Genomic DNA, 72,089 nt, shown 5'->3' with positions numbered 1-72,089 from the left:
ACCTCCAGTAAAGGCCAGCACAGTGGTGTACTGGTTTGCTCTTTTGCCACACAGCAAGAAGGCCGTGGTTCAAAATCCGGGCTGAGATCTTTCTGGCTGTAGTTTGCATGTTCTCCCAGTGCACCTTTCTCCCGGCACTCTGGTTTCCTCCCACAGTCCATACACAAGCTCCATAGGTTAATTAATTACCATAAGTGGTCCTTTGGTGTGAAAGTGAGTGAGTGGCCCGGCGTCGCACTGGCGGCCTGTCCTGGGTGTACCCCACCTTCAGCCAACAGTAGGCAACAGTAGGATTGGCTCCAGGAGCCCCGGAAAGGAATTCTGCCAGTGTAGAAAATGGATGAATGGACTTAAATTTACCTGAGGCTGTGGTATAGAAATTTAGATTATTAATGATCCAAAATAAAAAAGATCCATCAGTCTGAAGCTATTGTGGGATTAAGATTAGACAAAAACAACCTCTGACCCTCCAAATGTAGCTAAAAACTGGGAGATGATGCTATAAATCAGTTTTTTTTATAGTTTGGCTTCATGAAAAAGCCGTTTTTTCCTCAAAACCTTTCGATACCTTTTTGCCCTTTGTTACAATTTACATTTAAGGACAAGTTATGTCAGAAGAACATCTATACAATCTTTTGCCACCAGAACCTGGTGGGTCAGTTGTCTGGATTGTTCTGGATTGTGGCGTTAAGCCTTCCAGAACACTAAAAGCCAACAGACAGGCTGCATTTCTGTTGTTTCTGTTCGATTTAAAACTTCTGGAAAAACTCCGAACATGCACACGGATGCAGGCAGTGGATGTCAGGCTGATGTTTCTTCCCTCTCGACATGGTTACGCATCAACAAAGCAATTTGTTTCCCCGGAGTGTGCTAATTTCTGGATTTCACAGTGCCAGGTGTTACGGCTGCCAGTCATTACATGAAAATCAGCAGAAACCTTAACGGCGGCGCTCCTCCTCACCGCTAAATGCGCCTGCCTGAATTCCCTCTGATTTGGGGGGTGGGAGTGAGTAACTTCGGGAGTGTGTGTTTGGGTTTAACTTTGGAAAAACAGAAATAGGAATCGGTGTGACAGACAGCTCACCGGATGCCACGCTCTGATGAATCTGATTTTTTTTTTTCTCTCCTTAGACAAAGATCTGTGTTTGGCGCATTATTTTTTCTTGTTTGCGTTCGGAGTGCATCCCTGCAGCTTTGTGAGATCACTGAGGGGGGGGGACATGAAGGCGAAGGAGGATGAAGGGGAAAAGGTGGCTGTGAAGCCCGAAACAAAGACACGCTGACCTGCAGAGGGAAATCTAACAGCACATTTTTTATCTTTTAATATATAAACTACAAAAACAAACAGTAATTTGCAAACAGCCTGCAAGGTAAATATTGTTCTTTTCCAAAAACGCAGCCATGAATTATTAATTTTAATGTATTCAAGAATACGGAGGTTTTTAAACATGCTGGTATTATGTGATTAACTCGTGGAAGGCTGCAGAACAAATGTGCGCTCACGATGTGTCGAGATATATTTAGAGTTGCTAATATGTGGCATTAATTATGCACATGTATGTAAAATTAATTAAATCAATCAGCAGCAGACATAACTGAAGAAGAGCAATAAAACGTGTGTGTGCGTGCCGCAGGGCTTCACTTCCTGTGTTTTCAGATGTCACTTTTTTTTTTTTAACACATTCCGATGTGAGTTAGTGACTTATTAAATTATGCTTTCATTCCATGCAAAGAAAGGAATAAAATTAAAGTAGCTGTTGATTACATGAAAATTATTCTACTGATTTTTTTTTATTTGTTTTGTTTCCTTTGTGCTTTTTTTTTGTTCTCGATATTATTAACATATAAAAATGAAAACAAAGCAATTTATTTTAAGGAAATCCTCACTTGATAAATTATTAAAGGCTGTGGGGATTATCTGTGCGTGTTTGTGTGTTTGTGTTTTCTTTTTCAGTTTGTCCAACTCTTCGTCTGCGATGAAATGAGGAGCAGCAGACGGCGAGTGTTTGACACACGGATAACCAGAGACTTCGGTTGTTGGCTTGTTTACTCTGATCTTAATTAGGCAATCCCCCCCCCTCTCACACACACACTCACAAACACACCCAATCAGCCTTACAGAAAACTCTTTAAAGCAACCGTCCATAGGTGGTGCCACGATGATGAATGTGCGCCCAAAACAACCAACATCTGCTGCTACTTTTTTTTTTTTTTACATTTATCTTAAATGGAAAATTAATTAATTCAATGTAAATTGAATTTTATATTTAACAGCTGCTGACAAACTGAGAGGACACAAAGTTTTGGGGAGAAACTTTTTCCTGAGGTCATTGAGAAAGGGAGGTGAAGGATGCAGGAGCAGGAAACCTCACCACCATTTTCCCGCCAGCGCCTTCCTCCCGTCTCTGCCCGGCTGTCTTCTCCCCGGTGGCCACACCCCCGTCGGATCATGGTGGGACTCGGGAGGCAGGAAACAGGAAGCCGCGCCAGTGAAAGGAGGAGAGAATGACAGACGGAGAAAATAAGGAGATGGCTTTTCGGCGCTTTAGTTACGTCACTCATCAGGATGTTTTAAAAGACTCCGCCCCCCATCCCACCTTTCAGCTTTTGGTTCAAGAAAATGCTACAGTTTTATGAAAGATTGTCCCTTTACATGCCTTATTTAATTTACTATACGTAAGTCAACGAGAAGCTTCCAGACCTGTGGAGGAAAGGTCACTACTTTGTTTCATAATCCTCAGGTTGCAGGTTTGAATCCAGGTAAGAACCGATCTGGGCTCAGGAAATGTCTTCTCTTTGTTCACCGTAGAAGTGTGAAAGCAGTGACAAATTCATAAAAGTTCATTAAACCTTTATCAATAATTTGGAAAAAAACGTATTTATTTATTTATACAAAATATGTTTAAAAACGTCTGCTGATATTGCAAACTTAATTTTTAAAATAGGGGGAAATGTCAACTGTATTTTTTTAGGCATTCAAGGCTTTCAATCATGTTGTATTTTTAATCTGACAAAAAGGATAAAACATAAGTAATTCTAATTATAAATTTGAATGATCAAACATTAAGCTTGTTTTGAGTCTGTTTTATTTAAATTGCATTTATTCTATTGTCTAGTTCAAATGTTATTTGCATCACATACAGCTGTTGTTCATATAATATAAAGTCAAAACCTCATAACAAAATGTAATATTTTAAAATATATCTGTTCTTAAAAATTAATTGTTGTGGTTTCTAGTAAGTATTACTACTAGTATTACTAAGTGATAACAGAAACTAAGCAAATATTGTTAACATTTCCAAATGGTAAAAAATAAACGGAATGAGAAAGTTGACAGGATAATTCAATTCAATTCAATTCAATTCAATTTTATTTGTATAGCCCAAAATCACAACAACAGTCGTCTCGATGGGCTTCGAAGTAAAACATTAAATCAAAAGGATCACGAATACAAAGAGTTCAATAGAAAAATACTAAAATGAACTAACAAACTGACTAAGCTATACTGGCATCCCTGCCCTTAGACCCCCCTTCGCGGTAAGGAAAAACTCCCAAAAAAACCGGATTCCGGAAAAAACGAAGAAACCTCAGGGGTGCCCACATGAAGGAGGGATCCTCCCCCAGGACGGACAGGCGATTTACCAGAAATCTTAGAGAAGAATTAACTTATCTAAATCTACAACTACATATATAAAAGTCCAGCAGACGAGCTTCATCCAGCCGTGGTTATCGGGACAGTCAAAGGCGCGAGTCGAGCCGGAGACAGGAACCACAGCCAGGTGTAGGAGCAGGAGCAGAGACGAGGTACTCGGTCAGGTACAGAGCAGAGACGAGCCAGAGATGAGCCAGAGGCAGGATCCACAGCCAGGTGTAGGAGCAGGAGCAAAGGCGAGGTAAACGGTCAGGAACTGGAGCACGGATGAGCCAACTGGAGTCTGGAAGCACTCCCACTCCCCAGGAGGGGAGAGGAAAAGAGGGACAATACATGAATCGCACTGCACCAAACAGAGGCATGGAGAACTAAATGATAAATTATGATCAAGAATAGAGGAGAGGAAGGGTAGAAGTAAAAAAGGAAAGAGGAAAGAGGACAGAACCCCAGTGTACCATAGTTACCCCAGCTTCAACTTCTAGCAGCCTTTTAAAAGAAATAGTTATTATTAAGTTTAATTTAAACAAACTAACATTAAGTTAAATAATCTCTGAATACTAACTAGTCTGACAATAAGCCTGTCCAAAGAGGAATGTTTTCAGTCTAGCTTTGAATGTAGAAACTGAGTCGGCCTCTCTTATATGAGCTGGGAGTTTATTCCATAAGACAGGGGCTTGGTGGCTAAACGCTCTACCTCCAACCGTACTTTTACTAATTCTAGGAACCACAAGCAGTCCTGCATTTTGCGAGCGAAGTGTTCTGATTGGTTGGTAAGGGACTATGAGGTCCTTAATATAGGACGGGGCCATTCCATGTAAGGCCTTATAGGTTAACAGGAGGATCTTGAACTTAATTCTAGAATCAACTGGGAGCCAATGGAGCGAAACTAACACAGGAGTGATGTGATCTCTTCTGCTGGTTCCAGCTAACAATCTAGCAGCTGCGTTCTGAACAAGCTGGAGACTTCTTAAGGAACTCTTAGGACACGCTGCTAACAAGGAGTTACAGTAATCCAGCCTCGACGTAACAAATGCATGGATGAGTTTTTCAGCATCACTCTTAGAAATTATATTTCTGATCTTAGCAATATTCCGCAGGTGAAAAAAGGCAGTTCTACATGCCTGAGATATGTGAGCCTTAAATGATAAATCCTGGTCAAGTAAAACCCCAAGGTTTCTAACTGTGGAATTGGGGGCTATACTTATACCATCCAGGGAGACTATCTGAGCAGACAGAGCATCTCTGAGGTTTTTAGGACCAAGTATAATGACCTCAGTTTTTTCTGGGTTCAAGAGGAGGTAATTAATTGTCATCCAGGTCTTGATGTCACTGATGCAGGCGTTCAGTTTCTCTATCTGGTCATTCTGGTCAGGCTTCATGGATAAATACAACTGCGTATCGTCGGCATAACAATGAAAATTAATGCTGTGTTTCCTGATTATGTTTCCTAGGGGTAGCATATAAAGCGTAAACAGGATCGGTCCCAAGACTGAGCCCTGTGGGACTCCATAGTTGACTCGAGTGCACTGAGAGGAATGGCCATTTACATTAACGAACTGATACCTATCAGACAGATAGGATTTAAACCACTGGAGAGCAGATCCTCTGATCCCTATGTCCTGCTCTAATCTATGGAGTAAAATACCGTGGTCGATAGTGTCAAAGGCAGCACTGAGGTCCAACAGGACCAGAATAGAAAGTAGTCCCTTTTCTGAGGCCAATAACAAGTCATTAGAGACTCTAACTAGTGCAGTTTCCGTACTGTGGTGAGGTCTAAACCCCGACTGAAAGTCTTCAAAGTGGCTGTTGTCCTGTAGGTGGCAGTAAAGCTGCTTAACTACAACTCTTTCTAGGATTTTAGAAATAAAGGGCAGGTTTGATATCGGTCTATAGTTGGCCAAGATGCTAGGATCCAAACTGGGCTTTTTCAGAAGAGGTTTAACAACTGCATATTTAAAAGACTGTGGCACGTAACCCGTTTCCAGAGAGGCATTTATCATTGTTAATATGGGATCATTAATTAGGGGAAAAGTTTCTTTAAAAAGTCTAGTGGGAATTGGGTCTAACAGACACGTTGAGGATTTGGAGGACGTAATAATTGATGTTATTTCCGCTTGATCCACAGCAGTGAAGCAGTCTAATGTTACAGAGGTTTCTATGGATGCCTCCATTTCTACCGCTTCAGCCTGTTCTGGGCTGATAGTAGGAATAACTTGATTTAACTTATGTCTAATATTTGAGATTTTACCATCGAAAAATGTAAGAAAATCATCAGAGCTGAGAGAAACAGGAACATGTGGTTCTACTGAGCTCTGACTGCGAGTTAATTTAGCTATAGTGCTAAAAAGAAATCTTGGATTGTTTCCATTCTCTGATATTAAGGTTGAATAGTACTGGCTTCTAGCTCTACGCAGAGCTTTTTTATAATTTAATAGGCTATGTTTCCAGATATCCAGAAACTGCTCTGAACCGGAGCGGCGCCATTCTCTTTCCAACTTACGGGTTTCTCGTTTAAGAGAACGAGTTTCAGCGTTAAACCACGGTGCTACTCGGTTTTGTCTGACGAACTTAGGTTTCAAGGGGGCAACAACATCGAGTGTACTCCTGAGGGCTTGTAAGGCATCATTAACAAAGTGGTCATTTATACTAGGACTGATACTATGGGAGCTGGTCTCAGAGTATTTTCTCAGAATATCACTAAGTACTGGCTGAACTGTGTGTTTAAACTCAGACACAGAACGGTCAGTTAAGGTTCTTCTAAGCTGTTTCTTATTCACTGGGGCAGAAGGATGTTCCAGTGTAAACTGGAAGGTAATCAGAAAGTGATCAGAAATGATGGGGTTAAGAGGAAGGACACTCAGCTGGCTGATCTCTATCCCATGGGTTAGAACAAGATCCAGGGTGTGCTTATGACAGTGAGTGGGTTCATTCACACTTTGGGTGAAACCAACATCATCTAATAAAGCTGCAAAAGCCTTTCCTAGGCAGTCACTGGGGTCATCAACATGAATATTAAAATCCCCTAATATTATAATTTGATCAGAATCTAAGACAATAGTCGATAGGAAGTCGGAAAACTCAGTTAAAAATTCTGAATATGGGCCGGGGGGGCGATAAATAATTATGAGTAAAACAGGTTTTCGAGTTTTCCTGTTTGGGTGACTTAAAGACAATATGATGCTTTCAAATGAATTATAAGCATTTTTAACTTTAGGGCTGAGAAGTAAGCTAGACTGTGATATTACTGCCAAACCACCTCCTTTCCCTGAAATCCTGGATTTCTGATAGTTAGCATAAGTGGGGGGGGTTGCTTCATTCAATCTAACATAGTCATCCTGATGGAGCCAAGTTTCTGTTAAGGCTAAAAGACTAAGATTGTTATCAGTAATTAACTCGTTGACTAAGAGGGACTTGGAGGAAATGGATCGAATGTTTAATAAACCGCATTTAATGACATAATTCTGCTCGTGAGAACTGCTGTCTGTCACTGTAAGGTTTCTATGACGCGCTCCTTTCATTTGTCTTTCAGCACATAAGCTAAAGCTAGGACCTGCTTGACTTTCCCTGCATGGGTTTTGCACCGGCACTAACCCTAAGGGAGGCTCAGAGGAGCGTTTTACACTGCTGCTCTGCGCCCGGGTCTCGTCTCTGGATTGTCAGGTTAACAGACTAAGGCTAGCAGAAATGTTTCTAGAAAGAAGAGCGGCACCGTCCCGAGTGGGATGGACGCCGTCTCTCCGCATGAGACCGGGCTTCCCCCAAAACGCGCTCCAGTTATCCACAAAACCAACGCCGTTTTCTGGGCACCATCTAGAAAGCCAGCGGTTAAATGATGAAAAGCGGCTGTACATTTCATCATTGACTAAGTTCGGCAGGGGACCAGAGAAAATTACAGTGTCGGACATCGTCTTAGCCAGTTTACACACCGAAGTTACGTTTAACTTAACCACCTCTGACTGTCTCCGTCGGGCATCATTACCGCCTGCGTGAATCACGACTCGACGGAACCTGGACTTACTCTGAGCTAACATCCTAAGGTTCCCCTCGATGTCACCAACTCTGGCCCCCGGATAACACCTGACAGTAGCCGCTGGGAGCTCCACGTTTCTAACTTCAGAAGAGCCTATAACCAGAGTTGAGTGTTCAGCGGGTGTGTCGCTGAGGGGGGAGAACCTATTACTAACGTGGAGTCTCGGGTGCTCTAAGTTTTTGCGTTTAGCACTATGTTTCCTCCCAACCGGTACAAACCCCTGACTGTCTCCCGGCTGTTGGGAGGGCGCTGGGGTGCTAACTAAGTTAGCCCTGGTAGCGCGGCCCGCGCTACGAGTAACGACCTGGCTAGCCGGCTTAGCTTCCACTGTGCGGAGCCGCGCTTCTAACTGCTCCAGCCTGGCCTCCAAGTCTAACACAAGACTACACTTAACACACCTACCCCTATCTTCACTAAAGGAGGCAGGATCATCACTAAACATATGGCACATGGGGCAGGAGAGAGGAGGAGAGGCGGAAGGAGTGGTGGTGGCCATACTAGGTTCTAGGCTAAGGCTAGCGGTGTTTAAGTAAAGAGAAGTGGTTTATTTAGCAAAATGAGAAAAGTGAACAGCAAGCGGTTTAACAGTGGTGAATTCGCTAATAAAAGGTACTAGATGTGAATATTAACCCAGATAACCCTTAGAGTAAGCAATAGTAGTAAGGCTAATGCCAAACAAGAGGACAGCAGTCACACAGCTAGCACTGGGAATAGCTCACCCGGAAATGACGTCACAGGAAGTCCAGCCAGTGGGGACAGGTATTGACCCGTGTTTTTGGGCTTGTTTGCCATAGAGGTTCTTCAAGACCCCATCAGTTATCAGACACTGTCCCATGATGCCATCAGGACAGCAGTTTGTTCATCACATGTTGTAAGTATCATCCTCAGTCTGAGCGGGTATTAAAAACAAAAGGAGTTGGTTTGCCTAACATGAGATTCTGGAGTTTGGTTTCGTTTCAGATCTGGAGTCAGACCAACGATTGTCACCTTGGATCACAGACGTTTGCACAACTGCTCCAGTATGGCGTTTCATCTCTGCCATAAAGTGAAAGGGCGTAAAGACAACTGAGCGGGCGTATTCAGGAACTGAGTGAGTGAACCTGACAACCGCGCAGGTGCAATTCTAACTGCGCGACCCCGCATTTTGCAACTGTACGCCTGCAATCCTAACTGAGCGGGGATCCCACGCGGTCAGTTCTTCTTTGCGCCCTCAGCAGGATTCACGCTCAGTGTTAAGGGGGCGTTTCTGTCACTTGGGGGCAGTAACCTTTCTGGTTGATCTGATTGGCCAAAATTTGCATGTCTTATCCAACGAGGCAGCGGGCGGGACTTTCATTTGTCAGAGCAGGGGGGGGCTGACAGGCGGCTCTTGAGCTGCATGCAGGTCTCTGCCTTTTATCAGAGTTTCTATGTACGGTACTTTCGCAACCATAAGGTGAAAGTCTTACATTTTCTCCTAAATGTACGGAGCGGCCTTAATGTGTTGTTGTGTGACTTCGGTGAAGAGGATCTAGGAGAGAACAGCATGAGGACGTTACGGACAGAGGTGAGGACGTGAAAGAAGACCCCCCCCCCACACACACACACACACAGTACAAAGGTGCAGATATGTGCATAATGCAGAACAAAATCGTTTTGCATGCAGCTCAAGATGTCATGACATGTACACGAGACAGACCCAGATGCTGTAAACCGGAAGGAGGAGGTAGGTAAGTGGTTAGGTAAGTAAGACGTTTATTTTTGCTGGTCCAAGTGGTATTGGAGATTAGCGTGGCAGGAGGTCTCTGCGAGGCCGAGGTCGAGGCGAGGACGAAGGTCCAGACGCGGTTCTGTGACGAACCGGAGTTGGCGTGGCTGGAGTTCTTGAGAAGCGATGAAGCTGAAGATCTTGAAGAGAGGGAGGCTTCAGCGTAAACAGGACAGCTGCTGCTCGAGGTGACTCTGGTGGCATGAGATTCCTGAGGCACAAAAAGACAAGGTTAGCCAAGGTGCGAGACAAGGGGGCCAGACGTAGAGCTCAGAGAGACTAGGCACCATCAGGGTTAACGAACTGGCGATGAATGTTGGAGCTGGGTCTCCTTATGAAGAGTAGGTGGCTGATGAGGTGAGTAGTCACAGCTGGTGAGTCTGGAGCAGAGCAGAGCTGGGAGGGCGATGAGCACTGACAGAGGCACCATGACACAAGAGCCACCTGTCAGCCCCACCCTGCTCTGAAAAATGAAAGTCCCACCCCGCTGCCTCGTCGGATAAGACATGCAAATTTCAGATCAACCAGAAAGGTTACTGCCCCCAAGTGACAAACACCCCCCTGAATACCGCCCCCAAGTGACAAAAACGCCCCCTTAACATGAATCCTGCTGAGGGCGCAAAGAAGAACTGACTGCGCGGGATCCCCGCTCACTTAGGATTGCAGGCGTACAGTTGCAAAATGCGGGGTCGCGCAGTTAGAATTGCACCTGCGCGGTTGTGAGGTTCACTCACTCAGTTCCTGAATACCTGAATACTCAGTTGTCTTTATGCCCTTTCACCTTATGGCAGAGATGAAACGCCATACTTCAGTGCATTTACATTTTGTTGATTGAAAGGAGCTATATCATGCAAAATCAACTTTTTGAGCTTTTAAGAGTATTAAAATGTTCCTTCCTCACAAAAAGAAACCCCAATTTGAGTATTCCTCTAAAAACCTAAGCTCTGAGCACCAGATCCTCCCAACCCAGGAAAACCAGCACCGCCCCCAGGCTAAAACACACAGACCCTTCCTCCACAGAACTAACAGTGTTTGGAAACAACTCTTAAATTTTATATGCACAACATCCATCTTTGCAAAAGTTTGGATGTTGTTTGTTTTCGTGTGTGAAACGCAGACACGTTGCCAAGACTGATTCTATGGTTAAGGTCATGAAATGGGCGGCACCCACAAGGAGCGAAAGGCGGAGCCTCAGAGATGGAGTTGTCTTACTTCTGGGGTAGAAAAGAGCTCAGGAAAATAACTAATATTTAATTTAAAAAAAATCATTCTTTTGTGTGGCAAAGGTTACATTTTATCACATATAGTAAACCCTTGTTTTTCGCGGGGGTTACAATCCAAAAAGAACCCGTGATAGGCAAAATCTGTGAAGTAGAAACCTTTATTTTTTTCTTACAATTAATATACAATTAAATACTCTATTATACATTGAAAAGAAAGAACAGACCATTTTACAGGCTCAAGCATTTGTTTCACAAATAAAGGTACTTTAGTAAAAGTACTTTTTTTTTTTTCAACAAATAACTTCTGTGCTGTTCTGTCAAATAATAATTTTAATCATCTATGTGAACAGACGGCTTCACATTGCGGAGATTAGCCCCGCCCACCGCGACCCGAGTAATTGGATTAAACGGGAGAAAATTTAAAATGATTATGAAAAAAATACAAAGTACAGTCGTACAAATAGTGATTCAGGTGTATTTCACTGCTCTTCAGACTGAGCCGCTGCATCCTGACTCCGCTCTGCAGTGTTTTCTTCTTGAAGCCCGCGGTGCAGCTGTGTTTGTTCGGGAGAAGAACATAGTGATAGGCAGTTGATGTCGCTCTTTTTTCTATGGGTTTTAGAGAAACTCGAAATTGCAAGAGAATTTGCACGTACGTAATGTAAATTTGGCAAGCTGTTTCACGTACCTGTACATTTTAAACTGCAACGTTATTGACGCACAGGTAGAGAAGAAGCGGAGTGACTTTTTAGCCAATCAGAATGCAGAACACAGTGCACGATAAATAAGAAATAAGGCAACAGTTTTCATTTTAAAAGCTTTGAAAAAGTTATTTCAACACCAAAACACTAAATATACCTTTGTCCATGAGGGTATTTTTTTGTTTTTGTTTCATTGAGTGGACACAGAGACAAACTAAACCAACATTTGTTAATCTCAGATTTCGGTATTTCCCTCTTGAAAAGAGCTAAACCCATTTATACCTTTATCTAGGTTAGATCACAACAGAAAGAGGATTAAAGTAATACGTAGCACACAGTCCACTTTTTTGTGCCCCTTTTGTTTTCCTTCCTAGCTTCGTCTGTACTGTCTCGTATTTGAAAAGCCCAACGAGGAGCATCAAACTTCCTACCCAAATGGTGAATTAAACGCAACATGATCTGACTCCCAACTCCTAAAGAGCCCAAAAGGGTTTTCTTTGATTGAGATTTTACATTTTCTGTCATTTCAGCCTGTAAATGTGCCCCATATTGAAAGAAAAAAAAAGCACCTTAGTGGCAGGAAATGACAATCCGAGCAGAGAAGTTTCAGCCTCGTCCTGATCTGAAAGTCCCTCTGAAGCTGCGTGTTGAAGCTGTCGTCTGGTCAGCCTCTGATGGTGACAGATTAACATACAAGATGGGATGCATGCATACACAAAGAAGTTCTCTGTCTGTGCAGACAGATGATGTTTTTAATGCTGCATGCACACGCAGGGGGAGCTGTCACAGCACCAACAACACATTAACATACTCTCCTTTGTGAGTTTTTTTTTTGTGCGAGCACGGCTTCACTCCTCTCATCCAGAATACAAATGTGCGCTACAGCAGAGCTTCAGCTGGACTCTTCAAGGTGCTCTCTGTTGGCTTTTGTTGAATGTTTCTATTCATGTCTTCCTGTCTGCGCGATCAGATATATTAACAAACCAACTCGAGGCGTCAGTCTGTGGAATCATTTCTCTGCTCTGCCTTAAAAACCCTGGACTCTGGATCCTCCCCTTCTATTTTGCTGTCTGTCTCCTTCCATTGTCGTTGCACAACTCATCTGTCACTCTGCCGATCCCCCCCGTTCCTTGGAGTAACAACAGCAGCAGCACGACCACCCCCACCTCCACCCCCATCTTTGAAGGAGTAAACCAGACCGGTGAGCTTAACGCACGTCTAATGAGGCGACGGTGGGAGCTTGGAGATTAGTCATCATACGACCGCAGCGAGGATCATGCTGGCTGAGATGAACCATGTATCATCTCCTCGGTGCCATCAACACCCCGACAGAAGTGCAGGAATGAAAAAGCTCCTTCATTCAGAATGATTACCTTAGTTTTGCTGATGTCTTAAAAATCTAAAAGTCAGTTTTTGTTTGGTTCATGAAGAAGCGGCTGAGAGGATTTCGAAGGGCCTCCCTTTTTTTGTTTGAGGAGGCAGTTCTTCAATTACTGTTTGACAGATGGCATTGTCTTTAGATATGCTGTCACGTGAAGAAGCCTGCCTGCCGTCATCCATCCAGCTCTGACAGATCGGAGGGAAGCGCAAAGTGTCTTGCAGGTGCCGGGACGGCGTTTCTGCCAAATCCCGATCAGGTCTCATTAGCAGAAAACTTTAGCGTACATGTCCACATCTGGGTCAGTCCACTTCCACTAAGTGGACGAATCGTCCACCTCCGGACAAATGACTCTACCTGAATACTGTAAAGATGGAAGATCTTCCAAACGGGAAACAAAAGTCTTATTTTATAAAGAAAGAGAGGCGTATTCCCAGCTGGAGTCTTTGTCAGCCTATCAGCATGGTATCATCAACAAAGAAGAAAGACTAGTACTTAAAAGCCAAACACACAAATAAATGCTAGAAATATAGTGCAATTAAAAAAATGTAATTGTCACTAAACCTCTGAAGACATTTCATGGTGTTCTAGAGCAATCTTGAGTATATTCGAGTTCACAGCATATTTAAGTGACTTCAGAACGCTCATATGTAATACAAACTGATTGTCTTTGCCTCTCATCTGCAGTCACTCAAAAGGCTGTAGTTTTGGGTGGGATAGCAATAAATATTCCTACTGTAAGGCTGCAATTTCATTGGCTTAACGTTAAGAGGTATGCTGTTTCACACACATATGCCAGCAGGTGAGTGTCCTGTACACATGTGCAATGTTTGAATCAAAACTAAAATAGTTTTACAAACCAGCCTTACAATCTATTAGCAGTCCACTACAGAACATTGATGTTGCAAAAGTCGAAAATGAAAAAAAAAGAAAAAACTGTAATTCTGTTTTGGTTGGAAACTCCGATCCTTTTTTGATCTATCTTAAAAGCGTCCCTAGTGGTCTTTTCGTTATGATTGTGTTGATTTTAGGCAAAATAAAAAAAATCTGTGTTCTTTTGTTTTCCCCCCCTTAACATGTTTTAATGTTTTTTACTGTTGTGTTCAGCACTTTGTCTCAACTACTGTTGTATGAAAGTGCTATATAAATAAAATTGAGTTGAGTTGAGTTGAGTTTTTTTAGGACTTTTTCGAACTGTATTTTTTTCATCTGCTCACGATTCACAGTGATTTTAGTAAAAAAAATCTCAGAAATGCAATTTTGAGCTTAATTTTTCTTTATATAAACTATAAACTAATTTAGTTTCTTACTATCTAGTTGGGAAAAAAAAGTGTTAAAATAAAACTCACTTATCGCACACAGTGTGCAGATGCAACACAGTCTCCCCATTTCTTCAGCTTTAGGTTTGTGGCAAACCCATCATGAATTCGGTAAACAAAACTGCATTTTGTAAAATAAATAAACAAATACATACATAATCAGTAGTTATGTTTTACATTTTTTTACACTTGCATAAGTAAAACTAAACAAAAAAATGAAACCACAAATGAGTAAATCTTTAAAAAGTAGAAGCTCTCTGAATGTTTGAGCTTCAGTTTCTACATCTTCAGCTACAGTCATCACAGATCAATAATTGTTGGAAAGAAAATCTGTAACAGCTGAGGTCACTTTTGTTTTTTTTTCTTTTAGCCATAAAGAAATCTCAAACTAAAATGATTAACTTTGTTTTTTTATGTAAGTTCTTTTTCAGAATGAAGAGTTAAAACCTGCAGAAGTGGACCTCTATGATAAAAGACTGATCACATACGCATTCAAAATGAAATGCCTCCAGATGTGGATGCTAGAGAGGATGTGTGAACACAAAGTAGATGTTTGCACTCCTGAAAATAACCCATCTCTGTTCATTTGTCCCCCTTTTGCCACCTGATGACCTTTGAAACGAGCTCTGGCCTCTTCCTGCATGCAGCAGATCCCTCCCTTCGTTGCTCGAGCTGCTACCCGTCTTAATCTGATTGACATATTCTATTTGTTTCCATACAACCCACATTGTGTATTTATTTTCAGCATATTAGACAATAAGAATGAAGAGATGAAGCTCAGCTGAAGAAAGGTTGGTCACTGAAATTTTTTATTTTAGGAATAGGATTCATGGGAACTTTTCCTTAAAAATCGGGATGTTAAATATAATTCTGTGTCCGTAACTTAACAAAAACTGTAATATATATATATATATATATATATATATATATATATATATAGATAGATAGATAATAAAAACTTCTGGCTTTGATAATATAAAAAATAAAAACTGGCAGAATCAGAAATCTTGGTAATCTCACTAATGTGTTTCCTGATTTGCAGGATTTCAAAGCAATGACTAAAATCCTGCATAAATATATCCTTTTTTTTTTCCCCTTTCATTTTAATGCATCTGTGATTTTGGTATCGTGCATCTTCGTGTGAATCTTTCCATCCGCATCAGGGAAGCAGAGCTGTGACGGCTAGGATTAAGCTGATCACACGTGCACTCAGGAGGCTGCGTGCACGGCGGATCCAGAGCCTCCACCACCTTTTTTTTTTTCTTCTGCAGAACACAAGCAAACGCTGCAGCACGGACTTCATCACTTCCCTCATAACTTGACCTGATCTTTATTGGATTCTATTTAAAACTCCACTTTGTAATTTTTAAGTTTTCGCTGTAAATATCTAATTTTCCACACTGGTCAGAAAATGTGTCCGTTATTTAAAAATGGATTGCAAACCACATTTTATATATTATCAAAATAAATGACTTTTATCAAACTATATATAGTATTTAAATTGATCATTCAAATGTTAAAAATGGGTTTGAAAAGGCATTAATATGAAAGCAAACATTATTTCACACTTAAGACGCTCAATAAATCCCTTTTAAAATCACAAGTGGGAGATGAGATTAGATTTCTGTAAAAGGAATATATTTAAAATTGCAATTTGTGTGTTTCCTTTTCTTTCATTTTGTTTTATAAAGACAGTTAATTAGTAACAGGAGGCAAATTCAATTAATAATTCAAATGCAATCAACTCTTTTATTTATTTTTTACTGGGACAATGTTTCAGGAATCACTAAGATTTCTTTACAATAAGAAAAAAACATAAATTATATATTTTATAACTGAATTGGTGCCATAGTTGAAATTTAACCCCATTTTAGAAGCATACCTGGTGATTGGAAGGGGGGGGGGGGGGTGTTAGTGTGTTAGGGGGGGTCCAGGTCCATCAATTTCAAACGGAAGGCACTTACCCCCGCCCCCCTCCCCCTCCTGCCCCTTCCTCCACACTGAACCCCTCATCAACACTCGGCTCTGATAATTTATGAAATGTAATTCTGCCCTCCACTGGTATGAAGAAGGTGCGCACACTCAGAACACACTCCTCTCAGAACCTGACAACACTACCAAAAACATGAAACTGTGTGTGTGTGTGTGTGTGCAAATGTGTGTTTGGGGAAAACAAACGGAAGGAGCAGGTGATTTGGAATTCGGATCGAGCCAAAGTTACAATTATACAGCTGACTTTTTTCTGTATTGAACGTAATTACCTTGCTTTAATTTAGCTTTAATTTGACGGTGTAATCGGCGTTCATGTTTCACTCAAATGAAAGAGAGTCGTGAATGTTGTTTGCGACGCGGTCGGAGGGCGGAAGTTGCTGGAAAATCCTCTCAAACGGAATAAAAGCACAGCAGAAGATTTGTCGATGCCATTTTGTGTCTGATCCTCCAGAGAGGGCTACCCACCCCGGGCAAGGGCTGGGTTCATACATGTGTGTGGAATGCCCCCCCCCCCATCCACATACAACACCCACTGTCACCCTGGGGGGGCCAACAGAGCCTCTGTCACCCTGGGTGACGCCAGCAGCAACAAGCAGATAGGAGGAGAGAAGAGGTCGAGGATGTTCTGGAGTTTAGACTCAAACGGGAAACGCTGAGCCTCCTTCCCTCCAACAGGAGGAGCTGTGAACAAACACACCTCTGTGGGTGTGTGTGTGTTTTCTTTATGAATGACAAATCCCAAGACTGACGGCATAAGAAGTAATGAAAACTTCCTGCAGCCACAGTTAAGAAGAGAATTGTTTTATTAACCCTGTCGCAATGCAGGATCATCACCCTTTTTTTTAAGATTATCAATCAACTAATCAATTAATCAGATTTGTTCTAATGCTTGAATTTGACTTGAATTCCACCTCACACACGGGGACAGACATATTTAAAAAACAAGGTGTATATAAAGTAACATTTCCACAAAGCTGTAAAAGTGATCATCCCAGTTTGAAGGTTAACTTTAAGGTCAGTTGCAAAAATAATATAAAGGTTTTTTTAGTCAAAATAGACATAAATTTAAAAAAATGGATTTTAACTGATCTGTTCTCAATTTGTAATTTTAGTAATGAAAATTCAATTCAATATTTATGCAAAAAAAAACATTTTTTAATGAACACATTTTTTCATAGATGGACAGAGTAAATGAATTGTATGTGTATGAATTGAATTGAAATGTATTGAAGTCATAACTATTTTCTTTCCTGTTTTCTATTACTTAAAACGCCCAAGTCAGACATTGGTCAAACATGCCCTCCATTAAATCAGAGGACACATGTCTACCTACAAAAGCAGGCATGTTTGCAGGCTCACTGTTTTGAAGCTGTTACTTTGACATTTTTTCTGATGATGGAGGACATATATAAGTAAAATTAAGCTTGAAATGACATTTCAGAGGATTTATTTGTCCAAATCAGAAGCAGACAAAAAAAAAGCTCAGTTATGACATAGAAAATGCGCTACAAGCTCCTTACTCCACAATGGGGAGAGGACAAGTTTGCTCCACACCAACCCTAACCCACAACTCAGAGGCAAATTTCCAAAGAACTCCTGCCGCTTTGTAGAAATTATGTCCTAGAAGTCAATGCAGGTTTTTGAATTAACGGATAAAAACAGCATATTAATGGTTAAAGGACCAATGGGAATTCTTCAAAAACAGATCAAAAGATGATCGGAGAAACAACTGCGCCTGGCTATTTTGACCTTTTGTTTTCTTTCTTGCGATAGCTCTGGATCAGACCTGCCCAATCCTGGTCCTGAAGATCTACCACGGTGTCTGTTCCTGCCCTCTCTTTCGCCTTCCTGCTGATTAGCTGACTTCGGTGTTTTCCTTTTCTGATTGACTAAGTACACCCGATGTGGGTATTGGGCTCTGAGAAAGGACCGAGGTTGGGCAGCCCTGCTCTGGATTGTTGATTTTTAGTACTTGAAATTCCTTCACCTTTTATGGGTCCTACTCTTTCATACCTTGTTTTAGCTAACTTTAATTCCTCTACTTTCCAGAGGAACTCTTCGCCTCTCTCAATGTTCCTCCACCTGCTTACGGATGACAGTGTCAACTGCAAACATCATAAGTCATAAAGGGTTTCTTTCTAAAGTCATGTATCCATCACCAGTTTCTTCCAGTTCTTTTACATGTCCTGGACCACAAAGACACACTTCTCTGCAATTCCTGGTTTCCTCATGCAAAGCTACAACATTTATGACAACTGGCTCTCATCCTTCTGACCTAAACTTCTCAATCAGCATCCACAAAGCAAATATTACATCTATTACTACTAGTTTCCACTACTCCTTCACATAGCTAGTGTGACTCATCAGCTCTATTCCTCTGTAGTTTCCACAACTTTGGTCAACTCCCATGTTCTTAAAAATGTTCAGCTCTTCTCTGCTATCTGTAACACTTTCATTCTTTGTGTCAAACCTGACACAATAGCCATCGTGTTCTTTGTTTTTCCTTTGCCATCTTCTCCTTCCACTGTTCTCATCTGTTCTTCCTTCCCAATCCTGTAAACAAAAACGTTTCTTTCTTGAACTGTTTTATTTCACCACCAGGTTTCATGTGGTATAACTTTGCATCACAAAACCGTGATGCACATTTCTGGTAGCATTAATGTAATGGAAGAAAGAAGGAAGTTAAAATAAAGTAAAACAGAAAAATTAGATGTAATAATTGCAAAGCTGTGTTGCATTTTAACTGTGGCAGGAGATATTTCAGCTGATTCTACACAGCATGACACTTATTGTTCTTCAATACAGCTAGACTTTTTGTTTGTTTGTTTTTGTGTACCAGGTAATTGTTATGCCTTTTAGTTCCATTATTCTCAGACAAATACAGTATACTTAACTTTGTTTTTTTTATTTAAGATGCATTCAATCAACTTTCAAAAAAGCTACAATAATAAAAACAAGTTTTAGCAAATCAAACATGAATTTCTTTCAAAAATGCAAGATATAAAGAAAAAAAAGAAAAAGTTTAAGACTCTGGAAGTAGAATCAGAAGATGTCCCGACTATTTTCCTTAAAAAGCAAAAATGAGCATCAATGCAGCTCTAAAGAAGGCAGAGTCTCATCAGAAAACGTTGGATTCTCCTTCATCTACATCTAGATTTCAGAGCTCGCTCACTGTCTCTGTCAGCGGAAAAGTTCAAAACTTTTTCATGTGGTGTCTAAAAAGGTGATGTCAGATGGGGGTCAAAGCAACAAAAACACCTGCTGCCAAAAACGTGACACATTTCACACCATGCTCAGCCACTTTCAGCGCAGACGAGCTCCCCCACCTCCTCCTCTCAGCGCCTCTCATCTTTTGTTTGCTCTGAAGTTCCACGTGAAGATAGAGGCCCGATCAGAAGCCCCAACCCCTCCCTCAGATGACAAGTTCAGGGGCAGAGGAGCAGGTAGACACGAAGAAAGGCTCAAAGCGTTTCAAGCTATTGCTGAAACAATCCAATTACCATGCCTATCAAAGTAAGCTTCACAGGTTATAGCTTCTAATTGCCTGACAAAAATTGACACTTCAGTCGCACAGTGTACTATAATAGGGGGGCCAAATTAAATTTGATGGAGGGGCAGAAGACGATGCTATCACTCAGCAGTGCGGAAAAGAGGAGATCAACTAGCATGATAGAATGGATCAAAAATGAAAATGATTCATTAATAGCGTTGCGTTTTCCAATAATGGAAGTGACACAGTTCAGGCTTCTTCCTAAAAACACTATTAATTAAAGCCATGATAGATCTAACAAGGCATGGAGCCCAGAAGAAATCACTCCCCCTCTTTTCTTTCCTCCCCCTTTCATTTATTCAAGCTTTTCTACTTTTTTTCCGCCCTTGTTGCCCCCTCTTTTTTTATTTTTTGTATCTCTTTAGGCTAAGTTGTCCAAACGGCACCCTTGTTAATGTTGGTAAATGGCGTATACTTGTATAGCACTTTTCTACCTACAAGGCCCAAAGCGCTTTACAGTCACACACACATTCACACACTGGTGGCGGCTCCGCTGCCGAACACTGGCGCCAACCTAGGACTCCTTACTTAAAACTCATGGGTCACTTTGTTTCTAAAAACCCCACATTATTTTTATTGGTCAGCCTTATGTGTCCAATCAAGCTCCACTAAGAGTCGTGGATAAAATTTCAACAGTTCAACAGATCCAGGCTTATCTGCGGGCAAACCTGTACGGGGCATGAAGGCACGCTGGTTGAGCCTGTAGAGCAGGGGTGGGCAATTATTTTAACCCACGGGCCACATTGGGTTCTAAAATTTGATAGAAGTGCCAGACCATGAGCAGATGTGTGGAGTGAGAATGATATAACATGGAATGTAGATGAAAACATTTGGATTGGAAATTATACTCTAAAACAGAACATTCTAGAGTTTTTAGTTTAAAACTTTCGTTCTCTTTTTTACTGTGAAGCCCTTTGGTACCTTCAAGGAGTTGTAAAGTGCTGTATGAATAAAGTTTAATTCAGTAACGATCCTTTTAATAAAATAAATAAAATTATTTATGAAATAAAACAATGACCAAATAACACTCTCTGTAATTATTAAAGACAAAAATTCAGGAAAAATATAAAATCAAATCAAAGTTTATTTGTATAGCACCTTTAAAACAAAAGGCATTCAAAGTGCTTTACAAGATGAACTTTAAAAACAAAGGACAAGACAAACAAATATGTAATTAACCCTTATCGTAGGCACTTTAACATTGGGATTCGGGTCATCTAGACCCACTAGACAGTGCTCTGAACCTTTTTTCTTCAATGATTTGTGATCTTCACTGGTGTCCATGGATTACATCAAATCTTTCCACCTTTATCCACCTTTGTCATGGTAGGGAGAACACGTCAATGGAAGGGTGCACTGCAAAAAAAGAAAAGTTCGTAGAACTTAAAATTGTAAGGCAACAAACTTCGGTAAAATTTTGAGTTAAGGACCTAAACTGAATATTTTAAGTTTTGTGTTGGAGTTTTCTAACTCATTTATCTAAGTTCTTCTAACTCAGTTGTAAGTTGTGTGAACTTAAAAGTTCAAGTTGGATTAACTTTGAATCGTAATTTTGACCAACTCAGATGTAAATTGCAGTGACCTAAAATGTCACGTACTCCTAACTCTGAATCTTAATTTTTCAAAACTCAGGCTTAGATGTACAAACTTAATTTTTTAGGCTGTAACAACTGTAGATTCCAATTATTGCTGATTTGACCAAAGGTTGAAATAACTTAAAGTTGAGTTTTAAGAGCACCTCTGTTCTTGACTTTGATTCAGTTTCATAATCACACATACGTCATACCTGGCTGCATTTTCATAGTTCTACATGCAACCCAGATCTTTTTAAGATCATTGAGGCACAGGTTAGCAGCCACAGCTTACCTGCATGTCTGCAGAAGGAGAAATATTTAAATTTGACCATACTCTATAACAGCAACAACATGAGTGTGACTTCTCTTCACAGCTCCCTAACTCAAGGTGTGGGAATCAACACTTTCCATGAGTCTTAGTTGCCATGGGCGGGGCTAAGGCCCAGTTCACCAAAACGTTGTTTACAAAATGGCTGAAGCCCTTGGGGTGTTCCAGAAAGCAGGTTATAGTTATAACGGTAAGTTTGAGGCTAAGGAAGTTGATAACCTCAGCTTTCGGTTCCAAAAACAGAGGTATGTTTCAGGGTTATGTCAAGTTGCCATAGCAACTCATGCTCTGAACATAACCTGGTCTGGAGCAGGTTTAGTTGAAGGTTAGTTTGTTTACAGAGAGGTGAAGCAGCATGGCGTGTCCATTTGAAGATGATTTAGTGGATGAAGAAGCTCAGATAATACTTTTTCCACCATGAGAGGGTGATAAGACCACATATGGATGTTGGAAAGATAAACTTTATACTTTGATCTAACTTCATTATTTGCTTCTGTTAAGATAAATCATTTTTTGTTAAGTCAGTTTAAAAATAACACGTAGTTTTCAGACAGTTATTTTGCTTTCATTATAATTAATTCAATTAAGTAGGTGTAACTTTGGTGCTGCCGTTAGATCGGCACCGCAAGGGATTGTGGGATACCATTCCCTTTGCCTGTCTGGACGGATTTGGGTTTAAGTGTGGGTTTTTGACCAAATGTGTTTAGTTGTTTAGCTGTTTTACTGTGTTTCACCGTATTTTGTAGAGTTATTTTGTCCTACTTTGCTCAAGTCTCTGCACCATGAGGGAGAGGGAGGATGAGTTTTGACTACTCTGATCTAACTTAATTATTTGCTTCAGTTAAGATAAATATATTTTTTTGTTAAGTCAGTTTAAAAATAACACGTAGTTTTCAGACAGTTATTTTACTTTCATTCAAATTAATTCAATGAAGTAGGTTTAACTTTGGTGCTGCTGTTAGATCGGCACCGCAATGAATTGTGGGATACAACGTACTTTATGTACTTGCTGTGCACATACATTAACCCAGGGTTCCCAAGTCAAGCGTGATTACTCTAACTCATATCAGATCTTTAGGAACGAACATAGGATTTTAGCCAGAGTTCAGGGTTAAAGTCAGGGTAGTTTAAGCATGCTTCCTGGAATACCAGCTGGTTCTTGTCTGTAACACACACACAAACACACATATGTATAACTGATTCTAATACTTATGTCATTAAATAAGAGTTGAAACTTCTGCAACTTCTACGCTTCTTGACAAACCACTCAATCAGTGGACAATGCCAACTCCAAAAGTTGGCATTCCCGCATTTCACAATTAAAAAAGACAAGTTCACAGAACTTTATCACACTGTAATGAACTGCAACTTAGATATAAGTACACAACTCAATAAATAATGTTGAACTGTACGACTACCTTAACTTGCTGAACTGACTTAAATTGTTGAATTGATTAGTAAACTTAGATTATAGAGTTATTACAACATAAAAGATTTTATTTAGTCAAAAAATTTAAGTTGGATTTATTACAGTGTGGGGTCATCTAAGATTATTATTCTAAAAATAAGCTTTGATTGGTAAAATCCATAAAGGATGATAACAGACGTTTATGACAGCAAAAATCCTTACTGCCCACTTTCTACACTTTCTTCCAGGATCTTAGAATGAAAACAAAGATCTGATCAATGACAGATTTCTGTAGATATGAAGAGCTCCGCGTTTCTGTAGGAGACACGACATGGAGGAGACTGATTGACAAGGTCTCCAGTCAATCAAGACACAGAACAGGGTGCGCTGTTTAAAAAAAAGCAGCATGATCGCTCTAAAAGAATGAGCTAAACTGGGAAAGATGAGCTGCGATGTAGAAAGGGAAGACTGTCTTCTGTTCTATTTGACAGGGATTTTAGAGGGTTTCAGGTTCGAGCACAGACTGCAGAAGGGGGGAATAAAATATCCCGTCTTGATCGTGTGGCCAGATTATAAAAAAAAAAATAACATGAGCAGTGTAGTCCCTACAGGCCCTTACATATCACATGCACCATTTGCGTGCGGTCAGTAAAAAAGCAGTATTCGTAACTTATTTACAACCAGTGTGGCATAATGGCCCCGCATGACAGCATCACCCGTACGCCATGAATGCAGATAACTTACATCAGCTGTACAAATAATCCAAGATACATTTACCACACGTACAACAATAGCACATTCCATTTTCATGAATCTCCTTGAGGTGGCCGTACGAGCCTCAATGCAACTGCAAGACACACCTGCCCCCCTATTAAGATGTGGGCACTCCTCTCCCAAACCTGCATCATCTGTACGGGTCAACCCCCCCCCCAAACAAGTGCATGTGACTAAGGCCTTATCGGTAAACAACAAATAAGTCTGAGGTCAGTTGTAGTGGATGGACTACAGACCCCAAACAAAACCAAAAAAGAGCAGCTCTGAAGGAAATTGTATCTAAATGAAGAATGGCAACTTAAAGCTAAATAAAGAAAACTGCTGATTCTAATAAAATGAGGATATGTCCAATTTGTGTTGAAATCTCACTGAACTAGCAACCAAAGGCGATCATTTCCAACGAATCAGAAATTCTACAATCAACATTCTGGGTCTTCAATTGTGATCCAGATTGAGCCTAACCATCTCTCAGTAACATCTGAAGGGAGTGCCCCTGAGCCAGGCAGTTCCTCATGCCCTTCCTCACCTTCTGCTACCAAACGGGTGCTGTCTTTTGGTTCCCCTACAGCCTCCTCATCGTTCTCACATAAACACTTGAGGCTGCGCTGGATGTCCAGGAGTAAAGCAGCAGCCTTCATTTCATCTGTTTTCCTTTGCGTTAATTGGGTCAGATCTTCCCTCCATGTCTTCTTGATGTGCAAATGAATGTGGCATCGAGGGACGCCCGCCCATCACTCCACAGGCACATTTACAGGACACCTCAGGGTGCTGGGCTGCCGTCTGTGACCTGTATATGGCAGATGAAGGAGGGGCGGGGGTGTAAGGTTGTCAGAACCGACCTGGATCTGAGAGCTTGAAAAAAAAATGTTCATAATTACAGTGAAAGCCTGGAGGCCCTGCATGTCGCCCCCATCAGTGAAGTTTACCTCCTGAAAGACAAAGTCCATAATTCTGAATAATGGATGAAGCAGATCAGAAAATGTCACAGAGGAAGTGTGGAGATTGACAAACCTAGAAAGGCTGTTTTATCTAAAAAATGTAAAGTTTCTGCTTGGCTCTATTACTCATTTGTGATTTTTACTTTGAGGACATTTTACATTTATCTTTTCTGTTGTTTTATTTTACTTAAGGTGCTTTTACAAAAGGAAATATCAACAAAGCCCAACTTCAGCAAAAAGACCATTACTTTGTTGAAACATATGCAGGTCATTTAAAGATTAAAAAAATGTTCACAAAACTCTAAACATAAAACATGAATCAGCACTAATAGAAAACCTGATGGCCCCTGAAAGCTAAGAGTTTGCAGATTCCATAGCTGACAGGATGGCTATTTTATGAGGACAATCTACTGAAAACACAGACAAAATCAAGCAGAAAAAAAAATACTAAAATTGTATGTGATCTGTTCCCTGGGGGAGCGATAAGCTGCAAAACAGCCACCCCTGAGAAACATTTGGTGCTTTGACCCCTAAATCCAGGCCTTTGTTACTGAGAGTAAATCAGAGATGCACCAGGTCCCTTTTTTAGTGTCTTTGGTGTGGACCAACTGTGGTCACGTGGTGGAAACGTTACCGACTGAGTTGGAAAATTTGAAAAAGTTGGTATCTGTGATTTGAATTTATCTTTGACAACTAAAATGATTACCTAAATACTATTCCTTAAACTTCTACAGTTGTTCTGTTCTTTTGCAATTTTATAGTCATGTCTCAATGAGGCTTTAGATTGAATGATTTTGTTTTATGGTTAACTTAACTCGCAATGGTCAAAACAACTCAAACATCCAATCATTATTAGATTTCTTGAGTTTTTTTTTTTTAAATCAGAGGAAAGGTCTTCATCTCATTATAAGACATTGGACTAACAAGTGTAGTTTTTTACTCAAAAAGCAGGTACTTCCCAAAATATAAACTCCTTCATTCGAAATTATTGATCATTTTAAAACTGTCCAGTAGAAGTAAAAGATAAGGTGAATAGAAGTCACATGATTAAGTTCAACAATTTCGTATCCAAGGCAACCTTTTTCCTTTTTCTGAAGGAGAATAAATGGGAAACAGTCGTTTTATTTCAGATGTATAAGTCCTCACATTTGCAGATTCACAGCTAAGACCATGGATCAACAACAGACCTGGAGAGATTTAAAAGTATTAAAAGTTTGAAAGTTACATCATCCCACATATTTTTTGGTTTGGAAGATGCATTTCCATAGTGAATTTGCTTATTTCTGATTGCTCAAAGTTATTTTGGTTGATATTTATAAATTATAATTTTATAGTTAAGAAACCATATGTATATTTTCTGCTTTGAGTCTTTGGAATAAAAAAATCCTTATCACAGTAAATTCTAAAATACAATAAAAATACTTTAATCAGTTCTTAAACTTCTATTCATTTAATTTAAAAACATCTTAAATGAGTGTGCACCATAAGTATAATATCTGATTAAACCATGTAGTTTATGAAAAATGTATGTTAGAAAATCCTTCAACAGGTAGTGCAGAATATGTCAATTTGAGACAATCAAAGCTTTTAAACGAAGTCTTTTTTCTACTAAGGAGCTCACAGCTTGACTCTGAATCGTTCTGTAGCCAACCATCAATGGACATAATTACATTGACCACAATCCTGCTGCAGTACAATCCATCATCAGACCTCAAAGAGGCTCCTGTAGACAGCAGGTTGGGAGCTGGAGCCACACGTTCTCATCAGGTAATTGGCTATCGATAGCCAATGAGCTCCTTCATTTCAGCTCTTTCCACTTGGGCAGATGCTGGAACGCCCAGACAATCCAATCACCCTTCCCGCTGGGAGGGCGGGGCCTGGTCCCCCAGGGAGAGCCAGGTGGACTGGAAACTCACCTAGAGACACAATGAAGGTTTGAATTCATAAAATATAACCCTAGTTTTTAATACTTTTTATGTAAAAAAATGTAAGTACAGATAACTTAATCATCTGAACTGTGAATTTACATGTTATTTAGTCATTACAAACATAACTTCTGTACTCAAGATAGCTGGAACCCAATCATGTTACCTTCTAAGCCATAAGACAATTTTCTACAAAGATATTAAAGATTTTGCATCAATGAACAAACTTTGAAGTTTGCAATAATAAACCTTAATTGTCATCATGGATTCTAAGTGTGTAATGAGAAAGATCACTGAGCTTTTTTTGACCAATCTGTACTATACTCAGCGTGACCATGAGTGATACATGAAGATGAGTTCAACGCTGTTGCAGATGTTTTACACATCTTCAAAGCTCCTGTTCTTTCTTCAATTTCTGAAATGTTGTCAAGGCAACAAAAGAGACTTTAATGGCCTACATCTTGAATAAAAAGGACACATTTGAACTCAGAAGAGAAAGCTGAAGCAGGAAAACATTGCTGATCTATGAAGGCATTTTACATGTCCCTGCTGTTTCAACAGCTTGATGTCTTGATGTATCTTGGAAATGAAGCAGGATCTGGTTGCAACTAGAAAGACCAAAGGCTGATTTACACTGGCCCGTCTGCGTTACATCTCCACTGCATTGCGTTGACTTAAAAAATAGAACTTTTAATTGTTGTGTTAACATCCCCTCCATCGGGTCTCTGTCTGACATCCGTACCTACACAATGCAAGCTCTACAGAGAAAAAAGCATCTTGGGAAGGACAAACCACTCCTCTGGAAGAGAGGGGAAGGGGCGCAACAGAGACAATGTAAAGTAACTGACGGTCATGATATTGCCATTGTGTGCCATTGACAACGGAACGGACCGGAGACGCACTGCAGACGGACAAGTGTAAGTCTGGCGTGAGGATACCATTGAGATACCGATACCAGAGAACCGGACAAAGACAAGTCGAAGATTGGCGTTTTCATGATCATAAGCATGCAGGTAAAACAAGAATTGTTTTAAAAATAAGTTGAAATGTCTTCACTGATCAACCAAAAGTGTTTTCTATAATGCCAACGTAAAAGCACTTTAGGAGGCTGGTGGGAAGATGTTTCTTTCAAAGGATGAGATCAACTGAAATTACACCTGGTCATCAGTTTGCTGCACACTTTAGGAACTGGTACTCTGCTCTTTTGGTGTTTTTACTTTCTTAATCGTTTACCTAACTTCGCCTTCTAGTTCTTCATCTGTCTCTTCCTGCTCTTTCTTTAGAGTTCTGGCAACCGTTAAGGCCATGCGGGGTGGAGGAACGAGGGTTGCTTGGATGAAGGACAGGTGGAGTCCAGCCCGGGGTCAGCTGGAGGGGGTCAGCCGTCATATAAATCGAGTTGACGTGTTCACTCAGGCCTGCCCGCAAAAGCCCAGGCGCTCCAGCCAGCGCCAGGCCTCCTAGCACTGCGCTCGCTTTCATAGCCCCACCCTGCTCCTTCTCACACCGGCACCCCCGCCCCCCTCCCCGGAGTGCCAAGCCTCGGTTCAGGGGGTGAGTTTGGAATGGGTCAGTGACTTCAAGGCTTGCAGGGCTCTCAGTCTGCGAGTCTTCAGGTGCCTTCTGGTGTGTTGGGTCGGGTGCCAGTGACAGACCAGGGTGGGGTGGGGGGGGGGGGGGGGGGGCAGAGTGGGCTGTGGTGTGAGCTGAAGGAGCTCCTACATCTCCGGGGGACAGGATGCCTGTCAGTAATAGATGAGATTTCGTTGACAGGGTTGAGTTACATCATCATTTCAAACTTTCACTATTGCTTTCAACATTTGAAAACATCACTTTGCTATTAATAATTTGCAGTTTTCTTCACTTGTGTTTTGTTTTTGTCTTTTCCATTCAGACCAAGTTTGGTCTAAATGATCCAAAATCATTTTTTTTCTTTTCCTGAGGACCAACTGTCCACACCTGTGTTTCAGAGCTGCTCCATATTGAAATCCTGGTTTAAGAATGTTTGACACAGTTGGATTTACCATTTAATTAAAGTAGAATTTAAGATAGAGAAGCTTTTTAAGCCTAAACACTTTAGTTTGCCTCCTGTTTAAATGTTCCAGGAAGACTCCAAACTAAAGTGAAATTAGTCTGCGCTGCAGAGGGCCTTTTTATCTGTTTTTCAAGTGATCTTCCTCAGGCACTCATTAATGCCTTTTCTCACTTTTGCTCCCAAATTCATTACTTTCTTCCTAATCTCCGCAGTGGATAAAAAACCTCAAATCCTCCGAAACCATTTTCCTCCAAAAGGAAAAAAACAACCAAAAGAAAAAAAAAAACGTATTATTTCTAGTGTTAAATTAATACTCAGGAAACTATTGATATTCTTTTAAAGTTGGTCTGACACCTGGGACAGCAAAGATTTGGAGAAAATAAAAAGAAACATTTGAGGGCAAATTAAATTGCCAAATTGAACAGGCCTGTTAAGGATTAGCGCTTAATTGTAAGTTGAGTCCCCGGCCATCTCTGCGTCTGTGAGTCGGTGATAGAATACTCACTGCTCCTGCTGTCATAATTGGAAGAGGGGCACAAATCGAAGAGACTGAGATTATCGTCCACGGGGGCAGCAGGAGTGGGCTCATTTCCTGCAACAGGTCCGAACGTCGTAACAGCTTCAAAGATTGTCTGGCCTTTAGACAGCAGAGACACGCGGGTGTTAACCTGACGCAGTGTCATCTCAGGAGGATGCTCTTTACGTGAAGGAGGAGGGTTCAAACATGACAATGGATGGATGCTTGCATGGTTTTAAGTCACACAGTTAAAATGACAGGAAGCCCAAACTGTTTTTTTCTGCATTTTCAAAGAGAAAGTTCCACCGCTTGCCACACCCCGATAAATTATGGTCTGTATGTTAGGCAGTGCTGCACTAAGATACTATTTACTGGATCACAGTCCTCAAAGGTCACAAAAATAAAGAATTTTTTTTTTTTCTCACAAACATTTTTTTAACATTTAAGAGACACTTTTTTAATCTTAGAAGTATTATTCAGAAGAAATAATTCCACTTTAGACACATTTATTTGTTCACAGTTTTATGGGAGTGCCCCTTGAATAGTTACATGTCATCGATGTAATGTTTTCGGCCATTATTACAAAATTAAGTTTGATAGAAAGAAATTGTACATCTCCAACCGTGAGTGTGTATATATCTCTATATATATAGAGAGATATATATCTCTCTCTCTCTCTCTCTCTCTCTATAGAGAGAGAGAGAGAGAGAGAGAGAGAGAGAGAGAGAGAGAGAGAGAGAGAGAGAGAGAGAGAGAGAGAGAGAGAGAGAGAGAGAGAGAGAGAGAGAGAGAGAGAGAGAGAGAGAGAGAGAGAGAGAGAGAGAGAGAGAGAGAGAGAGAGAGAGAGAGAATTTTTTTTCATTATTTATTGTTTCTTCTTGTAATAAATATTACCTCAACTTCTTTTGTCAAATGACACTTTTTAATGAGCTAAATTAAATAATCTCATGTATCCTGGTCATAACTAACTAAGTTTTTCACAGTAACACTTGAGGACAAGTAAATATGTCAGAAGTTTTGTGAGATTACAGTTTCAGGACATGCGGACAGACAAGATAAACTAGTCAGTTGTGAGCACATAAAAGACTAAAAAAACCTGAATGATAACAACGATCAGATGAATAGATAATCAGATAGATTCTGTTCTAACTGTGTAAGGTTTATCTCTATAACGTATTAAATGATCACAAAGCTGAGTGCCACAAAGTAGAGTTTAAATATTTAATTGTCTAAGTTTTAGAGTCAAATTCAACCTGTTAAAGGAACTTTCACTTATTTTCTCTTGAAATTAAAATCTTCAAATCTGTTTATGTTTTAGACATTTAAAGAAAAAATATACAGTAAGTTTAGATTTGCTTGTTTTTTTTTCATACTAAAATTTGCCTTTACTAGCTTTTTTTGTGCAGGCTGGCTGTGACTCCGCCCACTTACCTGTTCAACAATCACAGCTGCCTGCACTTTGCTAATTAGCCACTGCATTTAAGAAAGGTTCCCGGAGTCTTCTGTGTCATGCCAAATTCTTTATAGGTTCTGTTAAGCAATGTGTCTTGTAAATAAATCCTTGGTCACATCTTCGTTCATGTTTTTTCTTTTTTCCATGCATCTGGTTCTCACCTGCCTGCCTGACTGAATATGTAGTGTTTTTTTTTTTATCATCTTCAATAACTGTTCGCCAACTTACCTGTGCAATGCCTGAAAGCATAAACATTTAAAAGACCAAAAATCTCATCGCTGCTCATTATTTGATCATTTAGCATTCTCTGGTCGCTTATCCTCCGTCAGCTACTTCTTTGAAATGAACAGACTGATGAGAAACAAAATAATAGCATCAATGTGATGGGAGGGTGAGTGTACTGATAGTATCAGAGGTGTGCGTGCCCCCTCCCCTCTTCATTACGAGTCTTTGTCATGACAACATCAGCAGAATTAAAGTCCTTTTAAAAAGCCTCCCTGACCTTTGCTCATTAATTTTAATGCTGTTTCTCGCGGAAATGGAAACAGGACTCGTAGCGTATCTTCTCTTCATAAATCTCCAGAGATAGCCACACTGGAGTGAGATGATATTGCAAAGACCTTTGACAAACACAATCTTCATTATCTCACCATCTTAAAATAAAAATGACAACAAAAAAAAAACAATGCAGATCCGCAGTTAAACAGCAGAAAGGGGGAGGTTTGGAGGCCGACAGAGGCAGCAGACTGACAGCAGTAAGGGTTGGACCTGCATTTATTTGACTTTAACGTGTTAAATCAGCTCTGGACCTTTTGAAAGCCATTTTTAAAGCTACAGTTGTTTCATTTTACAGCCTTTTACCAAAGAAAAATGGGATGTTTTTGTCTTGAACTTTAAACTTTCTTAACTTTAGATAATCTTTAAAGGATAATAAAAATTTATTATTCTAAATAAAAAACAGTTTTGCAAAAGGAAATTAGTAGTTAATGCTTAAATGTTAAAGAACACCAGATGTTCCTAATTTCAATTGAAAAGTGTTTAGTGTTGTGTCTTCTTGCACTACAAAAGGGTAGAAAGAATAAACTACCACAGAAGAATAAGTACGTATAACCTCACAAGGAACATGTAATTTAACATAGAACATGAACCGTGTGTGACTATGTATTAGTGATTCATGTCTCGATTACATTATTTAATGTGATTGGCGCACTGTAGACGTGATATAAAAGTTATTCATCGGTGGTACATGCGTGAAAAGTCCATTAGACATATGTGGAACGGTGTTGGAAAGCCACAAACTTGCCTATGCATCTCGCAGAAATCTCGCACATTTGCGTAAAATGTACGTAATAATTGTGAATCAATCATGTTAAGTAAGGGTTAATGGCCGACGAAGTGTGCGGTTACTACTTTTTAACGCACGCCGTGGAAGCCTGAACCGTCCGACGCGAAGCGGAAGACGGTTGCTTCCGCGAAGTGCGTTAAAAAGTAGTAACCGCACACTTCGAAGGCCATTAACCCGCTTATACCATGGTCACTTACAAAAGCAATACATATTAACCAGGTTTTAGTCCTTAATTCTTGTTTTTTTTTTCAATTTGTATCACTTTTCTCATAAACAGCGTACGCATCACGTAACATATAGTCCGCGTCGCGCAGCACCACCGCTGCAGTTAAGATTCAGCGATATATATATGCTGATCGTCCCGATGGGTTGAATAAAGCATCAATTCAGAGGGAAAGTTAATCGCTTACCTCTTGTTTTTGCCCCGATGATGAAGCAAAAGGTTGTTTTACAGAAGCCGGCGCAGTGATACAAATCATTTAAGCTAGCCGACCGGAACTTCTTTTTTCACCGTGCGGTTATCAGGTTTTAACGCATACCCAGCAGCCAATCAGAATCGAGTATTCAACCGGACCATGGTATAAATATGAGTAAACGGAATTTACGTTAAGACCCGTCGGCCAAAACTCTCGACGGACATCTGCACACATCGACGAATGACAAACGCAAGAAACACTTATGATTTACGTATGTCACCCGTATCATGAAAGACTGAAATTTCATACGTGGAAATTGAGCACAATGTTCGTAGTGGTTGTGTGACACGGCCTTGAGGGAGATGAAATCTTTTAAAGGGCCTGAAAAAGCCTCCATATCTTCCATGATGAACAAGACGAGGCAAAGGTGTCACAATAAAGCGGTTTGAGCACACCAAGAATCTCGGACAAAAAGTTGATAGAGAACTAATTTGGGTTTAATTTTAAAGTGCCAAGTCACAACTGAGATTATTAAGAGTTGAGATAATGTTGTCTTATTTAGTCGACCTATAAATCCAAAAACAACATTGTCTCCTCAGGACCATAGCCCACTCTTAGACTCATGGTTTAAGCTGGAAACCGTCCCAATGAAGCGAATAAAACCCACAAACACACACATGCACAATACAATGATGGACAGGAGACGAAGCTAATGGAAACCAGCGAGCCATCAGTGCTGAAAAAGTGCCAGAGGATCCATTCGTCTGTGAAGTGTGCCCTCCATCACGGTGCTAATGCTCTTTATTCTCTGCACTGCTCCATCCATTGTATTATGCTAATGTCAGCAGCTTCGCCTGCTATGTACTATTTATTTGTTCCCTGATAGCACTTCATGCACATGCGTGTTTTCCTTCAGACCATCTGGCTCTGCGTGTATGACCCGCTCACAAATGCATGTATGTGCTAATTAATTAGCATAGCTCGGGAAGCAATTATGCCGTGATGTAGTCACCCCCGACACTAACCCCACACAAACCCCCGCTCCCTTACGAGTCCCTCCATGGCACTTGAACAGACCTCATTAGCTTTGATGTGTGGAGGAGTGAGCGGCAGTCCAAGTGAATGGATCGCAGCATCTGGACGGGCCGGAACAGTTAGGGAGGTTCAAAAACAGCAGCAGAGTTTGGATGCATTGATGTTCTAAAGAAGCGGACATGGCTGGTATGAAAAATCCTGAATTCGAAAGTTCTACTCAACCATTGACAGACAAGGATGAAAGACACAAGATATGAATCACTTAGTAAAAATGTTGAAAGGGTTTCATTCTGGTGAAGAAAGATGACATTTTCAGATTTTATTGGGAAAAATTGGGGACAGTTATATAATTTATGTCTATTATTTTCAAGAGTAAACTTGACACTTGTTATTAAAGGTTTTACAATTGTATTACTTTTGTATTAAACTGTAGATTTGGGCATTTTGCTCATGACCAAACCTAATGAATGTACGTTCCTTTATTTTATTTTTTATTTTTTAGCAGAATCCAGTTCAAACACTGACCCAAGGATATGTCGAAGAAGGCTCTCATTCATCCAGTTGGCCTTGTCTTGAAGTTGATTCATGGCATTTGGACTTGAAGTCTTGCTTTTTTTTAAAGTTTTCCCATCCAAACGGCTTCATCGGTATGATAAACTACTTTTCTCCATGTCAGAATCAGCTCATTTACGTTCATCGCGTAAACTCTTCACCACTGTTCATTATTAAACATCAGCACAAAGCTGTTTTTCTTGGATTCAGGATTATGTTAAATGAGTTAACTGTCAACGAGTTATGGTAGTTTTTAAGAACTAACACCAGCGTGTGTGTGTGTGTGTGTGTGTGTGTGTGTGTGTGTGTGTGCGTTTGTTTTCCTGCATTAGCAGGACAAATGATCAGAATACACGCAACACTGGAAGGACATTTTGAATTAGTAGGACAGGGCCAGTGTCCTCCTAATTCTTAAGAAAATCTAAGACTGTAGAAGGGTTCCTATTGGTCTACTAACCCTATAGAACAAAAAAAAACAAAAAAATGAAAAAGACCTCTTAGTACATATATACCCGTTTTTGTGTCTCACCTGTGTATGACTCACTACGCCCCTAGAGGCTGCATGTGGTATAGCAGGACTTCATTAATATTCACACATGTGTGAATATTAATGAGTTATGTCCTGGTAATTATTACACTGTCCTTCTTATTCATGTATGGTGACTGTCAGCTGGAATACTGAGAAATGCTCATAATTAGCCTTTCAATTGTTGTTAAAATGACACATAAAGCTTTATATTATTTTTACATAGGTTTCAAGTATTATTAACTATCACACAAAGGAAATTAAATATACAAAGTGGTTTGAAAAAGTATTCAACACATTGCAAATTCTGTCTTGTTTTGCTTGAATAATGAAGCTTTATTTCTATAGCTCTTTACAATGCCTTTAGGTGAACCAAAGTGCATCGCAATAGAAGAAAAAACAAAGCTTAAAATTAGGAATGTTAAAAACCAAATAAAAACAGCATACAATTACAAAAAGTAGGCAACAATAAAATATATAAAAGACTAACAATAATGCAATAGAGCAAATTGAAGAAAATAAAAAACACCAACTTCTAATCATTAAAAAAAACTTCTAAAAAAGAATGTTTTTAATTTACATTTTGAACTGTTAAGGTCAGATATCATGCACATTTCTGCAGGAATTTTATTCCATAACTGAGGGCAAGATACAAAGGGGAAAGTACATTCACCCCAGCAATTCTGTTTTGACCTGGACACATTAAGCAGATACTGGTTAAAACTCAAGAATGGCCGTGGACAGTTAGCTCAGTTACGTAAACTGTGCCAAAACCACGAAGAGCTTAACATTAAAAGTGTAAACTAAATTCTAAAAAGAACAGGAAGTCAGTGAAGTGACCTGAGTACTGGAGTGATATGTTCATGTCTGGATGTTCTAGTTATCAGTTGTGCTGATGTATTGTGGACTAACTGGAGGCGGTTCAGTACATGCTGGCTGACACCAAAGTCCAGAGAGTTGCAGTAATTTATGCAGGAGGGGATCATGGTGTGAGTAACTATTTCAAGATTACTGCACCAGGAAGGTTTAGCTTTAGTTAAAAGGGGCAAGTGATAAAATCAACTTTTAAAGACAATGTCAATCTGTTTGTCAAATTTAAAGCAACTGTCAAATATAACCCCTATATTTCTAACAGCAGTATAGTCTGCTGTAGAGGTGTCACCAAAAACAATGCTCTCTGTTTTTTCTATCTAACTTCTGTGATCTGCTGTGAAATACAGCCAGACGTTCAAGCTCTGCGCGGCATGCGCTCTCGTGCTCGCCTCGTCAGTGACCTACAATCACAGGAAAGGCAAAAGGATTGGCTATAACTTCAAAGTACTGACGAGAGTAGAAGTGATTGACATGTCAATCAAATTAAGCACCAAATTATGGCACCGTTTGTAGCAGTTTATTTCACACACTTGTGCACAACTGCCATTGTTGCTTATCACTGTAGTCACACCGTTTAAACACAAAGCTATGTCATGCTATGGTATACGCCTTGATGCTCCTTCACACACTCAATGGAAATGCTCACTTGAATAGCCTGGACCATACTAAACTGGCCAAGAGAGGACCAGTCCGGTCCGGATTGATCAGAAGAAATGTCACATTTTGCGATGAGCAGAAGTGTAAGGGCTGGCCCCAAAGAGAGCGGAAGGGTTAGCTAAAAAAAAGCTTGCGGGTTACTAAAATATTATCTCAGAATTAGCCCAAAATACCTCAGCATGTTAGCCAAAAAAGCTAACATGTTGCTAAAATAATATCTCAACTCAGAATTAATCCAAAGAACCTAAATATTTCCCAAATTAGCTAAAAAAAACTTACACGTTGCTAAAATCCTAGCTTAACTCATATTTCGCCCAAAAAAAAGGAAGACAATAGAAAAGCTAGAATACTCATTGCTAAACTTTTATATTAACTTAGAATTAGCTGAACATTTTGATACCCATATTGCATAGGTTTTAAAAGCGCATAAAGTTTTTAAAGGATTTGAAATAATTACTATTCATTTTCATTGAGGTTAGTAAACTGTGAAAAAAAAGACTACTACAGTAAATTATTAGAAGACAACAGCAACAACATCAAGGAAACATGTGGAATAATAAAAAAGAATAAAACAGGCCCACCAGTAACTAATTATTTTGATAATGGACAAATGGAAATCCATGAAATAAATAAAATAGCAAATGAATTTAACAATTATTTTGTAAATCTTGGACCAAACTTGGCAAACTGTATTCCAAACAAACCGGACTATAATATTACTTCAAATATAAAGAATAATTCAAACACCATGCTATTATACCCAGTAACTAGTGAAGAAATAAAAAAATGTGTAAAAGGGAGTAAGAACAAAAGGTCTACTGATTGTGACGACCTAGATATGACACTGATAAAAGACATAATTGACTATGTTATACATCCTTTAAGCTATTCTTTATTCTTTATCTTTCACACTCGGAGTCTTTCCAGACAAGATGAAAATTGGCAAGGTCTTACCACTCTACAAAAATGGAGATAAACATGTTTTTTCCAACTACAGGCCAATATCTCTGCTGTCCCAGTTCTCCAAAATACTAGAAAAAAGATATGTAGATAGACTAGACAGATTCCTGAATAAAGAAAATATTAAATGCAACAGTCAATAGGGTTTTAGAGCAAAACATTCAACAACAATGGCACTAATGAAATATCAGAATCAATTGACAAAAAGAACCATCGCATTAGCATTTTTATAGACGTCAGAAAAGCATTTGACACAATAAATCACCAGGTTCTCCTTCAAAAACTTAGCAGGTACAGGATCAAAGGGGTGGCCCTAAAATCTAAAAGATCGACAACAATATGTACAAATAAACAACACCAAATCTAATTTATCTCATATCACCTGTGGTGTACCTCAAGGGTCAGTCCTCGGCCCAAACTATTTAATATCTATAAAAACGATTTAAACTCAATATCCCAAAAAATTGATTCCATTTTATTTGCAGACGACACAACCTTTTATTACACGGGAGACAATATTGAACATATGATAGAGGTGGTGCAGATTGAGTTAGGAAAAATTTAATCGTGGTTTGACGGAAATAAACTATCAATAAATAGTGACAATTCATATTATATGATATTTAGTAATAAAAATACAAATACAGTTAAATTAAACATAGATAATATTAATATCAGAAAAGTTAAAGAAGTAAATTTTTTAGGAGTTATTATAGACAAAAAGCCATCTTGGAAACCACAAATTAACAATGTCAAATCCAAAATAGCAAAAGCAATTGCTGTACTACACAAAGTAAAATGGTTCTCAGACAGTAGTTCATAATATATCTATTATATAATTCCTTGATTATGCCATACCTGAACTACTGTATAGAAATTTGGGGTACAACTTATAAAACATATATTCATCCAATCTACATATTGCAATAAAAGCAATAAGAATTATTACAAAAAGTAATTATACGGACCTGTCTAATTCATTATTTATTAAATTAAAACTATTAAAACTTTTTGATCTTATAAACTTTAATATTTTGAAATGTATGTATAAAGTAAATATGAAATGCCTTCCTCCTAATTGAATGAAAAGATACATGAAAAAAAGTAAATTTAATCTAAAAGGACATGAGATATTTGTTGAACCAAAACACAGAATACTGCTAAAAGAACGATGTGTATCAATATATGGAGTTGATAAATGGAATAAATTAAGCATAGAAATTAAAAATGCTACAACGGTATCAAGTCTTAAAAACTACATTAAAACCAGTTTAATCAATTAAATAAATGAAAACTAAGACAAATAACAATTACTCATCCCTGAGGTACGGTGTTCATTTCACACTGGTTGATGTAATTATAAGATTTTGTTTTTTTCTTTCCCAATCTTCTCTTATTGTATACTGAATCAGCCGAATGCTTGTGTGTCTGTATCTTTCTTTTTTTATTGATTGATTTATTGATTGTTAAAGGGCCAGACAAAATAAGTTTTTCCTGTTTCTGTCCCCTTTTCATTTTTTTTCCTTCTCTATCATGCTTGAGTTTACAACTTAAGTTTATATTATATGTTTTTATTAATGAATAAAAATTAAATAAAAAATAAAAATGGCATACCTTGCGAAAAATCATAATTGTAAAAATACAAATACCATTAATAAGGCAAGGCAAGGCAAGTTTATTTGTATAGCACAATTCGTACACAAAGTAATTCAAGGTGCTTCACAAAACAGAAAAATGCATTAAAATCACAATACATCATAGAAATAATCAACGTAAAATTTACTTTAAAAGAAAAGAAAAAATTTGAAAATTGATTTAAAAATAAAGGAAGGAGAGGAAAGAAAAGTGCAGATAGGACCTTTCAGTCATATGCACGGCTAAACAGAAATGTTTTAAGTCTAGATTTGAACATGAACACAGAAGAGGCCTGTCTTACGACTTCAGGGAGTCTGTTCCAGATTTTAGCTGCAGAATATTGAAACGCTGATTCCCCTTGTTTAGTTCTGACTCTGGGTATCAACAGGAGGCCGGCCCCTGAGGTCCTCAGAGTACGAGATGATTCATATGGCACTAACATGTCAGAGATGTACTTTGGTGCTCGGCCATGGAGAGACTTGTACACAAGCAGAGCTGCTTTGAAGTCTATTCTTTGAGGTACAGGGAGCCAGTGCAGAGACCTGAGCACAGGACTAATGTGATCATACTTCCTGGTTCTGGTCAGGACTCGAGCAGCAGCATTCTGGATGTACTAAAGCTGTTTTACAGCTCGTTTGGAGAGGCCGGTGAGCAGGCTGTTACAGTAGTCTAGACTACTGGAGACAAATGCATGGATAAATATCTCCAGGTCTGGCTTTGACACTATGTTTTTGATTTTGGCAATGTTTTTCAGATGGTAAAATGCCGCTGATGTTACTGACTTGATATGACTGTTAAAGTTTAGGTCAGAGTCCATGATTACCCCTAGATTTCTGACTTGATTTGAGGGTTTAAGAGACAGAGAATGAAGGTAGCTGCTGACACTTTCTCTTTGTTTCTGTGGGCCAAAAATAATAACTTCGGTCTTGTTTGAGTTTAGCTGGGGAAAGTTGTTCTGCATCCACGCACTGATCTGTTGGAGTCAGTGGCTGAGTGTATCCACCGGCCCATATTCACCTGTTGTCAGTGACACATAGAGCTGAGTATCATCTGCATAGTTGTGATAAGATATGTTATTACTGTGTATTAACTGCCCTAGTGGCAGCATGTAGAGGTTGAACAGAAGGGGTCCCAGGATCGATCCCTGGGGCACACCACAAGTCAAGGCCATGTAGTCTGAGACACAACTCCCAATTTCAACAAAATATTTCCTGTCTTCTAGATAAGACTTGAGCCAACTTAGGGCAGATCCAGAGATGCCAACCCAGTCTTGGAGTCTGTGAAAAAGGATCCCATGATCAACAGTATCAAAGGCAGCACTCAGGTCTAACAGGATTAAGACAGAGACTTTGCCATCATCATTGTTCAGGCGGATGTCGTTGGTTACCTTGATAAGAGCAGTTTCTGTGCTATGATGGGGTCTAAAACCTGACTGTTAAACATCAAATGAATTGTTTAATAAGAGAAAATCAGTGAGCTGTTGGTAGACAACTTTTTCAAGGACTTTTCCTAAAAATGGCAGATTAGAGATAGGTCTGTAATTATTCAGTACAGTGGGATCAAGACCGCTTGTCTTCAGGAGAGGTTTAATGACTGCAGTTTTTAAGACCTCTGGAAATATTCCAAATTGAAGAGACATGTTAACTATTTGAATAATTGGTGGCAACACACTGTTCAGGACAGACTTTAGAAATCTAGTGGGTAACACATCAAGGCAGCATGTAGACGAGCTCAGACGGGTGATGGTCTCTTGGACAGTTTGGTCAGTGACAGGTACAAAGTGAGTCAGCTTAGAGTGAGTAGGTGGCCGTTGGATAGTTATATGTGTTGTGGAGTTGATGGCTTTTTTAATGCCCTGAACCTTGTCATTAAAAAATAAAGCAAACTCATTACATTTTGGTGTGCAAACCAGTTCTATTGGTAGCTGGGTTGGAGGGTTAGTTAATCTGTTTACTGTTCTGAACAGGACACGAGAGTTGCTGCTGCAACTTCCAATGATTTCAGAGAAGTACCTTTCCCTTGTTCTGCATAAGATCTGGTTGTAAGCGTACAACTCCCCCTTATACATTTCATAATGAACCTGGAGTTTTGACTTGCGCCACTTTCGCTAAGGTCTGCGGCACTGTTGTTTCTGTGCCCTGACTAGATCATCGTTCCTCCAGGGAGCTTTCTGTCTATGTTTTCTCAATTTAACCTTCATAGGGGCAATGGCATCCAGAACATTCAAGATGCTAGAAGTAACAGAATTCAGCATTTCATCAACATTGGCACCAGAGGTGTTTTCAGGGTCTATCATTTCTACAAACTGTGCCCTAGTGCTCTCATTTATTTGTCTCCTTTGGACAACTGCAGGGCCAGGCGGTGGTTTGGGAGCAACAGACAGGTCAAAGAATACACAGAAATGATCAGAGAGGGCAACATCAACCACACTGACGTTGTAAATATTAACCCCCTTTGTGATGAGCAGGTCCAGAGCGTGCCCTCTGCTGTGGATGGGGCAACTCACATGGTGAATTAGATCAAAGGTTTCAAGGACAGCATTGAGCTCTTTTGCATTTCTGTCATTGACATTATCAACATAAACATTAAAATCACCTGTAATGACTAGACCATCAAAGTCTGTGCACACAACTGAGAGCATTTCAGTAAAATCATCAATGAAACTTTGGCTGTGCTGAGGAGGTTTGTACATGACTATGCAGAGTAAGGGAGGAGTTTGTTTTAACTCAATCTTAAAGGACACATACTCAAATGATGAAAACACACCAAATGATAGTCTGCGGGTTGCAATATTATCTCTAAACAGTGCAGAAACGCCTCCACCCTTTTTATTTTCTCGTATTTCCGATTCATGTTTGTAGTTGGGGGGAGTTGATTCACCTAGAACTATGTTTCCTGTGTTTTTGTCAAGCCATGTTTCAGTTAATAACATAAAATCAAGATTAAAAGAAGAGATAAGATTATTGATTTAAAATTTTTTTAAAATTTTTTAAAAGATTTGTTGCATAAAGATCTGACATTGAGTGCAGCAAGTTTGAGATTAGTTTCCTTGGGACTGGTCAAAACCTTCTTGCAGGGGATATGAACTAGATTTCTTTGATTGGACAGTCTAACTGCCCTTTTTTGCATTCTACATAGTGCAACTACAGGTATAGCACCAGAAGGAAGTTGTTCATCACAGGGCCCCAGTTTGACATAACCTTTCCTAGGACACTGGGGGCCCGTTTCATCCTAGCTCTGGGGGATAGCACGTCTAGAGGTGCGCAGGAGAGGTTGAGTTGAGGGTAGTTTGGGTGATGGACCAGGAGGAGCGGGAGCTGGACGGGATTTGGGTGAACGACGGAGGGGGCGTGTTGGAGGGGCTTTGGATGAAGGACGTGTTGGAGGGACTTTGGGTGAAGGATAAGGAGGGGGCGCTGGAGGGGTAGGAGGAGAGCTCCTGTGTGGTGTGAGGCTCACAGGTGTTAGGGGAGCCATCTTAATTCCTGACTTAATCAGGCTATCAAAATGGCTAGGTAGGGCCATGGGTGAAAGTGGGGGGGACGAAAAGGAAAGTGAGTCTTCACTGGGAGTAAATGTAGCAGGCGGCGCCCACAGCTGGTCAGATGTTGGTATTTCTGGAGCCAAATCTGGTGGTTGTTGTTGTGGTTCTGCAGTTGGGTCCTTAGCTGGCGGTGGTTGTTGTGATGCTGGTGCAGCTGAGTCCTTAGATGGAGGTGGTTGTGGTGCTGGTGCTGCTGGATCCAAGTCATTGACCGATGGTGGTGGAGGTAATTGTTGTTGCTGTTGTGCTGTGGTTCCTGGGACACTGGCTCGGTCCTTCCTTACTGCCTTGGCCTCTATGCCCCAGAGCGTGGAGGAGGTTCTTCACTAACTCTCTTGCTCCACCTCTGTTCAGGTGTGGGCCTCTTCCCATGAATAGGTCCTTTCGTTTCCAGAATGTATTGAAGTTCTCAATGTAATGGAATCCTCTGGAAGCACACTCTCTGGAGAGCCAATTTTTCAGCTGAAACAGATGGCTAAACTTGAGTGACACCCCATCGATGTTAGGAAGAGATCCACTGATGAATGCTTCAACCTCTACTTTGTCAATACAAGCATAAATGTGCTTAACTTGCTGAATGTTTTGATACAAATATTGGATACGCTTCAAAAGTGAACACATTTTGTAAAGGATTTTAAAAAAATTCCCATAATTTTCAATGAGGCTAGTAAATTAGCATAAATTGACTAAATTTTAAAAACCGTAAAAAATACGAATAACATAAGTACAAGCATAAATGTCTTTAACTTACTGAGTGTTTTGATACCAAAGGGTTTAAAAGGAAACACCGTTTTTAAAGGTTTTTAAAAAGAAAATCCTATTCATTTTCTAGGGAGCTACAATTGGTGTAAATTGTGTAATATCGTAAAGACCGTAAGGTTTTACCAATACCAAAAGACTAAGCATCCTTCTCCTGAGCGTGCTGAACATTTTGATACCAGGATTGCATAAATTGCTAAAAGTGTACTCAAGATTTTATGTAAAAAAAATACAGAAAAAGATATAAAGAACAATACTAAAGGTAAACAGGGTCACTATTGTGCGAATGCTTTGAAGCATTCACACAATGAAGAATTCAGACCAGCTCCTCCAAGCTAAGGGAATTGGTAATTTTCAATGCCAACCCTGGTTGTGACAAAATAGATAAATACAAATAAAAAACTTTTTTTTTAAAACATTTTTTATTTATGTATTTATTTATTTTTGCCCATTGTATTTTGGTTGGCATGCCCAGTATTTCACTTTGAATTTGTTTAGTATTTAGTATAAAAAAATTGTCAGTCATAATCAGTAAATCAGTGCTTCTCAAATAGTACTTTAATACAGGCACTTTAAACTTCTTTTCTGCTTAAGACTAGAACAGGGTTTCTGTGTGACAAAATAAAGTTAATATGATTTGAAATTTGAAAAAGGATTCATTTTTCTTTTTTCTTTTGTTAATGTTAAAAGATACAATTTTAAGTATACTTACACAATTTTTATAGATATTTACCTAATATATATATTGTCACTGCACGAGTGTGTGGGGGGGTGGGGGTTAGGTGGGCGCGAAACATTTTCTTTTTCCTAGGGGGGGCCTGGCAAAAAATAATTGAGAAGCAACTTGAAGAACTGTTTGGGAGCTGAAAGAGAGGGGTCATTTTAGGGAGTGGATAAAAAAAGCCAGTTGTCTATAAAAAGCTGAATTTTTCATCAATACATAACATCATCATTTAGTCTGGCCTTCCATTGGCCAGAAGGCCACCCGTCAAAATTGCAGTCGTGGGAGTTTTAAAGCTTGCAGACTTCTGGGAGACCTGATGGTTCACTAAAGATTCACACTCCACAGCAGTAGGGGGCAGTAGCGGACGTTTGCGCTGGTTGGTACGCACGTGTACGCCTCATCTGATCTGATCAAGAACTTTCGGCTAACGATCCTCGAGCGGAATAATTTCTTCTGCAGCCAGATTCTCTAGCGGAAAGGAATTAATGCAAAACGTATCACCTGACTGTGGACCAGGTAAGAACCATCATTTTAAGTAATGTGTGTTTCTTTTCACTTTCGCGTACTTTCGCCGCCTCTCTTTCGAACTAGCTCGTCCGCTTTTCATTGCGCTCGACCGCCGGCTTACATCTTTGCATTGACTTTCGTTTTGTGGTGTGAATTGCTTGGTTTAATGTCGTATCACCTGACTGTGGACCAGGTAAGAAACATCCTTTCAAGTAATGTTTGTTGTTTTTCACTTTCGCGGACTTTCGCCGCCTCTCTTTCGAACTAGCTTGTCCGCTTTTCATTGCGCTGCAGCCAGGACCGCCGGCTTACATCTTTGCATTGACTTTCGTTTTGTGATGTTACCGAATGGCTTTGGTTTAATGTGTACCTTTTAAAAACCATTAAATTCATCAAGTGCTCTTTAAATAGTGCGGTTTTCTGTGTTCGGTGTTCATCTGTATGACTGGGGTTTTAACTTTTAGGTAAATACTGAGGTTCTTGTCAACTAGCTAATATCAATAATGATTGATTGGTATATTTCAAGCGTAAAAAATACAGGACAAAACACAATTATTTCAAACTCATCACAGAAACAATTAAATGCATTGATTAGAAAAAAATAAAACACACTTATGTCACATATGGTTCATTCATTTTTTGTGATAATTAACTAAAGTTAGTAGAGTTTGATTGCTTGAAAAGGAGTGGGAAGAAGCAAACTTATAAAATCCCACGCCTACCTAATTACTTAATTTCACTGTTTTGCATAATTATGTAATCCGGTCAGTGCAACCTTTATGGCATGATTGTCTTTACAGGACTTTGTGGTGCTGGTTAGACATCCCTAAAATAAGTGTCTCACGGTGACTCTTGTCCCAATAGCAGTCGCTTAAGCCATTAAGGTTTTTAAGAAAAAGCTCAAAACTAATCTTTTTAGCGTAGCTTTTACTTGGTTCTTACATGCCCACATGATTTTATTGTATATTTTACTTGCGGGATGTGCATGTTGCTGGATTTTGATGTTTTTATGTATTTGTTTGTTTTTATTTTATTTATTTATGAATGCTTTTTCGTATTACTGTTATTTATGTTACTGTGGAAAGCACTTTGAGATGCTTGAAAGCAGGAAAAGCACTATATAAATAAATCTGAATTAACACATAGTCTTTGCAGGAGATGGCAGCACAGAGGCCACAGAGGGCTAGAAGAAATCCCAGACAAGATGCTTTGTATTATTGCTCCTTGGGTGAAGATAAGGAAGGATTTGATATTAGATACATTGATTCATTTAAAGGTGAGCCACTGAAGTATTTATGCAATTTTTTTTCAATGTTTGAAATCAACATGAAAAACACATAATTTAGGTTCTTCTGTCATAGAGCATTATTTGCAGTATGTGATATTGATCCCAAATCAGATCCTCAATTAAGTTTTATCTAGATTATTTTTGGCATGGTCATTGTGTATTAGTTAAGTGTTTCATTTATATTGCGCAACCTAATTCACACACACTCCCAAAAGCAAAAACCTACAATCAGAAAACTGAATTAAATAGACTATTCAGTTCCCACTATACAGGGCTCCAGACTAACTTTTTTTCACTAGGAGCACTGTGGCCCCCAACTAAAATTTTAGGGGCACAACCAGAAAATTTAGGGGGCATACCTTAAATCAACATTCTAACCAAATCTACTAATCTCCACTGTATTACGAATAAATACTTTAATAATAGATGCCGAAATTACAATGCGCTGTTTCAAATTCATTGTCACATTTTATTCTGCACTTTTAAAGATGCAACAAGCTAAACTGACAGCACCATCGCTGTCATGACAGTACAAATAGCAAACAAAATACCATAAATTTAGAATAAAAAAAGTTTTTAGCAGCAAAGTGATTACCGTAGTAACCTTTTAGTCATTTCACAGTTTCAAACAATACTTAAATGTATGTACACATTAGAGGATGGAAATTCATGTTGGCGACACCAAATAGACTTTATCAGCGAATTTAGAGCAAGGAAGTGAAGACTTTAACCACTTCTGATTGGTCAGACTGATGACATGTGATTAAGATCCCAAGAATGATTGGTGGAAACAGTTAAAGGGGCGGAACTTTTCCTGACACAGCTGAAGCTGGGGCTAAATCGTGGTATCGTCATTCTTATCAAAATGTATTTAATAGAATCAAATAAACACAAAGAAAAAAGTATTTTACGATCTTTCATATTCCTAACTACTCAGTGTTTTATCAGGGCCTGTAGGGATGAACAAAGAACTGAAATCCTGGAGATGGAAAATGTTGTTAAATCAGTTAATGAGGGCAATTTACCACGGCACACTTGACCATCTCCCACGGCACACTAGTGTGCCGCGGCACACTGGTTGAAAAACACTGCATTATGGGACATGTGTCCTGATGGGTTTTTTGTAGTTCACTGATCAATTAAAATAATTTAAAATACCAACTGATTAAAAAAAGGCTACATACATTACAAAACATTAAAATAATTATAAAAGGTGCAATATCACAGATCATATTTAGGGGGGGAAGCATATTAAAACTAAATTAACTAAAGCCAAATAATTTCAAGAAATATGACACCAGGAATCATCACTTTCTCCATCGTCTGACGTCACCTGAATAACAGCAGAGTTCTGACCTGCAGACAACTTGACCTCAACTTTCACCGCAGCTGATATCAGCTGAAGAAGGATATGGATCTGAATCTAATGTCTGCAGACATAACATCGAAGAGAACTATAAACTCTGTTTTGAACCCAGGAGATCAGCTGTTATCAGTAAAAGAAGAAATGCCAACCTTGGACAATTCGACAGTTTATGGACCCTTTTTATTTTTCCCCAACAGTATTACTTTATTATAAAAAATATATATATATATATATATAAAAAGAGTAAAACAAATGATTAATCACTTTTGAAAATTTTTAAATTGATTGACTTTTGATGATATTACTTCACTAGCTCCTAAAATTGATAAATTGATTCAAAAATCTTTCCTAATGTAGCATAACTTTGCACATGTTTTTAACTTTTGATACTTGATGAAATTTTGCCATGAAAATTCCTGAAACAGTGTTGTCTATTTTACTGGTATAGTATTATTTTTTAAAGCATATGAATGACTTTTAAAAGTAACATAATTTGCATATATTTCAGATGCTGCATTTGCCATGTTAATTTCTAAAATAGTTATTTTTGACGTAGTACTTAAGTAATTCATCTTTGGCATGTGCCTTATTGATACCTTATGATTCTTAATTCTGTCTGATAAAACCTAGGAACCGGATATTGATAAATCATGTAATAAAATGGTTACAGTATAATCGGGGTGGAATTATATAAGTTCGCTTCCTTCCACTCCCTTTCAAGCAATATTTATTAATTATGTCTAATTATCCTAAGTTTGATTAGTTACTGTATGAATGTATAACTGATGATTATATTGCTTCTGTGTATAACTTCTATTTGATTGCTTGAAATAAACCATTTCAAATAAAAAAAAATCAAATCAAATCAAAATTGAATGTTAAGGACAACTCCTAATTCCTGTTGTCCTTCAGTCTTGCTGCAGCTTTGCCCTCATGCCCCCCCCCCCCAGGGCACTGGTTCATCATTTTTTAAATCATGTTGTCGCTCACACGTGTTTAATGCTAGAGCCCCGTTAGCTGTCAGGCATGAACGTGTGGGACATTTATTCTCCTCAGCTGACCATCTCCCGCGGGAGTGGTGTGCTGCCGTAACAGCCGTGCATGATGAGAGCCGTGGTTTGCTTTGCGAGTTAGAGACCCCTGCTGTAGACTGGCACTGGTACACTAGCCGCAGGTCAGAAGAACGAATCAATAGTTTGCTTGCTCATAGCTCAGACGCACATATCAGGTTGTGATGATATTTGTCTCTGTTTCCTTCCCACAGATGTTAACGCGCACTCGATTATCTCTAGGCCCCTCCCCCTCCACGCATTTTAGCCACTTACAGTAACTTTCCCTATTCTTCTCACACGCATTGGCCGCCTCAGGCATCCCTCAATGACACTCGAGTGTGCGCTCGCATGTGCTCCAGTCTCATGAGTATTCGCGCGAGTGTGTCTGTCTGTCTGTCCGTCCGTCCGTCCTCGCGTCTCATTGATTATTTCATTGATGATTGATGTGCCCCTTCCACGTTTAATGTATACAAAATACGGAGGGCGGGGGAGGCAAATTTACTGGTGGCACATGTGCGACTGGGTGTAAAATTCAGTCGCACACTCTCAAATTTTGGTCGCAGTCTGGAGCCCTGCTCTATGATAACTTTGCATTGTTTCTTTTTTTATTACTCTCCTTTCTTTGTGATGTGTTTGTTACTTGTAGGTCGAGGTGTGTTCAGCTCCCGGCCCTTTCAAAAGGGAGATTTCCTTCTTGAATACAGAGGACAGCTCATATCAAAAAAGGAACAAGAAAGCAGACTGAAAGTTTACCATGACGCCCTGAAGGTTTTTATGTTTGATTTCCAGTTCAATGGAAAGTTGTTATGGTATGTATCTTCTTTTTTAATGGTAATGTCATCTCTACTCTCTTACTGGTAAAAAGTAGTTTTAGTGATGAAATACAGTCTAAGACAAGGTTAAACATTTGTAATGTTCCATGGAAGTTTTAGGTTGTAGCAGGAATGTTATTTCGTCTTAAATACTCAATGTGCTCAATAACTTCCCTATGTAGCATAACTTATTGTCTGCTTCATATTTTAGTATTGATGCTGCTAGAGAGGACGGGTCACTTGGAAGACTAATAAATGATGATGAAGTGAGCCCAAACAGCAAAATGACCATTACCAGAGTGAATGGAGAACCCCATCTCTGTTTATTTGCAATCAAGGATATTGGTCCTGGAGAAGAAATCACCTATAATTATGGTGACTCCGAATGGCCATGGAGAATCAAGGTATCTGTAAAGTTATTGTTATGCTTTAAAATAATGTATAATTCTATATTTAAATTAAAGAATATGATTTACTCTTCATCCTTTCATCTCAGAAATCCAAAGAAAAGCCAAGTCAATCAGCAGAAGAGAATCCATCAACTTCCAGGTCCTCTCCAGACGACACATCGCAGGTAAATTTCAGTATAAATATCTATTTAGCAATTGTAGAAACATTTAGGTATTTAAATATTGAGTAGTATGAAGGTACATGGATCACTGGTAACATCGACCATAAAGGATGCCTGTATTTGATAAAAATTCCTTGGTGGTAGGCAGGCGCCTGTGTTTGGCAGCGGAGCCGCCACCAGTGTGTGAATGTGTGTGTGACTGGGTGAATGGGTCTGTGACTGTAAAGCACTTTGTCCTTGTAGGAAGAAAGGCGCTATACAAGTATACGCCATTTACCATTTACCATTTACTTTAGAAGCATGAACAGGACAAAGCAGGTTGTCCCATTAAGCGCTCATACACACGTGTCCTGTGTAATACTCAACTGGACAGGTTCTGACATTAGCGGGACATAGTGTTAAAACTAGTATACTGGAATTGAAGTTGTCCTAATGATCACTCTTACACACATGTCCTGTGTAATACTCAACTGGACAGGTCCAGGTTGTAGCAGGACTATTTGCTCAGTGTTTAAGCAAAGAATCTAATTCAGCCTCCATCCTTTCATCTCAGAAATCCAAAGAAAAGCCAAGTCAATCAGCAGAAGAGAATCCACCCACTTCCAGGTCCTATCCAGACGACACACCGCAGGTAAATTTCAGTTTAAATACCTATTTAGTAATTGTAGAAACATTTAGGCATGTTAATATTGAGTAGTATGAAGGTACATGGATCACTGGTAACATCTACAGTAAAGGATGCCTGTATTTGATACAAATTCCTTTAGAAGCATGAACAGGACAAAGCAGGTTGTCCCATTAAGCGCTCATACACACGTGTCCTGTGTAATACTCAACTGGACAGGTTCTGACATTAGCAGGACATAGTGTTAAAACTAGTATACTGGAATTGAAGTTGTCCTAATGATCACTCTTACACACATGTCCTGTGTAATACTCAACTGGACAGGTCCAGGTTGTAGCAGGACTATTTGCTCAGTGTTTAAGCAAAGAATCTAATTCAGCCTCCATCCTTTCATCTCAGAAATCCAAAGAAAAGCCAAGTCAATCAGCAGAAGAGAATCCACCCACTTCCGGGTCCTATCCAGACGACACACCGCAGGTAAATTTCAGTTTAAATACCTATTTAGTAATTGTAGAAACATTTAGGCATTTAAATATTGAGTAGTATGAAGGTACATGGATCACTGGTAACATCTACAGTAAAGGATGCCTGTATTTGATACAAATTCCTTTAGAAGAATGAACAGGACAAAGCAGGTTGTCCCATTAAGCGCTCATACACACGTGTCCTGTGTAATACTCAACTGGACAGGTTCTGACATTAGCAGGACATAGTGTTAAAACTAGTATACTGGAATTGAAGTTGTCCTAATGATCACTCTTACACACATGTCCTGTGTAATACTCAACTGGACAGGTCCAGGTTTTAGCAGGACTGTGCTCAGTGTTTAAGCAAAGAATCTAATTCAGCCTCCATCCTTTCATCTCAGAAATCCAAAGAAAAGCCAAGTCAATCAGCAGAAGAGAATCCACCCACTTCCAGGTCCTATCCAGACGACACACCGCAGGTAAATTTCAGTTTAAATACCTATTTAGTAATTGTAGAAACATTTAGGCATGTTAATATTGAGTAGTATGAAGGTACATGGATCACTGGTAACATCTACAGTAAAGGATGCCTGTATTTGATACAAATTCCTTTAGAAGCATGAACAGGACAAAGCAGGTTGTCCCATTAAGCGCTCATACACACGTGTCCTGTGTAATACTCAACTGGACAGGTTCTGACATTAGCAGGACATAGTGTTAAAACTAGTATACTGGAAGTGAAGTTGTCCTAATGATCACTCTTACACACATGTCCTGTGTAATACTCAACTGGACAGGTCCAGGTTTTAGCAGGACTGTGCTCAGTGTTTAAGCAAAGAATCTAATTCAGCCTCCATCCTTTCATCTCAGAAATCCAAAGAAAAGCCAAGTCAATCAGCAGAAGAGAATCCACCCACTTCCGGGTCCTATCCAGACGACACACCGCAGGTAAATTTCAGTTTAAATACCTATTTAGTAATTGTAGAAACATTTAGGCATTTAAATATTGAGTAGTATGAAGGTACATGGATCACTGGTAACATCTACAGTAAAGGATGCCTGTATTTGATACAAATTCCTTTAGAAGCATGAACAGGACAAAGCAGGTTGTCCCATTAAGCGCTCATACACACGTGTCCTGTGTAATACTCAACTGGACAGGTTCTGACATTAGCAGGACATAGTGTTAAAACTAGTATACTGGAAGTGAAGTTGTCCTAATGATCACTCTTACACACATGTCCTGTGTAATACTCAACTGGACAGGTCCAGGTTGTAGCAGGACTATGTGCTCAGTGTTTAAGCAAAGAATCTAATTCAGCCTCCATCCTTTCATCTCAGAAATCCAAAGAAAAGCCAAGTCAATCAGCAGAAGAGAATCTACCCACTTCCGGGTCCTATCCAGACGACACACCACAGGTAAATTTCAGTTTAAATACCTATTTAGTAATTGTAGAAACATTTAGGCATTTAAATATTGAGTAGTATGAAGGTACATGGATCACTGGTAGCATCTACAGTAAAGGATGCCTGTATTTGATACAAATTCCTTTAGAAGAATGAACAGGACAAAGCAGGTTGTCCCATTAAGCGCTCATACACACGTGTCCTGTGTAATACTCAACTGGACAGGTTCTGACATTAGCAGGACATAGTGTTAAAACTAGTATACTGGAATTGAAGTTGTCCTAATGATCACTCTTACACACATGTCCTGTGTAATACTCAACTGGACAGGTCCAGGTTTTAGCAGGACTGTGCTCAGTGTTTAAGCAAAGAATCTAATTCAGCCTCCATCCTTTCATCTCAGAAATCCAAAGAAAAGCCAAGTCAATCAGCAGAAGAGAATCCACCCACTTCCAGGTCCTATCCAGACGACACACCGCAGGTAAATTTCAGTTTAAATACCTATTTAGTAATTGTAGAAACATTTAGGCATGTTAATATTGAGTAGTATGAAGGTACATGGATCACTGGTAACATCTACAGTAAAGGATGCCTGTATTTGATACAAATTCCTTTAGAAGCATGAACAGGACAAAGCAGGTTGTCCCATTAAGCGCTCATACACACGTGTCCTGTGTAATACTCAACTGGACAGGTTCTGACATTAGCAGGACATAGTGTTAAAACTAGTATACTGGAATTGAAGTTGTCCTAATGATCACTCTTACACACATGTCCTGTGTAATACTCAACTGGACAGGTCCAGGTTGTAGCAGGACTATGTGCTCAGTGTTTAAGCAAAGAATCTAATTCAACCTCCATCCTTTCATCTCAGAAATCCAAAGAAAAGCCAAGTCAATCAGCAGAAGAGAATCCACCCACTTCCAGGTCCTATCCAGACGACACACCGCAGGTAAATTTCAGTTTAAATACCTATTTAGTAATTGTAGAAACATTTAGGCATGTTAATATTGAGTAGTATGAAGGTACATGGATCACTGGTAACATCTACAGTAAAGGATGCCTGTATTTGATACAAATTCCTTTAGAAGAATGAACAGGACAAAGCAGGTTGTCCCATTAAGCGCTCATACACACGTGTCCTGTGTAATACTCAACTGGACAGGTTCTGACATTAGCAGGACATAGTGTTAAAACTAGTATACTGGAAGTGAAGTTGTCCTAATGATCACTCTTACACACATGTCCTGTGTAATACTCAACTGGACAGGTCCAGGTTTTAGCAGGACTGTGCTCAGTGTTTAAGCAAAGAATCTAATTCAGCCTCCATCCTTTCATCTCAGAAATCCAAAGAAAAGCCAAGTCAATCAGCAGAAGAGAATCCACCCACTTCCGGGTCCTATCCAGACGACACACCGCAGGTAAATTTCAGTTTAAATACCTATTTAGTAATTGTAGAAACATTTAGGCATTTAAATATTGAGTAGTATGAAGGTACATGGATCACTGGTAACATCTACAGTAAAGGATGCCTGTATTTGATACAAATTCCTTTAGAAGCATGAACAGGACAAAGCAGGTTGTCCCATTAAGCGCTCATACACACGTGTCCTGTGTAATACTCAACTGGACAGGTTCTGACATTAGCAGGACATAGTGTTAAAACTAGTATACTGGAATTGAAGTTGTCCTAATGATCACTCTTACACACATGTCCTGTGTAATACTCAACTGGACAGGTCCAGGTTTTAGCAGGACTATTTGCTCAGTGTTTAAGCAAAGAATCTAATTCAGCCTCCATCCTTTCATCTCAGAAATCCAAAGAAAAGCCAAGTCAATCAGCAGAAGAGAATCCACCCACTTCCAGGTCCTATCCAGACGACACACCGCAGGTAAATTTCAGTTTAAATACCTATTTAGTAATTGTAGAAACATTTAGGCATGTTAATATTGAGTAGTATGAAGGTACATGGATCACTGGTAACATCTACAGTAAAGGATGCCTGTATTTGATACAAATTCCTTTAGAAGAATGAACAGGACAAAGCAGGTTGTCCCATTAAGCGCTCATACACACGTGTCCTGTGTAATACTCAACTGGACAGGTTCTGACATTAGCAGGACATAGTGTTAAAACTAGTATACTGGAAGTGAAGTTGTCCTAATGATCACTCTTACACACATGTCCTGTGTAATACTCAACTGGACAGGTCCAGGTTTTAGCAGGACTATGTGCTCAGTGTTTAAGCAAAGAATCTAATTCAGCCTCCATCCTTTCATCTCAGAAATCCAAAGAAAAGCCAAGTCAATCAGCAGAAGAGAATCCACCCACTTCCGGGTCCTATCCAGACGACACACCGCAGGTAAATTTCAGTTTAAATACCTATTTAGTAATTGTAGAAACATTTAGGCATTTAAATATTGAGTAGTATGAAGGTACATGGATCACTGGATTTACTGAATTACGGCCAGTAAATTCTGGGCATTGTTTCCACTCAGTTATGCTTTGGTCCCTCTGAGTGATGTGTTTTCACGGCCCATGCATGATGAAGACGGCCAGCGCGTCATATTGGGTCACCGTAGTGCGACCACTTAGCTTAGCCACATTAATGGAAAACTGCATGTTTTTTTTGCTGAATTAGTATTGAGAAATACCTAATTGGAAAGTATAGACATTGAGACTCTTTGTTCAGCGTTAAATTGAATTTTTTTCCTTTCATGAAATACTAAGACCATGTCACGCCATAGATGTTCTTTTGTCAAAAGTTGGTAAAATAACATGACATTGGCAATGTTTTAGTAGCTTCATTTCCATTAACCACAGAATTGCACAAATTGGATTTTTTTTATAAAGAAATGAACTTATAGGTAACACCTCAATTTTGAAAACACTTGCATTTATCGAAAAAAAAAAACCTTTTGTGTTTTGAGGTGTTGATTTTATCTTTTTAATATCAAACAAGTTTCTCAAACACTTCTATGTCTGGCTTTTTGAATTTTTTTGAACAATTGTGTAGCTTTGCTCTCCCCAGTGCTGTGACATCACACAAATGCTGTTGGTTTTTGTCTACAGGACTGTGATCATGATTTAGTCGCTGACGAAATGTCACCTTTGGAGAAATGTGTCATATGTGGAGGACCTTTTACTCCTCTGAAATGGAGTGGTGTGAGATGTGAAGGTAATTTTTTGCTTAACAATGTAAAGATATGTACATTTCTGGTTTGAATGTGATTCTATTGGGGCATCATAAAAACATCTATTGCTATGGTATATCTTTTTGAGCTTTTACATGTGCAAATTAGCTGTATTCATTTTATGTACTTTTAATTTTCTGTGTAGTTTGCAACCAGACCTGGCACAAAAGGTGTTACAATATTCACATGGTGGACATCTCAGAACCTCAATCACTGGTACGTTTTTATTTGTTCTTTTCAGTGAAATGTCTTCCAAATCCATAAAGTTTACTTTTTGTTTTTAATTGTGGGCAGGTTTTAAATGAACAAAGCTCAAGTGAGGTGGGTTCATCAGAAGAGGAATACGTGCCTGATTCCACAGCTGATTCAGACAGCTCATTTGTCAATAAATCAGAGATTTTAAGCATAAATCGCAAACGAGTACAGATCTCGGAGGTTTCAACCAGTCAGTCTGCTTCCAAAAAGAAAAGATTTCACCAAGAAGATTCTGTAGAGGGAGAAAGACTGAGTTCTTCTGAAGCTGCAGGGTCATTATCTCAAGATGAACTCAGAAAAAGACGATTTGAAAAATCTGATGCGACTTCAAATGAAAGAAATGCTCGCAATGAATGCATGACTGATAGCTATAATGCTCGGCCTGAAGATTTACCCAAGTCATCCCTCTTACTCAGAAACAGAAACTACTGCTATATTTGTGGAAAGCTACAGACAAAGTTTACACGCCATTTGAAAAGGCATGAGAAAAAATATGCTGATGTTGCCCAAGTTTTAAGTCTTCCCAAGAAGTCCAAAAAGCGCTTGGAAATGCTTGCTAAGCTGCGCAACAAGGGAAACTATGACCATAACTCAGAGGTCTTAGCAAGTGGCATAGGAACATTAAAACCAAAACGCACATCAAAGAAAAACTACAAAGAAAAAGACTATATTCACTGCATTTACTGTCAGGCATTATATCTCAGAAGAGATCTGTGGAGACATGTTCGAAAATGTTCTTCCAAACCAGGAAAAGCCACTTCAGAGGGACATGACAAAAGAGTCTTGTCTTTGGCCTCTATGAATGAGTCAGCTCTTTGTCAGCAAGTTTCCCCAGGTGTTTGGAAAATATTAGCTGTCATGAAAGATGATGACATAACATCCACTGTGCGAAGTGACTTCTCTATTCTCCAGCTTGCCCAGTCACTCTTTAACAAACATGGACAAGATCCCACCAAATTTGACTACATTCGTCAGAAACTCAGAGAATGTGGAAGACTTCTGCTTGTACTTCGGAAAGAATTTTCAATTAACACCTTTGAGGATGCTGTCAGGCCTGCAAATTTTGATGTGGTTATTACAGCTGTCAAGAAAGTGTCTGGCTATGATGGAGAAAAGAACTGCTACTCTACTCCAAGCCTTGCCCTGAAGTTGGGCCACTCATTGCAGAAAGTTAATGACATTTTACATTGTCGAGCACTTATGGCTCAAGACAGTACACTGATCAAGTCGACCCAAAGTTTCAAAACCCTCTTTTCTACAAAGTGGTCTGAATTCATTTCCCATACTGCACTGTCAACACTAAACGAGCGTCACTTTAACAAGCCTTCCACTCTTCCCTTCACAGAAGATGTTCAATGTCTTCATAGACATCTGGAGAAGATTACTGACGAAGCACTGAAGGACTTGGAGGAGCATAGTTCACCCAAATCATACAGTGAACTTTGCAAAGTCACCATGGCAAAAGTAATACTGTTCAACAGAAGACGAGGGGGAGAAGTTTCAAAGATGACATTATGTGGCTTTCAGGGGAGAGACTCAAGTGCCCTCCACAAGGATATTGCATTTGGACTTACAAAATTTGAACGTCACCTTTGTCAACACTTCAGTCGCGTGGAATTGAGGGGTAAACGTGGTCGAAAGGTTGCAGTGTTACTTTCACCGGACATGGTGAGTGCAATAACACGGCTGACTGAGAAGAGAGCAGACTGTGGTGTACTGGCAGAAAACCCCTTTCTTTTTGCCAGGCCTAAATGTCTGACTCCTTACAGAGGACAGGACTGTTTAAGGCTTTATGCAGCAGAATGTGGGGCTAAAAACCCAGAGCTCCTCAGGTCGACTCAGTTGCGCAAACATGTTGCAACTTTGTCTCAGATCCTGAATCTCAAGAATCACGAGTTGGATCAAGTTGCCAACTTTCTTGGTCACGATATTCGCGTTCATCGTGAATATTATAGACTTCCAGAGGCTACTACACAGCTGGCTAAGATATCTAAACTACTCATTGCCATGGAGAAAGGGTCTCTTCAAAACCTACAAGGCAAAACACTGGAAGAGATTGAAATCGAAGGTGAAGTTGCATTTAAGCTAAGAGTTGGACCTTTCCAGAACTTGAACTGAACTATATCTTAACACAATTTAATTTTACTAGATAAGCTAGAGTTGACAGAGTCAAGTGGAGAGAGCGACAGCGACACAGAGGCCGACGCCGCCGTTGAAGAGGCCGACGCCGCCGTTGAAGAGGCCGACGTCGCCGTTGAAGAGACCAACGCCACTGTTGAAGAGGGCGAGGTTGAAGAAAATCTCTCAAATCCAAAGGCTGGTAAGCACAAAATGATTTTTCTTGAAATTGTTCTGTTCATGAAACCACATGACTAATAAACGTCATCACAGAGTCTCTGGGAAGTGAGAGGATGTGGACACCTGTTCGTTAAATTAAATTCAATTTTATTTATACCACAAAAGATTTGCCTCATTGGGCTGAATGCAAGTAATTATAAAGAGGCACAAGGTTTTTCATAACATATAAACAATAGCTACAAACTAAAGACTGAATACATTTGGTCATCCCTATCCTTAGACAGTCATTCCTGGTAAGGAAAAACTCCTAAAAAAATGTAAAAAAAATCTGATTCAGGAAAAAAAAAGCAGAAACTTCAGGAATGCCCACGTGAGGGCGAGATCCTATCCCAGGACAGACATGCGATTTACCAGGACCGTTATAGAGGAATTAGCTTATCTAACTCTCCAACTATGTATTTGAAAGAGTTCCGTCAGATATGGCTGAGGGATCGGTGGGGACAATGCCCTCAGCCCAACTTTATCTTTAGAAATAGCACACAGTGATTTTATGTCTGTGTAAATTATGAGTTCAGGTTTTAATCTTGGAAATCAAACTCAGGATTTAAAGGGTACATTAATTGTTTAGTCACATAACATAACATTTGTTTATAAACAATACGTGGTGCAATCCTGGACCATTTCACTGTACAAAAGACCATATGCTGCAGAGACTGTGAGCTTTTAGCAGTTAGCATCCGGCCGTATTATCTACCTCGGGAGTTTACGAACGTCCTTGCCGTCTGTGTTTACATCCCGCCCAGAGCGCGCAAAGACAGCCATTGAGGTAGTGGTCCAAACGGTTTCAGAGCTGCAAACGAGGCACCCACAGGCTCTCGTGGTCGTCTCAGGGGACTTCAATCACGTCTCCCTGGATGCCCCACCATCAACGATGCATCAGTGCGTGAACTGTCCCACTCGCAGCGACAGGACAATCGATTTGTTTTATGTCAACATCAAAGATGCCTATCAGGCCACGCCCCTCCCTGCCCTCGGCAAATCAGACCAAAATCTGATTTCCTTACAGCCCACATACACGCCTTTAGTGAAGAGGCAGCCTGCAGCAACAAAGAGCGTGAGGAGGTGGACACCTGAGGCTGAGGGGGAACTCAGAGACTGCTTTGGATGCACAGACTGGAGCGCCCTGCTGGACCCCAATGGAGTGACATCGAAGGAGCATCCCAATGTATAACAGACTATATGAACTTCTGCATGTAGACTGTTGTGCTCACAAAACTGTCCATTGTTATGCAAATAACAAACCCTGGATAACAAGGACAGTGAAAGTGGTTTTAAATAAAAAGAGCATTCCTCAAAAAGGATCAGGAGGAAATTAAAAGGGTCCAGATAGACCCGAGGAGCTGCCTGAAAGATGCAAAAAAACACCTATAAGGACAGAGTGGAGAAGAAACTGGAGAACAATAACATCAGGGAGGTGTGGCGATGAATGAAAACCATTACAGGCTGCAACAAGACAACAGTAGTTGGGGGAAGTGCTGAAAAAGCCAATGTATGGAATACCTATTTTAATAGATTTCACATCCCCCCCCCCCACACCCAATTCCAACACCAGCCCTGTCTTGCACCACACCCATCACCGTGCCCTTCTCACTGCCTGTCCTCATCCCTTAGCCAGAGGAGGGCCAGCTCCTCAGACTGCTCCTTCCTCCATCAACCATGATCCATCTCTTCCAGTGTCCTCGCCATGTGATCCATGCCTTCCACCTGCAGAATGTGTTTCCCACCACATCACAGATCATCTGGTGCAGAGGGAACTGCAGAGACTGAACATGAGGAAAGCCCTGGGTCCAGACAGTGTGTCCCAGACTCCTGAAAACGTGTGTATACGAGCTTGGGGCTCCTCTTCAGCATCTGTTTAACCTGAGCCTGGACCTGGGACAGGTGCCATCTCTGTGGAAGAACTCATGTATCATTCCACTCCCCAAAGTCAAGCACCCAAAGGAGAACAAAGACTACCGGCCTGTAGCACTGACTTCACACGTGATGAAGATCTTTGAGAGGTTGGTGCTGCAGCAGCTGACGTCACAGGTCCAGCATGTCCAAGATCCACTGCAGTTTGCGTACCAGGAGAGAGTGGGGGTGGAGGATGCGGTCCTCTACCTGCTACACCATACCTACTCACACCTGGAGGAAGGAGGTGGTGCAGTGAAAAAACTGTTTTTGATTTCTCCTGGGCCTTTAACGCCATTCATCCTCACCTACTGCAGGAAAAATGAACCAAGATGGCAGTACAACCACCCTTGGTTTTTTGGATCATGGACTACCTCACTAACAGGCTGCAATACGTCTGCATGGGGGGATCGTTCTCCAGTACCCTCCGCTGCAGCGTGGGGGCACTGCAGGGGACAGTGCCATCTCCTCTCCTCTTCACGCTGTATACATCTGATTTCCACTACAACACCGCAACCTGCGACTTGCAGAAGTTCTCAGACGATACAGCTGTTGTGGCCTACATAAAAAGAGAAGAGGACAGCGAGTACAGGCAGCTGGTGGAGGACTTTGTGGGCGGGTGCAGGAAAAACCAGCTGCAGCTGAACCTCCAGAAGACCAAAGAAATGGTTCTGGACTTCAGGAGGAAAGCTGCAACACCTCAACAGCTGCACATAGAGGGAGACAGCTTGGAGAGGGTGCAAACCTACAAATACTTGGCGGTCGTATTGGACCACAAGCTGGACTGGACCGCCAACACAGATCAGCTCTACAAAAAGAATCAGTCCAGGCTGTACTTTCTCCGGAGGCTGCGCTTGTTCAATATCTGCACAAAGCTGCTGCAGGTGTTTTCTCAGTCTGTGGTGGCGAGTGCTCTCCTCGATTCTGCTATTTGCTGGAGCAGCACCAGCAAGAAGAACATCTGCCGGCTCAACAAAATCATCAAGAGCTCTGTGGTGGGGCTGAAGCTGGCTCCTGTGGAGGAGGTGGCTGAACTCTGACCGTCTTCAGGTCCATCATGAGGCATCCCTCACATCCACTACATGAGGCCTTCACCAGCAGGAGGAGTACATTCAGCAGCAGACTGCTGTCCCAGCGCTGCTCCACGGACAGACTGAAGAACTCTTTTGTTCCTCGCGCCATCTTGCAATACAACTCTTTAGCTGAACCTCTTAGAAGCGTTTAATTATTTTTATATAATTAATTCTTAATCTATTTAATGTATTGATATTTAACTTATTTATTCCTGTATTTTTAATGTATTTTTATTCTTAAATCCACCACTCATATTGCTTTTATGTCCTTTTATGTGTGTATGTTTTTATGATTGTCAGCAGATGACCAAATTTAAATTTCCTAAGGTATTTAATAATCCCTTATCTATCTGTCTATCCATTTTGTGCATCACAATATGAGAAACATGCTTTCAACAAATAAATGCTTACTGGGAAGTATTTTTATTAATACTATTTTACTTTTTCAGCACAAAGTCAAAACAAAGATGAGAAGGACAAGGAACTTAAGGCATTAAAATGGAAGCGGAGGAAGCCTGACGGAAAGAAACAAAAACAATCTGGTAAGTGCAGCCACCCGTACATAAGTCACATGCGCACACAAGTAAAACTGAATTATGATCAACATTAAACATAATTCAAAGTCCAAAAGACTAATAGTATTTTTTTATGTTTCTCCCCTCACACTGCTTCATCATTCTGAGTAAGGATATGCCTTTTGTACAAATAGTATTGATGACAACTAATCCACAAATTGACAGAAAATCAATTTAGAAAGTGACTGAATATCTCTTTTTTTCCACTCGTTACACTCTTTTAAGACTGACGAAATTATACCTATAATTGGAATACTAAGAATGTTCACATAAGATGTAACTGTAAAACCACATATAGTGGGATTTGTATCTAAGGCCTAATCCAAATTTTTCCCATCTCCTTACCCCTCCATTTGAAGGGGCTTTTGAAGTGGTGTCCGAAATATATTTTTTTATTTTCTACCCTCCATGTGGGGGGAAACTGACCCCTCCCTTGCGAAGGGGTTCCGCTGTGCTGTGCAAGCACTTTTCTTAATGTGGGTGCGCTCTGAAGCACAGAAGTTTAAATGTAAATTAAAGTAATGACTTTGTTGTAGCATGACCCTTTTGAAGTTGGACAACCGCTGTTATGTATATTTGAGCAGTGGAAGCGCTGCGCTATTGCAAGCTGACTATCGACTAATGGTGACGTCCAAGTTTTGAGACACTAGTTTCATTAGTGTCTGTTTGGAATGCTACATTTATGATGTGGGGAGAAGGGAAGAATTTAGATTGGGCCTAAAAATCTCCTAAAATGGGTGTCTAATTTCAAACTGTGTTTTATCTTTTTTAGCTGCTGAGCAAGAAAAGAAACGAATGAAGCAAATAAAACGACCCTGGTCCAAAGAGGAAGTAAACGCTGTCATGAGACACTTCAAGGACCATATAATGAAGGGAAAACTTGCTTCCATGATAGAATGTGGGCAGTGCAAAAAGGCAGAGAATCCTGTTCTTGACAACCGTACCCTACAGAACATCAGAGACTTTGTGAGAAATCGTGGTATTACCATGAAAAACAAAAAGTAACCCAGCGAACATTTCCATATGGCCCATATGATTTACCTTTGGGCTGAATATCTGGGCCCCGGGTGGGTTTGTCCACGAGTTCCGTGGTGACCCCATCTGTGTTTGCACACACTGGCTTAGAAGGAAACTCAGTGGTCTGAGTTCCCAACGCTAACCAGCTGCTCTGTGGAAAGCATTGTGTGCCAACAACCTGCCTTACGGATAGTGTAGCGAGTTAGCGAGCTACACTGTCTAGCGAGCCAGATTACTCAGTGCCCATTCAAGCTAGTGTGGGCAAACACAGATGGGGCCACTGTGGAACCTGTGAACAAACCCACCTGGGGCTCAACAATTCAGCCCAAAGGTAAGCCATGTGGGGCTCACATTCAAATGTTTGCTAAATGAAGATTTTTGATATATAGTATATAAAAGTATGAATAAGCAGTTAAGGCTTAAATTTTGTTTTTTTGTTCAGTTGTCAAAAGGTTATTTCTTTATTTGCCTTTACATTAGAAAGAATATAATTTTGAAGTAAGGACTTATGGCTATGTAGTTTTTTTCTGAAAACTATCTTTTACATTAGACAGAACATTAACAATAAATAAGCACTAGATTCTTGAATGTTTTTCCATTTAAAACTGCATATTCTTGTCACCTTTTTGACAAGACTAAGTTTTTTTCAACATTTTTGCTGTATTTGCTTTTCATTTCACAAATAGAACTGTCATAAGCATTTAAATGTACTTTTTTATGTTTATAAAAACAATGATTACAGTGAACTACACAGTATAAAAGTTCAATAAAAGGATTTTTGGGTGGGAGGACCCATCAAGGTCGTTGGGTCCTTTGAAGTCACGTTTTAGACATGTTTGTGTGTTTGTATACTGTGGACCTCATAAATACTCTTTTTGTCAGAGGCGGGGCTAATGGAGCTCATTAAAGTGTCCTGGTAATGTTGTGTTTTGTCATATATTATTATTTCTTGTTGTAATAACTTTTTTCAAATTTTGAACTGGGTTATGTGAAGTACCGCCACAAATAGATTTTTTGAGATACTGCTTGTCCTTAGAAATCAAGCAGAAAGGGGTGTCCCCATAATGTAGTAACAAACGTGTTTGAAAAAACTGTCCTTTTAATCCACCAATACCAGTATGTGTGTGTGTGTGTGTGTGTGTATATGTATATATATATATATATATATATATATATATATATATATATATATATATATATATATATATATATATATATATATATATATATATATATATATATATATATATATATATATATTTCCTGCTTTTGAACCTCAACGTTTTTATTTTGAAAATAAACCTTTTTTATAAATTGAATGAAATATTCTTCTTTTCCTGTTTTTACGCCTTTAAGATCTTTTGTTTCTTTTTCGGAGGTATTTTTTCAGAGGCTGGAAGTCTTCCTCCTTGAGTTTGAAATTCCTGTCAGTCTTGCAGCAGAATCACGCTCCAATAGGATTCGAAGAACTTTGAACTGTATATCATCCTCTGCATTGACAAATGAGAGCACGTGTGCACTGCATGGCATCCAAATACATTAAGTTATCCAGATGAAGGTATTTGGATTTTTATGTCGAGGCAGGCGTGTCATCCCCAACATGTGTAATTTATCATTAAGCAGCAGTGGAGCGCACAGATGTGCCGCCTGCTAAGTGATGGCATGAACAGTGAGAGCGCATGAAAAACAGAAAGTGTGTGAGTGGAGGAGTTAACCCTAATGCCGGAATCAGTCCTTAACAGGGGGCTATCCCCCCTTTTTGGGTTTTATGTGTGTCAAAGACGTTAACACGTGTCCTCGGGTTTATCAATGTGCTTGCATGCAGCTCAGTTAGCTTCAGCTGGTCTGTTTCAATGTGGAACCTGTCTCTCTGCTGGGCCATGCATATTCATGGGAAGCTCAGACCGGGGCGGTAGCAGCGGTGACACTGGGGGGCCGGGGGAAGCGGAGGCGGGCGTGTGTGTGAGGCGTGCTCGTCGGAGTGTGTCACGTTTCCAGACCAGCGAATTTTTTTGATTAAAGTCCCTTATCCGTTTTATCATGCATATCCTCGCCCTGATTAAAGTGATCGGAGTCTGACACTCACAATGTCAGAGCCGGAGACCCAGGAGCTCCTTACCCCCCCTTCCTCCCTGCTTCCCCTTTATCCCCCCCCACCCCCTTTGCTGCATGCTCAGAATAAATAAAGTCCTGGTTGGAGATGCTGCTGACCCTCTTACATCTGCAAGCGGTGCAACATATCCCACCTGTGTCTTACTGCAATCATTCAGCGCTTTGAAAGAAACTTTTTAATTTGTTGAGCATTTCTCCTCTGAGCATGCCTTAGTAATTAAAGTGGTCCCCGTTCCAAGTTTTCTCACATTCAAAGAGGAAAATCATCCTGAGTTTGGATACAACTCTGTCACCCCACAAGCTTCCTTTAGTGTTTGCATATAAAAATGTTTCTTAATTCAACAAAAACAGCCTTCAGGTTCATAACAATAGTAAGAGAGGCTACATTAAAGAAATAGAAAGTGCGTGATATTTATAGGCCATAAAAGGCCTTTGTGAGGGCGTATAGCTTAAACTTTGGGAGTTATCTAAGCCCTAATGTTTCCAAAATCAATTAAAAAACAGTCTCTTTAGGTTTAAGGTCAATTAAAGGAGAGCGTCGTCAAATAAAAGATAAAAGTCGTGTTTACAAAAGACATGCGATCCATGATGAATCTAGTCCTGGAGCTTGTAGAGAGAAAGAGGATTCAAACTTAAAAGTCATTTTTAACTTCCATCTTCTTTCACTTTTGGCTTTTCCCATCAGGGGTCGCCACAGCAAATCAGCCGTGTCAGTGCGGATGATTTGCATGGTTAACTTGGCAATGTTTTACGCCGGATGCCCTTCCTGACGCAACCTTCTCAAACAAACCGGGCTTGGGACCGGCACAGAAGCAGAGAAGGGAACAGGGAGCAGCCCGGATTCGAACCCTGGTCTCACGGACGGAGGGCGCCGTAAACCAAACCCCTGCGGCTCCATGTAAGCTCACAACTGACCGGTGAGGAAACAGCCCAGAACTACAGAGGGAACAGGTCAATGACCTGAAGAAAGGCAGAACCACAGTAATAAAGCTAACAAATGAAACCATCGTGGATTTAAATCCGGCAGAGCTCCAAAGTTCCCTCTGCTTCAGCCAGCACACCTCCAGACCCATCTGAAGTTATCCAGAAAGATAAAGAAATAATTTTATAAAGAAAATTAAGCTTGAAATTGTATTTCTGAGCATTTCTTGATTCAAATTGTTGTGACTCAGGAGCAGACAAAAGAAAAGCCCTTTGAAAAAGCTTGGAACAGGGACTTGGGTGCCACAATCGGCAGGCCAAAAGCTCCCTGCTCTGCTCCATTCTGATGCATCTACTTGTAGACGACTAGATCCATGAACGTCTTTGTTTTCTTCGTCTGAGCTGGTGTCTGGCTCAAACTGGCTGGAGAGCTCCAGTAATGCTCTACATTTTTGTTGCACCGGTAATGTTGTGGTTGTGAGGGGCTGTAAGCTAGCAGAAGAGCATGTAAACAGATACAAATGAAGAAATTAAGGTAGGCTCACTGCAAGCCAATAATGTTAATTTTCTGATGAAATCCAGCTGTTTAGCTGAAACTATGTCCTCGAAAATGACAGTTTTTTCCTTTTTCCTTCTACTAAAAATGGCAAATCATCATTAAAAAAAACACTTGGAACATCATAGATGATTGGAGTGGAACTTAACTCAAAGCAAAGAAGGGTTTGAATTTTTTGCGTTTCTTCTTTCTTCTGTAGCATGTTAAAGATGTATTTGTGTTTTAGGAAAGGAGAAACTGAAGATTTCATGAAGATTGGCCTCTTTAAGTTTCACAACAAATGGTCTCATCTACTTCATGAATGTTCAGTGGATATTTCCTCTTTTTCTCAATTTCTTTCATGAAAGTCCTGTTCATTGTCCACACATTTTTTCCTGAATCCTCTGTTTGGGTTTGACCTTTTGTGAAAAAGGTCTTCTTTGCACTTTTTTCATCACGTTTTAAGAACATTTCATTAAAGTTTAACTCCTGTTGAATTCATTTGATTTTTTATGTTGAGAAATGTTTTTTTTTTCTTTAAATAGTTTTTGTCATTTCATCAGAAAACCAAAGCACAATATGTTTCTTCATGGAGGAATGCAATTCTCTGCAAAGGGCTCCTTTGGATGTCAAACCCATAACAGAAGGAGCCAAGTGGATTGTACTGGAAGTCCCACACACTGAGTTGCACACACACACACACATGCTTGATGAAACAGCTGGACCAGACTCATCCGAGACCATCCAATCGGAACTACTAATTATTGGCATTAGAATATTGCACAGTTTGATGCCAATGAGAGACTAGACGACTTTAAAATGTGGAAATCCGTAAACTTATCTGACCCAGCGGCGGGTGGTTTTCCGCCCCCTCAGCTAAACAGATTAATTATCTGCAGGGCCCGGTGCTGTCACTGTGAGCTGCATGGATATCAGATCGGACCAGATACTGCTGGAAAGCGCTGCTTCCGCTAATGACTGCAGAACTGCTGCTGCTTACGGATGTGTTTACCCAGAGAGGCTTTGCGCCATGTGGCTCATGCATGGGAAGAAGCGTGTCGGCACTTGGTCTCGCATCTTAGATTTCCTAAACTTTGCGGCGAATTGCTTTGTGCTTGTGCTGTTTTCTTTTTTAACTGTACATGGCAGCATCAGTGACTGTGTTGCACGAAGCTGCATCTTAAAATGCTGCAGACATACAGAAGGTGCTTCAGCATATTACATCCTGGGGACGGACAAATCATCTGAGATTTGACAACCAGTATGAAAAAAATAAGAAGGCAGAGGGAATAAATATAAAGTCCAAAGTCACAGAAAATAGAGGGAGCAAAGGATCTCAGGGGTAAGTATTAGTTGTCACCCTGTGATCAAATAGTGGAGGCCGGGAAGCGACCGGAGCAAGCCTGCACCCCGGAAAAAAGAAATATAAAGTCCAGATTTAATTCTGATACGGAGAAATAGAATTTCAAAGCTGGATGTCTTATCGTTGGCATGTCCCTTTGCTGGACTGATTTCCCTAGCAAAAGCCTGTCAGTGCTATTATGTTGAACATGGAACCAATTTACTGCGCCGCCTAAACAGGGTTACTGGTGCTCTTGTACCCCTAAATGTTTAAAGTTATCACAGGCTGGGGGGAGAAAAAAGCACTTTGAATGTTTGGGGAGGGGGCGAGGGCCGAGGAGCGGCCGGCTCGGATAGGAGTGGACTGTAATTGAAAAGTATCAATCAAAAACAAGGCAAGGGCCAGGGCAGGGAAGCTATTATGTTAACCCTGAAAGAGTCCAAATGCATTTCTTTTGAATCAGTAATGCTCCCCTGCTCTCCAAGCTTCTAAGCCCTACGACCAGGGCCTGGTATCTGTGGACGGACAGCGGCGGGGAGGGGAAGGAGGGGATTATCAAGTGGAGCATGTGGCCATTACAGGCTTGTTTCGTGATGCTATCTGCCCTCTGAGATAAGCAACCCCTGGCTGGCCAGACGTTTCCAATTTCTATACATGAGAGATGAAAACCTTGTGCTTCTGCTCGCCTTCACCTTTTTTTATGTTATTATATTTCTGCGTACCCCTTACTTTACCCCCCCCTCCCCTCGTACTTTACAAGTGTCCTTTCATGTGCATGCTGCATGCAGGCTGACCTGCTGCCACCAGTAAACAGCGGAACTTCACAGAATGGCTCAGTAGAGCAGGAGATTGAGATAATCTGAGGAAGAGGAAGGTCAGAGATGAACGGCAGATTCAAATGAGACGGCACAAAAGGCTCACATGAAACAGAACCATAACCAGGGCAAGTGTGGCAGCTGTGTTTGGGTCAGTCTGGACTACCTCGGATGAAGCCTCAAACGTTTTCTGAACAGTCTCTGGAAAAATGATCAACCCACTTCTCCCCTGTGGACTGCCCCCCCCCCCCCCCCCCCCCCTTTATACGAGGCTCTAAGAATAAATTTCTGGAAGTATTAACATATAAGAAACCACAAAAGACTAAGGGCATAGCCAAGGGTTTTTTGAACAAATAGCCCTTAGTTAGGGACACCCTTAAGTCATGGTCAAGCTCAGAGGGTTGACATTATTCATTCCTGCTTGGACTGAAGCAGCTGTGGATTCTCCCCGTATTAAAATGAATTGTTTTACAAGTTTTATCTGCAGAAATGGGACACGACTCTGATCCAGAGAGCCAATTTCTGTGGCGCTGTCATGGAGTGTGAAAAGAGCGGGGCATGCATTTCAATATCTTCCTCCTGGCATTTACATGAGAGAGAGAAGCAGACGCTGACGCTGCCTTGCAACTGTTGTCTCCAGTGTTTTGTTAAGATTTTACAACCACGGTTGCTGCTGAATAAAAATGCACTTACAGACTTGAAGGAAATTGTGTCATCCTCTAGAAACCCTGGCAGGAGCTCCAGAAATAGATCTTACAACCTTTTTATCCTCTTACATATTCAAGTTTAGTAGGTGATGGATTACAGCACTGGAGAAAAAGAGAGTAAACCCACTTTCAGTGCTGAGGTTTTATGTACTAGGACATCGTAAAGGAACAAAAAAACCAAAACATCTGTCGCTTACCAGTACTTAAAATGAGATGCATCCAGTCTAGAAGAACAGAAGACGCTAAAAGCAGGACGAAACAGAGAAGCAAGCAGATCAAAGTCGATGCTTGTCCACATTCATTTACAACAAGCAGTCAGATTATAAAGGTTTGTCCAAATAATTTAAAGTCTACCTTTCTACAGACACAAATAAATCCAATTCACACCTGGAAATTATAAAGGACAGTGTAAGTGCAACTTAGGGTTAGCTGAAGCTGTGGTCAGAGAAACCACCTCAACAGCCGAGAGACATTTTATGACAGTGACGTGAAGAAACGTTTACATTTTTTCAGGACAGATGAGAGTTTGATCTTAATATGTCACTGAACTTCAAAAACACCACTTTATTGAAGCAGTTTAAGCCTAAGTCACATCTGCCCTTAAAGGTGAATATGGGCTGTCTACAGGTGAAAAGAGGGGGGCAAACCTGTACAGGGCACACAGCCACAACATACATTTTGCACATATAAAATTGGACACACATATACATGGGAAAAGCGAGAAACGTGGTTGTTATGTGAAATTTTCACAGATGTATCACATGTATCAAAAAGAGCATGTGATTCAATGTAGAACATGAACGGCATGTGATTATTGCGCTGTTTATGTGCAATTCGTTAGTGATTTGTGCATCAATTATGTGATCTTAACATGTGTGCGCCGTATATGTGATATAAAAGTTATCCATTGGTGCATGAAAAGTCTGTTAGACATACGTGGAACGGTCAAGAAGACTAAAATTTTTGTGCGCATCTTGCAAAAAATCAAACACATTTGCATACGATTTATGTAATAATCACGTATAAACGATGTCAAATACACACAAACTGCATCATTCTTAACAGACCAAAAAGTTTGTACGGCCCAAAATGGAATTCACGTACGGCTCTGTTGGTCAAAACCGCCAACAGGCATGACAAACGCAAGGAACATGTAGTGGCTGTGTGACACGGCCTTTAGACTGCTGTACATGTACACTTTTTTCTAAGGGCATCATGTGAGGGTAAGGGGGAAGTAGGTGAGAAGTAAGGAACGTCTTCTGGATTTTTTCTCTTTTCTTAACCCCCCTCCAAATGGGGAGCCCAGAAGGGCTGTTCAGCTGTAGCCTGACTTTTAGAAATGAGGAAAGAGTTTTGCGTGCACACTCTGTGGATGCAGCATTCACGGATAGTTGGTAAGGGTCTGGTGCGTGCCTCCTGCTGATGACTAGAGTTTGGCATAAGGGCACCGTCCAACATTTGCCTAATATTTCAAGACAATCCCAATATACGCACAAATATGGTCAATTCCATTTTCATGATGCCCCTTGAGGTGGCTGCACCCAAGAGGACCTGGTTGCAGACAACATCATGGCGCTCTAACATCATTGGTCAGAGATGGAAGGTCACGTCTAATCCCCCTCTCCCCATTCCGGGTTGAAAATACTCTGTGTTTGGTCCAAAAACACTAATTTAACTGGCCACCCTAACACTTACTGTTTTTAGCGTGAAGCCCTTAACATCGGAGATGTCTCTGTCAAAGCCTGCTTTGCTCTAACTGTAACTCCTTATGCGGTCAGCGTGATTCAGCAGAGAAAAGCGGGTTTTTCGCCGGTAAGGAACATTTTAAAGCTGCTTTTACCCAACATGCATATAAAGTGTTACATACCGGTGCAAACCCGCTTTTCTCCGCAGCAAAATTTTCTGATTCATGTTGATCGCATTAAGGGTTGAAAAGTTACAGTTGTGAAGGAATGTAAAAGAATTGTCTTGAAGTATTTGTAACAGTTTTACAAACTTTTCTTTCTATCCTTTTTGAAAGGAATAAAACGATCACTGTTGTTGCCCTGTTTTAAGCTCACGCTGCACGGTGAAGTGTTTATTCATATGAAAAAGTTTTAATAAAAGGAGCAACAATTCTGAAATCATGTATAATTTCCATTTCCTGCTAATGATTTCTAGGTGACATCTTATCTACAACCAGGTGCATGTGGCTAAGGCTTCAGGTAAAGTCTGTACATAAAGTTTATAAATTCAGTTTTCATGGAAAGTTAAGTGGAGCGCCCCCTAAAGACCAGAAACATTTTTGAAGTTGAAATATTGCTTTTACAAAAAGTCCAGTTTGATGAGACATCTGATGCTATAATGCAGGGGTGTCAAACTCATTTTCACCGAGGGCCACATCAGCATAGTGGCTGTCCTTAAAGGGCCAGATATAACTTATACATGTAACTAAATGTTATGAAAAATAAACGTAACTACTCCTTAATTTTAAATAACTCATTATTAATTTATTATAACCTTTTAAAGTGAAAATATGTTTGCTTGTTACTCTAGCATAAATCCTTTTAAATATGATTCTGTCAGGTTAGGTTATATGGACAGTGTTTAAGTCCTAAAGTAGAGTTGGCCAATCTTATATTTCAATTCTAATTCCCCCTAGATATGAATAAATACACACCAATTTTTATTTTTTATTTTAAGAAATTAAAAACTTTTATGCTCTCGTGGGCCACATTGTCTCCCCTCCTTGTCTGATCTGTCATGTGTAGGGGGGTGGCTCGAGAGCCGGTTGGACCCAGAAGCAGAAGCGGAGGCACGCGGATCAGAGACTAGAGGATTTAATTAACAAAAAAAACAAACACAAAGCGCTACAGAGCAGGTTCACAAAACAAAAACTTACTTGGCGAGGCATGAAACGTGGAAGAGGCAAGAGACAGGACCATGGACTAGACAGGATATGAACACCATAACAGGGGTAATGAACCAGCACAGGAGGAAGGCAAAGACAAGACTTAAATACAGACAGGGCAGACAAGACACAGGTGGACACGATCAGGGCTGATGGGGACCAAAGGAAGTAAAACTCAAGAAACAAGACAAGACAGGACCTTACAAAATAAAACAGGAAACAGAAAACAAGACAGAACAAGAACTAAGACGAAAAACAAGACAACAAACTCAAAACCATGACATGATCCTTTGTGTCTTTTGTATTTGTTTTTGTGTTTCTCACTGTGTGCATGTTTCATGTATTTTAAATGATTGTTTATTGTACATGTATATTTTCTATCAATGTATTTAATTCCTGCTTCGCACTTTTTTGGTTGACGATTTTGACACCTGACCAGGGACTATAGATGGAAAATAGCCTTTGGGCTAACATTTGGTCCGCGGGCCTTGAGTTTGACACATGTGCTTTAATGGCACAGGAAAATTTGTCAATGAAGTCTTGGGTCATCAAATAAAGAATCTGCAAGTGTGTTAACGCATCATGTTGAAAACTTGAAAGAGATAAAAGGGAAGTGATTCCACTACTCTGTTCTTCTAAGGAAACTGATCGAGGGACACATAAAAGAAAAAAAAGACGATGCATAGTTGCTCTTAACTAAATGTGCTACTATTTTAAAAAGATGAATAGTAATGTGTTT

At 40.0% G+C, this 72,089-nt stretch overlaps 1 protein-coding gene and 1 long non-coding RNA gene across 6 annotated transcripts; both read left to right on the top strand.

Annotated features, from left to right (window-relative positions):
• The first annotated feature begins 43,650 nt into the window (after nt 1–43,650).
• On the top strand, nt 43,651–50,737 carry LOC111947106 (uncharacterized). Of its 3 annotated transcripts, none has more exons than XR_013653259.1 (6): nt 43,651–44,270; nt 45,233–45,353; nt 48,430–48,592; nt 48,807–48,999; nt 49,092–49,169; nt 49,720–50,737. It is a non-coding gene; the product is annotated as an uncharacterized LOC111947106 (long non-coding RNA). The 3 variants fall into 3 exon arrangements; XR_013653257.1 differs by having other exon boundaries at nt 43,652–44,086; XR_013653258.1 differs by lacking the exon at nt 49,092–49,169 and having other exon boundaries at nt 43,653–44,086.
• A 3,205-nt stretch (nt 50,738–53,942) lies between these two features.
• Nucleotides 53,943–62,953, top strand: LOC144989109 (uncharacterized). Of its 3 annotated transcripts, XM_078941119.1 has the most exons (8): nt 53,943–54,028; nt 54,739–54,844; nt 55,006–55,076; nt 55,155–55,181; nt 56,461–57,183; nt 57,265–57,435; nt 60,886–60,978; nt 61,784–62,953. In XM_078941119.1, the coding sequence occupies exons 5-8, from the start codon at nt 56,571–56,573 to the stop codon at nt 62,014–62,016; spliced, it is 1,110 nt and encodes a 369-aa protein (XP_078797245.1). In that variant the 5' UTR covers nt 53,943–54,028; nt 54,739–54,844; nt 55,006–55,076; nt 55,155–55,181; nt 56,461–56,570; the 3' UTR covers nt 62,017–62,953. The 3 variants fall into 3 exon arrangements, with proteins under 3 accessions (XP_078797245.1, XP_078797244.1, XP_078797243.1); XM_078941118.1 differs by lacking the exon at nt 55,155–55,181; XM_078941117.1 differs by lacking the exon at nt 53,943–54,028 and having other exon boundaries at nt 54,684–54,844; nt 55,155–57,183.
• Nucleotides 62,954–72,089: the final 9,136 nt, after the last annotated feature.

The sequence above is a fragment of the Oryzias latipes genome, chromosome 22 (assembly GCF_053564925.1).
Source record: "Oryzias latipes strain Hd-rR chromosome 22, Olatipes_Hd-rR_3.1".
Classification (NCBI taxonomy): Eukaryota; Metazoa; Chordata; class Actinopteri; order Beloniformes; family Adrianichthyidae; genus Oryzias; species Oryzias latipes.
This window is presented reverse-complemented; position numbering and strand designations above follow the sequence as displayed.

Coding starts and splice junctions, on each gene's coding strand:
- LOC144989109 (XM_078941117.1), top strand. CDS start 54,769: ATGTCACCTTTGGAGAAATGTGTCATATGTGGAGGACCTTTTACTCCT. Junction 57,184..57,264: donor GGAAGAGATTGAAATCGAAG/GTGAAGTTGCAT, acceptor TAATTTTACTAG/ATAAGCTAGAGTTGACAGAG. Junction 60,979..61,783: donor AAAGAAACAAAAACAATCTG/GTAAGTGCAGCC, acceptor TATCTTTTTTAG/CTGCTGAGCAAGAAAAGAAA.